The sequence below is a fragment of the Mizuhopecten yessoensis genome, unplaced genomic scaffold, assembly GCF_002113885.1.
Source record: "Mizuhopecten yessoensis strain PY_sf001 unplaced genomic scaffold, ASM211388v2 scaffold7669, whole genome shotgun sequence".
Lineage (NCBI taxonomy): Eukaryota > Metazoa > Mollusca > Bivalvia > Pectinida > Pectinidae > Mizuhopecten > Mizuhopecten yessoensis.
Window position 1 is genome coordinate 12,490 of NW_018407163.1, and position 72,089 is coordinate 84,578.

The 72,089-nt window shown below is 35.8% G+C and overlaps 4 protein-coding genes across 4 annotated transcripts in view; 3 read left to right on the forward strand and 1 right to left on the reverse strand.

The window, feature by feature from the left end:
* Positions 1-668: 668 nt before the first annotated feature.
* LOC110454102 (sodium channel and clathrin linker 1-like) lies at positions 669-22,741 on the reverse strand. The gene is made up of 22 exons (XM_021503459.1): positions 22,572-22,741; positions 21,272-21,339; positions 20,639-20,688; positions 20,042-20,114; positions 19,233-19,430; positions 17,437-17,508; positions 17,072-17,122; positions 16,088-16,158; positions 14,713-14,803; positions 13,978-14,069; positions 13,252-13,338; positions 12,868-12,958; positions 12,405-12,503; positions 11,991-12,062; positions 11,426-11,500; positions 11,054-11,202; positions 10,042-10,234; positions 9,465-9,601; positions 8,911-9,049; positions 8,105-8,200; positions 6,732-6,835; positions 669-2,238 (listed from the first exon to the last, which is right to left on the reverse strand). Exons 1-22 carry the CDS (start codon positions 22,606-22,608, stop codon positions 2,121-2,123), a joined length of 2,163 nt encoding a protein of 720 aa, XP_021359134.1. The 5' UTR covers positions 22,609-22,741; the 3' UTR covers positions 669-2,120.
* A 179-nt stretch (positions 22,742-22,920) lies between these two features.
* Positions 22,921-40,990, forward strand: LOC110454097 (coiled-coil domain-containing protein 22 homolog). Its single transcript, XM_021503453.1, has 16 exons — positions 22,921-22,994; positions 27,419-27,590; positions 28,168-28,300; positions 28,657-28,787; positions 29,133-29,217; positions 29,814-29,983; positions 30,437-30,643; positions 31,058-31,123; positions 31,389-31,628; positions 32,117-32,233; positions 32,645-32,746; positions 33,055-33,162; positions 33,524-33,619; positions 33,967-34,026; positions 37,132-37,206; positions 37,546-40,990. Exons 1-16 carry the CDS (start codon positions 22,945-22,947, stop codon positions 37,660-37,662), a joined length of 1,929 nt encoding a protein of 642 aa, XP_021359128.1. The 5' UTR covers positions 22,921-22,944; the 3' UTR covers positions 37,663-40,990.
* Positions 40,991-44,109: 3,119 nt separating this feature from the next.
* LOC110454116 lies at positions 44,110-52,656 on the forward strand. Its single transcript, XM_021503487.1, has 3 exons — positions 44,110-44,305; positions 49,071-51,460; positions 51,931-52,656. Exon 2 carries the CDS (start codon positions 49,095-49,097, stop codon positions 51,402-51,404), a length of 2,310 nt encoding a protein of 769 aa, XP_021359162.1. The 5' UTR covers positions 44,110-44,305; positions 49,071-49,094; the 3' UTR covers positions 51,405-51,460; positions 51,931-52,656.
* Positions 52,657-63,115: 10,459 nt separating this feature from the next.
* The window catches only part of LOC110454115, a 9,918-nt gene continuing 944 nt past the window's right edge, over positions 63,116-72,089 (forward strand). The window contains exons 1-3 of the mRNA XM_021503486.1: positions 63,116-63,867; positions 67,288-67,856; positions 70,884-72,089. The exon at positions 70,884-72,089 is cut by the window's right edge and continues 944 nt beyond it. Of these exons, the coding sequence (XP_021359161.1) occupies positions 63,186-63,867; positions 67,288-67,856; positions 70,884-72,089 (2,457 nt within the window). The 5' untranslated portion in view covers positions 63,116-63,185. The remainder of the gene's footprint in view (positions 63,868-67,287; positions 67,857-70,883) is intronic.

Sequence of the window (72,089 nt, forward strand, 5' to 3'; positions counted from 1 at the left end):
TGGGTATTACGTATGTATCTGATACGATACACACCGAATCCTTAATGCTGGGTATTGCGTATGTATCTAGCTAAGGAGGTTTTCCACATGATACGATACCCACCGAAGCCTTAATGTCCACCCGATCCGATACACCCCGAAGCCTTAATGCTGGGTATTATGTATGTATCCAGCATGTAGAGGTTTTTCACATGATGAGGACTGATAAGACTTTTTCAAATCAATAAAGAACAAGGAAGTGTTGTGGCGTTTAGATAACTATTCCCTGCAGCAGTCATATACAACTAAAACATGTAGATGTTATCATAGCTTGGTTGTAGGTTTTAGGCAATATTAGGTGGACATCAATATTTGTATAATGGTAGAATATGTTCTCCGACTGATTACGATGCAAGATATATAACAATATATGAACAAATATCCAATATCTTGATGAACACATCTACAATTTGCATGGCATTTTTTTTTTTACAATATTTAAGCAATCGTTGGCAAGTGTCAAATGAATATCCAGCTCTTTGGATAGAGGACATTCCAGTGGGTGGCCATGTGGTTTCCTAACAGTACAGCCCTCTGTCTGTCCTCACAGAATGGACAGTTTCTATTATTTTTTTATATCAAGTATTCAGTTGATGTCATTGATGCACTTCGATCAAGGAGATCACAAAAACATATATTGCTTCTGTAATATTTGCATTTATTATAGCATTCTTTATAAATATGAAAAATATAATGATATTCAATGTTAATATGAATATAATAAATACACTCTTGTATACCCATTCTGACAAACAGACCTTTCATAGCACACAGACATACCAACATCTATAATCACGTCCACTATACAAAATAATTTAAGTGTATATTAACATTTTGATTAATTAAACACAAGTCAGTCAGCTACTTACATTGTTTTTTTGGATAGAATATACTCAGTTTGTCATGCCGTCATTATTAAGGCTGAAGGCTGACTGAATACATTTATGGAGTGATGATAGCAAAGAGATATGTAAAGAGTAAGTAATAACAATTTCAATATTGTGAATTGTATCAGTTTGGCGAGATAACTATTTAAAGTAAATCAATGTCTTTCATTGAAGAACAATTGTGAGAATAAATGTGTATTATAAATTAAGTAATTTATAGTAGTAATTTATTCCATGCAACGTTCAACATCTTAACGTCTGACTCATAGAAAGTAATTTATCCCATATAGTGTTCAACATCTCTGGCTCTGAGACAAAAGGTAGTAATTTATCCCATACAGTGTTCAACATCTCTGGCCTTGAGACACAGGTAGTAATTTTTCCCATACTGTGTTCAACATCTCTGGCTTTGAGACACAGGTAGTAATTTATCCCATATAGTGTTCAACATCTCTGGCTCTGAGACAAAAGGTAGTAATTTTTCCCATACTGTGTTCAACATTTCTGGCTCTGAGACAAAAGGTAGTAATTTATCCCATATAGTGTTCAACATTTCTGGCTCTGAGACAAAAGGTAGTAATTTTTCCCATACTGTGTTCAACATACCTGGCTCTGAGACACAGGTAATAATTTTTCCCACACTGTATTCAATGTCTCATGACTAGTTTGATAACTCATTGTCGATGCGTTTCTGTCCGACAATCAGAAAGCCAGTGGCTGTTCTGTGATGCATTTCTGTCCGACAATCAGAAAGCCAGTGGCTGTTCTGTCAGCTATCTATTTTGTTCACAAACATTTTCTGTCAGTGAAGTCAAGCTCAATTGGGACGGTGTCACATAAAAGATTAATGCAACCATTCATGGCGTGAGCACTACACTAAACATAACCTTGACTCTTTGGGCAGATTTTAAACAACATACAAGTTTACTGAAGGTTGAAGTATTGGCTACTGTTACAGACTGTATATTTGGAAGAAGAGTTGTCTGCAGTGGAAGGCACAGTGGACGTTGCATCTTCAGATCCTAGTTATGGGCGTATTCTGGTACCAGCCTTCCTCCACATATCTTAGTTCTGTTGAGCATCGTATCGGTACTAGAGGCACAAATGTCTCCCGGTGTTAGTTACAACACGACCGTGGTCATCGGTCAGACAAAGCATCCTCGTGGTCATCGGTCAGACAAAGCGTCCTCGTGGTCATCGGTCAGACAAAGCATCCTCCAGATCTCCTTTGAATTTTGACTCGTGTAACACTGAATTGTCTACAGTTCTGCGACTAGTGGAAAGATCTGCAATCACCATAGAGTCACCAAGCCTGAAAAAGTAAGATCTGCAATCACCATAGAATCACCAAGCCTGAAAAATTTACCAGTCTCATAAGAAAACTTATAACTGGAATTTCCAAAAAATAAAAAACAACATTTAAACCAAAATCTTACAACAATCATGTACACTTAGTTTTCCATACAGTGGAAAATTTGTACTTACTCAATCACAATAAATCTGCTTAATATACATGCAAACTGTCTTAAATTGAATTATAAATTGGTATAAAAGTGTGAATTTATTGATATATATCAAGGAACCTGGAAGACATCATTAGATTTAGTATAATGTGTATTCCATCATGTTTGTAGGAGAACAATATGTGTAACCAACTTGATTTAACTAGTAACGCTGGTTGTGATACTTGATCTAACTAGTAAAGCGTGTTATGATACTTGATCTAACTAGTAACGCCTGTTGTGATACTTGATCTAACTAGTAATGCTGGTTGTAATACTTGATCTAACTAGTTACGCTGGTTGTGATACTTGATCTAACTAGTAACGTTGGTTGTGATACTTGATCTAACTAGTAACACTGGTTATGATACTTGATCTAACTAGTAACACTGGTTGTGATACTTGATCTAACTAGTAACGCTGGTTGTGATACTTGATCTAACTAGTAACGCTGGTTGTGATACCTGATCTAACTAGTAACACCTGTTGTGATACTTGATCTAACTAGTAACGCCTGTTGTGATACTTGATATAACTAGTAACGCTGGTTGTGATACTTGATCTAACTAGTAACGCTAGTTGTGATACTTGATTTAACTAGTAACGCTGGTTGTGATACTTGATCTTACTAGTAACGCTGGTTGTGATACTTGATCTAACTAGTAACGCTGGTTGTGATACTTGAACTAACTAGTAACGCTGGTTGTGATACTTGATTCAAAAGTACTGTGACGGACAGACATAAGTTAGGTGCTGGTGAAGTACAACACAGAGTGGACAGTCCAAAGTCTACAGAAACTTAAAGGTTTGTCACAAAATGCAGTGGACAATCTAAAACCTACAGAAACGTAAAGGTTTGTCACAAAACGGAGTGGACAATTCAAAGTCTACAGAAACGTAAAGGTTTGTCACAAAACGGAGTGGACAATCGAAAACCTACAGAAACTTAAAGGTTTGTCACAAAACGGAGTGGACAATCCAAAACCTACGGAAACTTAAAGGTTTGTCACAAAACGCAGTGGACAATCTAAACCCTACAGAAACTTAAAGGTTTGTCACAAAACGCAGTGGACAATCTAAAACCTACAAAATCTTAAAGGTTTGTCACAAAACGGAGTGGACAATCCAAAACCTACAGAAACTTAAAGGTTGATAATTTCTGTGTAGTGTAGAGGCAAAACGAAGTCAACCCAACGTGGCAGGCACCAACACAAATTACAATACAAATACCAGAAGTCTCTTTACCTCAACCATAATGGGCTTTTTTGATGACACTTGATCAAAAATATCAAAATTATACACTTGAAAATCATAAAGGATGCACATTCAGCTGTGTTTGACTGGTGAATATTTAATGTGTTATGACAATTATATATACTAACAACCAGATAATTGATTATATGTAAAACAGATGATGCTAAATACCTGATCATTAATTAGTATATGGCAGTCCTGTGTACAAATTATCACTTTCTCTTGTATCTAACATATGCATACATATACAGTGCTCTCAAACAAAGGCTGATTAGACAAAGATGGTCTCGTTAATTTTCAATCAGGGGAAAACATAAAGAAGCTTTCTACCATATACTTGATGTCTGATTCACTTGACAGAGGTGCTGATGGAAAAGAAGAAAATTGTTTATTTAGAGTTATCAAAATGACATTCCATTTATCGTGAGGTGTGAGATAAAAGCTCCCAGTGACACTCATTCACTCTGCATCGTCCCAATAAGTAAATTTCTAATGAAAATCGCAGAACACAAAATGTTTCAATCCTTTATTCTATACTTTATTAGATGTTCATGTTTTTATTGATAAAATGACTGGTTAATATTCATTACATGAAGGTATATTTTTTAATTTCCAAATAAAACACAACTAATAAACTTAACCTGTACACAGCTCTACTTTCAGGCAGTATTGTTTTTTAACTTTTACGTGTAAAATTGCATGCAGAGTTGAATTGCAGTTTCAATATTATTAAATCTCTGTTTCTAGAAATAATTACAGGTGTTTATTCGCGTATTTCAACTCAGCTTCAAAAATTGACGAAAGACATTACCTTTTCTGTATTGAGTATCAGTAAAGTTTGATATTTGTGTATTGAGTATCAGTAAAGTTTGATATTTGTGTATTGAGTATCAGTAAAGTTTGATATTTGTGTATTGAGTATCAGTAAAGTTTGATATTTGTGTATTGAGTATCAGTAAAGTTTGATATTTGTGTATTGAGTATCAGTAAAGTTTGATATTTGTGTATTGAGTATCAGTAAAGTTTGATATTTGTGTATTGAGTATCAGTAAAGTTTGATATTTGTGTATTCAAGAAGATATGACGGAAGCCTAACAATTGTTTTAGCTTACCAGGTACATTATTATGATAATTTAGTGACTTTTTTCCCCTATTACATGAGGTCAAAGAAAAGAGACCTCGAAGCAGTCTACAAAATAAATACATCAAGAAACTTTATTAACTTGGACCCACTTGAGCTGAAATCTTAAAATCTTAATCTTTAACATTCTGTGAGTTTACAATATTAAACAGTAAAGCTGTTCATATCATGAACAAAATAACTACATTACCTCTCCATTTGAAAAAACTGAAACAGTTTTGTTTTAATAAGTTCAATCCAGAATAAAGCACATCCATACATTGAACTATATAGGTAATGAAATAATATCACTAATGATTATACCATCATTCTATATCATATTTCTTGTCAACACCATACAGAATATGTTTAATGTTATCTGGTATTCAAATGATCTGTTGAAAATATTTCTTCACTATTTTTTATTAAGTTTATGAAACTGAATTCTATGCTACTAAAAATCTAAACATAACAGAATCTTTTATAAACCATGATATTAAAGTGACTAATCATGATTGCCACTCAACAATAGTATTTTATCAAACTCAACACATTTTCAAAACCTTCAAATATATGGCCTTTGTAAACAAAGGATGTATTGAGATATGACTCAGTGTGGTTGAGCTGGAGTCCTCGGATAGGGTATGTTTTATTGGAATGACCTTCACTTATATTTTCTATAATTTTGGACACAAATCCTAGCAAATCTGGCCCCTAGGCAGTCTAAGCACTATATCCCTTTAGGAGTTCAGCATAAAGTAGGAGGATTGAGCTCACCAACTTTGTCATTTCTGGATGGCAAGCAGACATCTCCTCTCAACAACCAGGAGTATTTATCCATTACCATGCTGTATTCTTAACTACAAAGCTGTATCACATACCTAGCTGACCTGTTTGGTGACCCTGCTGTATTTTTAACTACAAACCTGTAACCCATACCTAGCCGACCTGTTTGGTGACCCTGCTGTTCTTTTAACTACAAACCTGTAACACATACTTAGCCGACCTGTTTGGTGACCCTGCTGTATTTTTATCTACAAACCTGTTACACATACCTAGCCGACCTGTTTGGTGACCCTGCTGTTCTTTTAACTACAAACCTGTAACACATACTTAGCCGACCTGTTTGGTGCCCCTGCTGTATTTTTAACTACAAACCTGTAACCCATACCTAGCCGACCTGTTTGGTGACCCTGCTGTTCTTTTAACTACAAACCTGTAACACATACTTAGCCGACCTGCTTGGTGACCCTGCTGTATTTTTATCTACAAACCTGTTACACATACCTAGCCGACCTGTTTGGTGACACTGCTGTACTTTTAACTACAAACCTGTAACACATCCCTAGCCGACCTGTTTGGGTCTGACCCTGCTGTACTTTTAACTACAAACCTGTAACACATCCCTAGCCGACCTGTTTGGTGACCCTGCTGTCTTTTTATCTACAAAGCTGTAACACATACCTAGCCGACCTGTTAGGTGACCCTGCTGTATTTTTATCTACAAAGCTGTTACACATACCTAGCCGACCTGGTTGGTGACCCTGCTGTATTTTTAACTACAAACCTGTAACCCATACCTAGCCGACCTGTTTGGTGACCCTGCTGTATTTTTATCTACAAACCTGTTACACATACCTAGCCGACCTGTTTGGTGACACTGCTGTACTTTTAACTACAAACCTGTAACACATACCTAGACGACCTGTTTGGTGACCCTGCTGTATTTTTTAACTACAAACCTGTAACACATACCTAGCCGACCTGGTTGGTGACCCTGCTGTATTTTTAACTACAAACCTGTTACACATACCTAGCCGACCTGTTTGGTGACCCTGCTGTTCTTTTAACTACAAACCTGTAACACATACTTAGCCGACCTGTTTGGTGACCCTGCTGTATTTTTATCTACAAAGCTGTTACACATACCTAGCCGACCTGTTTGGTGACCCTGCTGTACTTCGCTGTAACTCGTTCATCAGACTTCTCCTCTCACTCTGTATCTGCCTCTGTCTCACTGTTTGTCTGGACAGCTGGGAAGAATAGACACATCTATATGTCACACAATACAATCACAAATAAGATGTCAGTTGTCTTTGCTCTACTTATATTGACTGTAATATCATTTACATTCCTGTTGATTCAGAGACTTTTTTTGTTACCTGTTTGTAGACTCTGACTTTGTTCTGTACATTGTTACCCGTTTGTAGACTTTGTTCTGTAGATTGTTACCTGTTTGTAGACGCAGACTTTGCTTTGTACATTGTTACCTGTTTGTATACTCAGACTTTGTTCTGTACATTGATACCTGTTTGTAGACTCTGATTTTGTTCTGTACATTGTAATCTGTTTGTAGACTCGGACTTTGTTCTGTAGATTTTTACCTGTTTGTAGACTCAGACTTTGTTCTGTACATTGTTACCTGTTTGTAGACTCAGACTTTGCTTTGTACATTGTAACCTGTTTGTAGACTTTGTTCTGTACATTGTTACCTGTTTGTAGACTCTGACTTTGTTCTGTACATTGTAACCTGTTTGTAGACTCAGACTTTGTTCTATACATTGTTACCTGTTTGTAGACTCGGATTTTGTTCTGTACATTGTAATCTGTTTGTAGACTCGGACTTTGTTCTGTACAATGTTACCTGTTTGTAGACTCTGACTTTGTTCTGTACATTGTTACCTGTTTGTAGACTCTGACTTTGTTCTGTACATTGTTACCTGTTTGTAGACTTTGTTCTGTACAATGTTACCTGTTTGTAGACTCTGACTTTGTTCTGTACATTGTTACCTGTTTGTAGACTCTGACTTTGTTCTGTACATTGTTACCTGTTTGTAGACTTTGTTCTGTACAATGTTACCTGTTTGTAGACTCTGACTTTGTTCTGTACATTGTTACCTGTTTGTAGACTCTGACTTTGTTCTGTACATTGTTACCTGTTTGTAGACTTTGTTCTGTACAATGTTACCTGTTTGTAGACTCTGACTTTGTTCTGTACATTGTTACCTGTTTGTAGACTCAGACTTTGTTCTGTACATTGTTACCTGTTTGTAGACTCAGACTTTGCTCTGTACATTGTAACCTGTTTGTAGACTCTGACTTTGTTCTGTACCTTGTTACCTGTTTGTAGACTTTGTTCTGTACATTGTTACCTGTTTGTAGACTCAGACTTTGTTCAATACATTGTTACCTGTTTGTAGACTCTGACTTTGTTCAATACATTGTTACCTGTTTGCAGACTCAGACTTTGTTCTGTACATTGTTACCTGTTTGCAGACTCAGACTTTGTTCTGTGATATTACCTGTTTGGTTGCCTCTGATGCTCGAGTTTCAGACTCTCGAACTCTGTCCTCCATGCGATAGATGTTTCGTGCATAATCTGTTATCATCTTCTCAGCCTGTTTAGCAATGGTAAAAATAAAGCTACAATATCATTCTAAAATAATAATTAGAATTCTAAACAAAAGGTCACATATAGAAAGACAAGTCCCTGGTTACAATCTTTTTTTAATTTGCAAAAGTAAACTTGAACACTGACAGGTCAGCAGGGGCACTGTCATGTGCCTGACTATGTGTATCACTTATAATTACAAAGCAGAAACCTCAGGATTTATCGGTTTTCAGAATATGGGTACATTTACCTTGTTATATGTCAGGTGTTCAGTATGTAATCTGACAAGTACCATTTACCACCAATCATGAACAAAAAATTGAACTAACTGAACAGAAATCTTATGAAAAGTGTTTCTTCAGCCAACCATGATGCCAAGATTAATTGGTGTAGATAGTTTGTCTTTGTTCACCCTGAAGACTATCCACTAAGTACCAGTTACCACCAATTGAGTATGAACACAGGCATACCAACAGAGCAAATTTTATAGCTATTTTTATATTGGTTAATCAGAAGTAACAGATGGTAACCTTGCATTGACCGGTGGTCATTTTGGATTTATGGACCTAGTACACACATTATTCTGATAATATGCCCTCAAATTACCATTTACTATCAAAATGAACACTGGGGGCCCTAAATAAACAAAATATTCCACTCAACAAGACCAACACAGACTTCTGTTACTTTCTAGTTATGATTCCCGTTAGATCTCACCTCTAGTGTTTTAGCTTGGCTGTCCCTCAGTAGAGATGTCAACTCCTCATTACGTTTACGTATGTGGCTCATCTCTGTCCTCATGTCATTTATCTTCACTTCAAACTTTTTTGTTATTGTCTCACATTCTTCTTTCCATCTTAAATATGAAGTAACCAACAAGTTAGTACCACATAATCCTGACCATAAGGACAAAAAATAACACTTTTTCAAAGTCAACCATCAATCATTAAAATACCATACAGGCAGTAATATAATAGTTGATAACAACTTAAGAATACCCGAATTGTATACCTTATTTTCATAATAATGAGGATCTTTTCCCATGAATGAATATCATATTTAAAAAGAGAGAGCCTTCAAAATATCTTAGATGCTATCACGTACACATGAAGGCACTATAAGACTACACTGGATAAAGAAATAGTTATTGTGATACTAATCAGATATACTTACTTTTCAATAACAGCTACTCTCTTCTATTAAAACACCCTTAACTTTTTCTTGCTCACATCTTTCACTTATAATTCTGTATCAACAAATAGGTTGCTTACTTGGCTGACATCCTCTGCTGTCCTGTCAGCAGTTTCCTTAGCTCCCCCATAGCATGACGACTGACATCCTCAGAACTCTGCAGGCGTACCTCGTAATCCTGCATCTTCTGTTGCTGCTCGTTCTCCAAAATTGTCATCTAATGTCATAATGAGATCAATTTATCAATTAGTTTATAAGTAAAACTTTAAATAGAGAAATCTAACAAGAATAGGGAGTAGTGTTTTAACATGATATCTAAACGACAATATATCTTCTCATTCTAGTTATTTCACAAGGCAAATTAATCAGAAACAATAGAAAATATATCTTCTCATTCTAGTTATTTCACAAGGTAAATAAGTCAGATACAATAGAAAATACCAACTATTTTTCATTGGCAATGAGTTAATTTTTTACAAATTCTTTTAATTATGAACACTTTATGAATTATGAATTATTAACAACACTATTAACGAATATCAGACAGTTAAGGATTACACCCCCAGTACAGGACCCAAAACATCAATATATAATAAGGTAGTTCATAGTCAATAGATAACAGGAGGAAGACCCTATCATACATTAATGTATATGTACCTCCTTCTGGTATTTACGCAGTGCAAACTCCTTCTCCTTTTTGGCTGCTGATACCACTTTCTTCATTTCATCTGCATCGTTCTGAAGGCGTACTCGGTCATCATTGAGGTGTTCAAATTCATTTTCCATCTGCTTCATTCTGTCCTTCATCTGCGTAAACTGTGTTTCATACTGACTCTTCAGCTGTTCATTGCTGCAAGTCAAGTATCTTCATTGGTTAAAACTTTAATAAGGATTTTCAAAAGAATCATTTTTTGTAAAATTGACTAAAATGAACTGGTTTGGTTTTGATTTGTTTATGTCCTGTTTAAAGCTAAGGTCAATGATGGACATGTCTCCATGTGTGTAATGTATGTGTGTACCTGTATGTGTGTAATGTATGTGTGTACCTGTATGTGTGTGATGTATGCATGTACCTGTAAGTGTGTAATATATGTGTGTAATGTATGCATGTACCTGTAAGTGTGTAATGTATTTGTGTACCTGTATGTTTGTACCTGTATGTGTGTACCTGTATGTGTGTACCTGTATGTGTGTTATGTATGTGTGTACCTGTATGTGTGTAATGTATTTGTGTACCTGTATGTTTGTACCTGTATGTGTGCAGTAAGTTGTTGCATTTGACTCCAATGTGACAATTCAAAGGTTTTGAGAACAATAGTATCGCAATTTTTCTAAACCCTTGTTCCAAAGTTGAGTTTCATTAATGAACTTCTCTGTAATGAATTGAGTTCCAAAGCGTCTAAATGTTACATACACAGACCCTCTTGTGATATAACACAATGTACATGTTTAAAAATTTGCATTAAAATCTGTCCATTTCTACATCAAATTTTTCACCGAATGATAACATATGTGGCCAACAAAACCAGTACTTTGTTCCACAGTGACCAATGGTATCAATAAACCAGTGTTTTAATCAACCCTCGGCTAAAACACATTAGGTACAGAAATAGTTAAACAGTAATGGTGTAGTAATTAAGGACAAGCTTATACATCAGATATGACCCACCCCATCTCCTGGCGGCGTAGTTCATTTTGTAACGTGTCTAGTTTAACATCGTTGTCATCTCGGCTTCTCTCCGCATTCACAGCTCGTCGGTTCAGGTCCTCATATGCATCCTTCTCCTTTGCTGCCTGGACCATAGTTTCTTTAAATGACTGGAGTCAGAAGATTACAGCTAGTATCGTATATACTCAATCCATAATAACAATAGCTAACCTGTAGATTTAAACAATGAAGACAGACATAATTTCAACACAAAGTTAAAACTCAATCTAAAATGCAAACCTTCAGAATCAAGTCTATAATGTACACGTTTTGCAGGAGAGTTACCTTTAAGGTAGTACATGTATATAACTGAAGAGTTTGTGTGTTTCTCACCTTCTCTAGCTCAGCTTCCACCATACGTTTCTCTCTTATGGCCCTCTGTAACATCTCAGATTTTTCTGCATTTTCCTTTAAAAAAAAACCATTTTCCAAGTGTAAAACAATGTGACCTTGTAATTATTCGCGAAGATTAATTTAATCGTACAATATTGATGGATTTTCTCCAAAATAAGCTGTCAGATGACTCCAGGCCTGGTAGTGTTTAGAGAAGGAGTCATTTAAAAATTCTTACCCAGATAAATCTTTTACTGAAAACAAAGTTTTCATTAGACTTTGAGGTGAAGGTCACAGTGACTAATTATATAACACTGTACGTTTGTATCTTTAACAGTTTGAAAATGATGGCCCAGTCAAAATTTCAAAAGAACCAGAAAAACTAGTGCTAATCAAAAAGATTTATGTCTCCTTTATTTATAGAGGAGATGAAGTTATTTCACAAAGCATGTAATAAAAGGTGATTTAACAGCAGACCCAAACCTAGAACTCTGTTTAGAAACACCACTAGCTTCTTGCTAGATCCATGTTTTACACTGGAGAGAACCAATATTACATGACTTACCATCTCCATACTGTGAAGTTCTTCTGTGAGTTTTGTGATCCTCTCATTGCTTTGTTGTCGGATGTTATCAACCTAATAAAAAATGAAGTCCTAGATTGTACATGTCTACACTGGCGATACAAAAAACATTACTGTATGATAAAACACCCAGCAATAAGAACTAAATTAAATACTGAAGACTAGTTTTCAGCTCCAAGAGACTTCTTTATTCCTAAAGCACAATATCATTAAACACCTTTTTTACAGATTTTTTTCTTCGATATGTAGTGTTACATCAACTTCAATGTACAATGTCATAAATATATAAAGTGAAATAAGATAAAGTTAAGAAAATATAAAGCAAAAAAAGACCAATAATTCTAGTCCTACTTATCAAGATGCCAGTGTTAGGATATAGTGTGACAGAAAACACACCTCTTGTCTCGTGCGAACCCCAGCTTCATTGATTAGCTTGTTTATTGAGTCTTGGAGTTTCTCAATCTCTTCCTCTCTCTGTTTCACTTCCACCTCCGCCTGCAATGTAAACAATGAGCGAGCAGATGATAAACAGCCTGCAAAATGCAAAATTTGTATTTTATGAAAGACGACTTGTAATTTCAACATTAGTACATAGCATAAATTACAATAAACCATGTCAACATCACAACAAAAAGACAGGACATTGTTTTAAGATAGTTTCCATCCCTTTAGACTTGACAAGTGTAAAATTGTTTATACAAATCACTCAAAAGAATAATGTGAAAACTGAAATGATAAAACTATGGACCAGTAATAAAATCAGATAAACAGTTTATTCTGCTTCCAAATTTCTGTGAAATTGTTCAATCATATCCAGAATGAGAAAACTTTGACTAAGAATGTTATAACTGTACCGTACCTGTTCCTTTTCTAGGACAGCATTTTCCACCATCTGTACCGCGTCTCTGACCTGTGTGACCGCATCCACTTCCTTAGATTCCAGCTCTGCACTATTAGAGTAAAAACATTTCCATTTTAGAAAGCAGAACTTCAGTTATGAAGAAAATATTTAACTTTTCATTTATTAAGTATTTGCAAACTCTGTAACACGTTTTAAGAAAACAAAATGCAATCCCCTTAAACATGTACAGAAATACCCATATTTACAATGTGCTCTACAGTAGAATAGTAAAGGTCGCTGTGTACTTCTACTAACAAACAGTGAATATTAGTACAACTAATATTTTCACAAGCTCCTACATTGTATTTCTATTGATCAGACAGAAGATATAAAACATCTTACTTTCGTTTCAGCATTTCCTTAACTCTGGCCTCTAGACCTTCTTTGTCCATCTTCAGGGAGTCTAACTCTTTGGTTTTTCCTGTTAATCTGAAGGTAAACAAACCTCGTAAAATTAAAATTATGAAAAGAAATATTATAAAAAAAACAAAAACATATATAGTTACTTATTACGTAGTACAATATTTATTTAGGTATGTCATTTATAAAATACTTGACACATTATGATCTATATTTCAGAGAAGCTATCCTCTATGCATGTACATTTTTGTACATTGTATTTTATTTTAATATACGTTTGACAACATGAAATAAATATCTTGAATATCTTACACCAGATATTCTGTATCATGAACCTTATTCTGCAGTAGTATGAACAGATATAAACTTCATATATAGAGAGAAATGATATACTGATGAGACATTAGTCAGTAACCACACTGAGGGCAGCCCTTTAATCTGTTTGATGACCTCTGGTCACTGTGAATATGGTCAGCATTACATTCACTCTATATTGTCTCATACCACAAATCTGGAATTGTTCAGATCTTCCGTGCTTGTCAGAAAGGGTAAGAGCTTATTGAGTTACAACTACATAATATAATTTCAATTTGTATGTTATTGTTCTGTTTGTGTCACAGAGTTTTAGTATGTACCGTCCCTTTCTTGAGTAAACAATTTTACTATCAAGTTGAGGTGATGTAAAGATATTGATACGGTATCACTTACTTTTGTTGCAAGTTGTCTAAGATTTTCTTCATATCACCAACCCTGCTGTCAGACACACCCTCCTTAAAGAGGATGTCGGCTATTTCTTGGTCCTGTGTGCAGATAGATTGATAAAGGATTGTTAATAGATACCATTAACAATAAGTAAAGCTTTAATACCAGATCAAAGACACTGAGTCAAAATACACAGTGACTAACTAATTACTTCATCCCCTACAAAAATGTCCGATACACAGTGACTAACTACTTACTTCAGTCCCCTACAAAAATGTCCGATACACAGCAGAGCAGAAGCAATCATGGAAAAACTGTCTCAATTTATAAAGTAATTTGTAAATTGTCTCAAATGATACAGTACTGTATAAATTGTCCCAAATTATACTGTGCATCCAGATATGAACTGTCTCCGATTATACAGTTATTTATACATAGTTCCAGCTTATACAGTATGTTAATGCCCACATTTTCTCAGAGAACACGGTACAGTAAAACCCGACTACAATTATACTGCCAACTATTGTGAAACAGCATTATGGTAAATGTAAACACAATATAAACTGATTTCAAAAAATTTTGAAGGCTGGAGTTAATAATATATGAAAAATAGACATTAAAATGGTGATGCAAAGTGAAGCTGTAAATGAAACACGGACATTTTATACCTTAATATCTGTAAGTTATTTTGGTTCAAAGCCATCAAAAGTGATCTGTTTATTGTCTGACAAGGACGCGTACCTTCCACTGTAGCTGTTGCTCCAGGTCTTTGTTGCCTTTCTTCAGATCTTTGTTCTGCATCAATGTTGCTTCTAACTCCTGTTTAGTTAACCTGTGAAAATGCAAATGTATACAAATCAAATATCAAAATGTGTGCAAATCTAACTTATGCATGTGTAAGGCTTTTGTAAAAATCAAAATAGAAATCATTAGCCACCAATCAAACTACGAGCAATGAACCATGGCTAATCAATAATATGGTGAACCGTGACACTACTTCTGTATAAACTCCAGGTATCATGGTTAATCAACAATATGGTAAACCATCACACTACTTCTGTATAAACTCCAGGTATCATGGCTAATCAATAATATGGTGAACCGTGACACTACTACTTCTGTATAAACTTCAGGGAGCATGGGTAATCAATAATATGGTGAACCATCACACTACTTCTGTATATATAAACCCCAGGTATCATGACTAATCAATAATACGGTGAACCGCGACACTACTTCTGTATAAACTTCATGTATCATGGTTAATCAATAATATAGTGAACCGTGACACTACTTCTGTATGAACTTCAGGTATCATGGTTAATCAATAATATAGTGAACCGTGACACTACTTCTGTATGAACTTCAGGTATCATGGTTAATCAATAATATAGTGAACCATGACACTACTTCTGTATATATAAACTTCAGGTATCATGGTTAATCAATAATATAGTGAACCGTGACACTACTTCTGTATATATAAACTCCAGGTATCATGACTAATCAATAATACGGTGAACCGTGACACTACTTCTGTATATATAAAATTCAGGTATCATGGTTAATCAATAATATGGTGAACCATGACACTACTTCTGTATATATAAACTTCAGGTATCATGGCTAATCAATAATATGGTGAACCGTGACACTACTTCTGTATAAACTCCAGGTATCATGGCTAATCAATAATATGGTGAACCGTGACACTACTTCTGTATAAACTCCAGGTATCATGGCTAATCAATAATATGGTGAACGGTGACACTACTTCTGTATATATAAACTCCAGGTATCATGACTAATCAATAATATGGTGAACCGTGACACTACTTCTGTATATATAAACTCCAGGTATCATGACTAATCAATAATACGGTGAACCGTGACACTACTTTTGTATATATAAAATTCAGGTATCATGGTTAATCAATAATATGGTGAACCGTGACACTATTTCTGTATAAACCTCAGGTATCATGGCTCATCAATAATACGGTGAACCGTGACACTACTTCTGTATATATAAACTTCAGGTATCATGGCTAATCAATAATATGGTGAACCGTGACACTACTTCTGTATAAACTCCAGGTATCGTGGCTGCATTTACCTCAGGTCTTGTTGACAGTCCTCCAGCTCCTTGTTGAGAACACCAACTGTTTCATAGTACTCTGTCTGCATCTGTTCCAATCAACAAACAAGTATACTGTGCATGTTAAGAAGTTTTGTAAAGGGAAGCAAAAAGTGTTTTAGTTTAGCCCAAGTAAAGATATGACGATATGTTACTGAATAGAGGTTTATCTTTTCTTACACAACTGTACCTGGATCCCTTAAAAACTCTTTTAAATTAATTTGTCTTCAGACTTTCTACATAAATTAGTGTGAATCATTGCTTTAAACGTCTTCCATCATATTAAACAAGAATTCCACGGAAGTGGATGTGTCGCCTGCGCAGGAAGCTGGGAGATTACGAAGAAATAGATACACTTTTCATTTCAAGAAATAATGTTAAAAGTTAGCAATAATCATAGATTATGTTTTTGGATGGCATCATTTTGTTATATAATCTGTTATTCAAGGAAGAATACTCTGACTTTTAAGGAACTTGCTATGGAAAATCATTGTCTCAATTCCACTCCAATATGGTGTCCACAAGCAAGACCAGCATCGCCTCATTGGTATCCATAAAAAAAATCTTGAAAATGCAAGTATGCTTAGCACTGCATGAAGTTTGAGTTTGATAGGCCCAAGGAAACTCAAGTTATCGCACGAAAACAGATTTTCTATTTATAGTAACCGTGACCTTGACCTTTGACCTTCGGACCTAAAAAGCAATCCCAAGCAAGCACTTTTGGTAAGGAAGCACTGCATGAAGTTTGAGTTTGATCGGCCCAAGGAAACTCAAGTTATCGCACGAAAACCTCTGTGCGGACACTGCCGCCGACATTGACGCCGACATAGCAATACCTATGTGTCACCAGCTTTTCGCAGGCGACACAAAAAAGGAGTTTTTAAGGGATCCAGGTATATCCAGTAAGATAAGATGAATCTCTGTCCAGTGACAAACAAAAGATTAAACAGTGAGGTTACGTACCTTGTGGGCCTGCTGTTCTACCACCTTCCACTGGTGACTGTCCTTCTCACTCTGTATACGTAACAAACAATTTAATTCATTAAAATTATAACATTTTTGTTTTGAGAAACATCTAAAATTACAGTAATAAAGAGGTGATTTTCTCCTTATTTCAAATCATACATATGTATTTTGCAACCTCTTGTAACATCTCACCAAACATTGCTCATATATAATAGCACATTTTCAAATTTTCATTTTTTTTTAAACTTTCAGTTTGAAACAGTCTACACTATTATGCTATGCCTATACCAGGTATGGGTTTTTCCTGTGAAAATTTATCAAATATATATATACATGAGTATCCCTTGGATTCTATTACACACCTGAAGTTCCCTCTGTAGTCGGTCTATTTCATGATCAGCCTCCTGCCACCGAGATATTGCAGCTTCTTTTTCCTTAAATTGAAGCAGTTGTTGTAAAAAAAATAGTACTGACTGTACATATATAGAATTAATATCTGTGTACATATAAGGGCTATTCCAGATAATGGATACATTGGAGGGAAGCCACTTCTGATTAACAAGGAGGGATGGGGACTAAAACAATTGTTTACGTTTGTGTGAGTATTGGTGAGATGAGATATAACTTTATTTGAAAGGTTTGAATCCTGAAATAAGTTTTTAGATTTATTATTTGCAAATACATGTATTTAGTTGTAACCCGGGTATGTATATGATATATATATATATAGTGTGTGTATATATATATTACAATGAGCGCTGTCAACTGTCTGTATACACGTGTGTTGTCCCGTCTGGTAAACAGTGTATGTGACGTCATCAGTTCGGAATGTATGTACCTGTGTTGTTATGTTCTGTTTCAACATTCTGACTGAATTGTACTTACGATGTAGACCTTGGACTTGCCCCTTGCACGAATAAAGCACCCTATATTCCTGCCACTATATTTCGGCTACTGGATAAATACTTACTGCCCAGTGGTCATTCTTACAATCCAACTTGTAAGAGAAGGATCTGTGCTTTAGATCTGCTGATTGTATAAAGGCATATAGAGACATTGCCGCCAGCACTGATTAATGAATTATCCTAGGAACATCACACCCGGTATGTATTGTGGTATTAAGGTAACAACTATCTTGTTACTGTAATATTTAGTAACTTGAATTAATATATACATTGTATAGCGGTCAATATTCAGAGGGCCGGTACCTCGGTCGGCGCGGAAGTTGTGTAATATATGTGAGGGTGAATGTATTTATTGTATTGTCCTGTATTGTAGGTTTCTCGGAGATAGTAAAAGAAAGATTATGGAATACAAAACCTGTCTGTGTTTGTAATTTATCCTGAGCAACCGGTGACCTAGTTGACAGTTATCATTGTAACACCTACTTGTAAGGCGCTGTCGGCCTGTGTCTGTAGATTATGTAACCGGTGACCTAGATGACAGTTATCATTGTAACACCTACTTGTAAGGCGCTGTCTGCCTGTGTCTGTAGATTATGTAACCGGTGACCTAGTTGACAGTTATCATTGTAACACCTACTTGTAAGGCGCTGTCGGCCTGTGTCTGTAGATTATGTAACCGGTGACCTAGTTGACAGTTATCATTGTAACACCTACTTGTAAGGCGCTGTCGGCCTGTGTCTGTAGATTATGTAACCGGTGACCTAGTTGACAGTTATCATTGTAACACCTACTTGTAAGGCGCTGTCGGCCTGTGTCTGTAGATTATGTAACCGGTGACCTAGTTGACAGTTATCATTGTAACACCTACTTGTAAGGCGCTGTCGGCCTGTGTCTGTAGATTATGTAACCGGTGACCTAGTTGACAGTTATCATTGTAACACCTACTTGTAAGGCGCTGTCGGCCTGTGTCTGTAGATTATGTAACCGGTGACCTAGTTGACAGTTATCATTGTAACACCTACTTGTAAGGCGCTGTCGGCCTGTGTCTGTAGATTATGTAACCGGTGACCTAGTTGACAGTTATCATTGTAACACCTACTTGTAAGGCGCTGTCGGCCTGTGTCTGTAGATTATGTAACCGGTGACCTAGTTGACAGTTATCATTGTAACACCTACTTGTAAGGCGCTGTCGGCCTGTGTCTGTAGATTATGTAACCGGTGACTTAGTTGACAGTTATCATTGTAACACCTACTTGTAAGGCGCTGTCGGCCTGTGTCTGTAGATTATGTAGGACTTGCTCGTTTTCCGTCGTAGGACTATAGTCACCCCCCTCTGTGTCAATGGGAACACCAGCCAGGTGGTTGTCCAGTTTCTCCTTTAGCTGAGCTGATATCATGTTATTTTCATTGACAATCCTGTCCAGTTCTGGCCGTAAATTACCCATCTCCTCCTGGAACAAAAAAAATATCAAACTTAAATAATAATACCATTTACAGTTACAACTCAGACAATAGCAAAAATTACACATATGACCTAGTATATGTTGTATAATATCTATATACATGTCCGATAATTAACAGTTTAGATTGGGTTTTTTGGGGTTTTTTCCCCCAAATATTTTATTACCCCCAGCCAAATATTATATATATATAAAATATACTGATAAGTATATAGATTGGAGTTTATGGAGTGATTGACTATGCTCTATGACAGAAACCCTACCCAAAGGAAAATGCATGCTAAAGAAAGCAGTTCAAATCAGCTCAAACTGTTTTTCAATATTCTTTTAATTAGCCTGAGGGCTGGTTGAATATATATAGTGAATCACTTTATTTTCATAAGAAATTAACTTTCTGTGTTTTGAATGTTGACTCATTTTGCAAATTTGAATCTTCCTCAAAATTGATTCCATAAATACATGTGATCATAATGTCATTTATAAAATAGTAAATTTTCAATGTTCATGAATAAAACATCCATGCACAGTTCATCAAATAAAGAATATTGTATATGGAATTTATTTACAGCTGATATTTCAGAATCTTCTTGTTGCATACTTACTCTATACAGATCTACTTCCTGTTGTAACTGATTCAGCTGCTGGTCATATTCAGTAATCAGGGGAGATAGCACTCTGTGATAAACAAAGAATGATACATGTATCATAAGTAAATGGAGTATATGAATTTGGATGTAAATTTGATACGATTTGCAATTTCATTAACATTCCAGCCTAAAAAGCTATGTCCAATTCTACATGTAACAATACAGGTATTTGACAAAATTAATACCGGTATTCATATTTAGTACACTTTATATTAAAATGTTTTACAAATATTTTTACTATACCCTATCTTATCGCAAGGAAATTAACCTAATTATAAGCATTCAAGGGTTGATAAACACTAAAACACTAACAGAAAACAAGTGTGTAGGAGCAGTTTTAATAAAGTTTTATACATTTATAGGGATTATTGTTTAAATCATGTAACATATAGACATACTATTTGAGTAATTGTAGAATACTTTTAAAAAAAACAGGAGTTAGTAATAATATTAGAAGATGGATCCTTCAAAGCACAGAAAAACATAACTAGCCATATGGGGTATGTACTTTATAATTAAATTACTAAACAAAATGACTATTCTCTGACATACTTGTGATCGGTCAGCCATGGTGATGTAGGTCCCTCCTGGGCTAGTGGTCCCTACACAAAAGTAATCACAAAATAATAACATTACAAAATTACCACTAGCCTCCCTATTGCATTTGTGGCTCAAAGAGCTATTGGAATGTACAATTTAAAATCAAAAACTGAGAAAATGCAAAGCATTTGCAACCTGTTTAGATCCCTTTTCATTTATTCCTTCACTAATTGGATCAAGCCTTTCTGCCAACAGTGTGGCCATAACTTAAATTTATAAATATGTACAGTACTTGTATCAATTACCCCCCCCCCCCCCCCCCCCCCCTTTATAAACTAAGCAATGGTTGTAATTATTCAACTACCTATTATTAAATCTACCACTGGTAATAATATAAGTAAGTAAGTTGTCCAACTCCAGTAAATTTAGCATATTTCCAAAAATGAATCCCTTTAACCTGTGGATAATTGATATTATAAAAAGCAATTATAAATAAGAAATTTAGTAAGAAATGAGAATTGAAGCCAATACTGACACAAAATCTTGAATTCATATTGTTTATCCCTTATTGGGAATCAAGAGTATCATTTTCACATGATTTTTAAGTATATGATAGTCTGTAAATATGTAAATAATTAAAATTACCTCTAGAGGATCATCCTCATCCAATGAACCGGATACATATTTTGACAATGCTGCACTCAGTCTTTGAACTGCAAATCAGAATAAACGCTGTTAAAAGTTCTTATATTACCGGCATTTTAGGTTAAATAATAAAAGACTCAACTCATTACTATTTCCAGACAATTCATGTTTACCAACATGATACCACCAGTTCAGTTACGATATAATTTGGATCAAACCTTTCTGCCAACAGTGTGGCCATAACATAAATTTATAAATATGTACAGTACTTGTATCCATTAACCCCCCCCCCCCCCCCCCCCCCCCCCCCCCCCCNAATCTTCAGGCTTGATCCAAAATTGTTACATTATGCTGTCATTCATTCAAATATGTGATATGGTAGTAGGACAAAGAAAAGTGATAAAGATAGTGCCGTCGCTGGGGCACGAACCTTTGACCCTTATTGGCTCTCCAGCCTGATGCTCTACCGCTGAGCTAAAGGGAAATTCTCTAAAGCTGACGCTTGTAAGGCATCCAAATTTACAATGCAATTCTTTTACAATATCATTAATTGAAAATTGCGATACAATATGTATTTATTATCAGAGATACAATTTTTTTATCACCAACTTGAATGATTAATTCTTTTGGATACATAGATTACCCATTTATCAATATATGTGAGGCATGTCAGCAACTCAAAACCTTCTAAACAATGTCGGAGAATTCCACGTTTTCATAAAGTAGTGCACACTGTGCAGACTTGGACATTTAGAAAGATGTCTGGTGTCAGGGCCAGAGGAAACTTGGGCTAGTCTGGCCATATGTTTCTTTTTCTCATAATACAGAATTATGATATCGATTTAATAAGTAGATTTTCTTAAAATAATAATGATTACATTAATAAAGGCTTTATTTGTTCTTGATAAAATATTGAGCATGAAACAATGTATGATAAATATACAATTTTTACGGCTACAAATCGAACTGGTGTTTAGATTACTCCTATCACATTTTTCTATAGGATATGAGTTTGCCGATTGTGACGCCTGTCAGAAGTATCTCGTCGTGTAAAACCTCTAACACTGTTGGAGTAGTTTTTAGATCTAACAATAGCTAATTAAGATAGCAATTCCATAGATCTAGCATATGCTTTGACATCACATGGACTTCGTTAAGTTATCACCAAAAAAGGTGATCCTTCAACACAAATTAAATAGACAACAGACGAACACTCTGACAGTAGATAACGTTTTTTATGCTATGCAGTGATCCTTGGATAAGTTCAAACTTGCACAAACCACCGCGCCACATTACAAACCTTGATCTTTCAGAAACTCAACCTCTTCAGATTCCATTATTGATCTTGTACCAAACAAGGCAATTAATTCGAAATTTTGTAGAAAATGTAGATAGATATATGATTAAATATGAATGGAATTTAAACAAATGTCCTGTCAACGATAATTTTCCCTGATTCAGCCGCCATTGTTGTTTACAACCATAGTTACGCAGCAAATTAATATTTATTGAAATATTTCTAAGACATAAAATATATAAATGAAAAAAACCCACTTCAACAAAATATTTAAAATGTAAAACCATTGAATCACTTGTTATGAAGATTTTTATATTACTTAAACCTATCGGATATTCCGCCCTACTCTACTGTATCAGTCACATGACCGGACAAGATGGAGGAGGTGGATCACATTATCATTCACTCCCTCCGGGTGATCGGATGGTACGTATAATGACGGCGTCGCATTCGTAAATATAGTTGTGTTATTTAATTGGTATAAGTGAACTTAATGCAGTCGCTACGACATTGCATGAAGATGAAAATGTCACGATTTTGTTATGGGCCGATTTGTCAACTGATTGTATGCATGACTGTCACTGCCATTTTCCGAATGGTTAGACCGGCTAACCAAAGTTGTTCGTTGATGAAATAGGGAAGGTCCTATGTATTTGATGTTGTTTACTGGCAAGCCTTGGCAAATACTTTCAACGTTTGCTTTAATATCCCTCATAGTCTTAGAAATAGCGTGCCCATGTCAGGTCCTGCCTGTCGTTCGTCTGCATAAACGAACATGGTTTAGTATCGTCAACTAAAACAACTTTGAGATCGAAACTTTTACCGTGCTAAAACTAAGAAGTGACGTGTTCCATCTCTCAGAAACTTAGTTTAGATATGAAGGCAGACTTTTTATTTTGCAAATGTTATACAGAGAGACAGCATTTTTGCTTAGAGCTAAAAGGGAAAACAGAACTACTAACTAACTTCCTTCTAGACATGCATATCTAGACAGTTTGTTATTTGTTGGAGGATTTGTGTCTATACACAAAAATTAATAATTGTAACCCGATGTTTATTATGTGTTTGTTATGTATATATATAAACAGATACACGTAAGACTTTGGAGTTTGTGTATGTATTTTACCTGAAAGGACACATCTTTGTGATGTCATTGATTGTGTTGGTGTATTGGCGTACACGTTTTGTGTGTTATATGTTCGTTATTAACTCAATTGATCAGAGTTGTCAACTGACCAATAGCAGCACTTGCTTGACCATCCAACATGTATTTTATATCGACTCTTATCCGACACGCAACCAGAGACAAGGAGTCAGACATACATGAAAGACACTGCATACTTCCAACTTACATTGGAATTATCCGACACACAACCTGAGACAAGGAGTCAGACATACATGAAAGACACAGCATACTTCCAACTTACATCGGAATTATCCGACACACAACCTGAGACAAGGAGTCAGACATACATGAAAGACACTGCATACTTCCAACTTACATTGGAATTATTCGACACACAACCTGAGACAAGGAGTCAGATATACATGAAGGACACTGCATACTTCCAACTTACATTGGAATTATCCGACACACAACCTGAGACAAGGAGTCAGACATACATCATAACATGAAGGACACTGCATGCTTCCAACTTACATTGGAATTATTTGACACACAACCTGAGACAAGGAGTCAGACATACATGAAAGACACTGCATACTTCCAACTTACATCGGAATTATCCGACACACAACCTGACACAAGGAGTCAGACATACATGAAAGACCCTGCATACTTCCACCTTACGTTGGAATTATCCGACACACAACCTGAGACAAGGAGTCAGATATACATGAAGGACACTGCATACTTCCAACTTACATTGGAATTATCTAACACACAACCTGAGACAAGGAGTCAGATATACATGAAGGACACTGCATACTTCCAACTTACATTGGAATTATCTAACACACAACCTGAGACAAGGAGTCAGACATCCATGAAAGACACAGCATACTTCCAACTTACATTGGAATTATTCGACACACAACCTGAGACAAGGAGTCAGGCATACATGAAAGACACAGCATACTTCCAACTTACATCGGAATTATCCAACACACAACCTGAGACAAGGAGTCAGACATACATGAAACACCCTGCATACTTCCAACTTACTTTGGAATTATCCGACACACAACCTGAGACAAGGAGTCAGACATACATTAAAGACACAGCATACTTCGTGGTACATTGGGATTATCTGACACACAACCTGAGACAAGGAATCAGAGATACATGAAAGACACTGCATACTTCCAGCTTACATTGGAATTATCCGACACGCAACCTGAGACAAGGAGTCAGACATACATGAAAGACACAGCATACTTCGTGGTACATTGGAATTATCTGACACACAACCTGAGACAAGGAGTCAGACATACATGAAAGACACTGCATACTTCCAACTTACATTGGAATTATTTGACACACAACCTGAGACAAGGAATCAGACATACATGAAAGACACTGCATACTTCCAACTTACATTGGAATTATCCGACACACAACCTGAGACAAGGAGTCAGACATACATGAAAGACACTAAAAATACATGTATGGTTATTTTATCTGATTTGTATCCATATTGTAACGTGTCAGCCCCGTATAACTGTGGTGATTTCAACCACCGATGTCTCGGCCCTGCAGCCGATTTGTTTACAGATCATCGTGCGCCTGTGTGGCTGGTTTAAATTTTCACTACATAAATAACACCATGTCCATTTTATAGTCCAAAATGTGTTTGTTCAAATAACAACTACAGAACATTGTAGAAATGACATATATAACTTCCCTGTTCAATTTGTGTTTAACCGGCCTCTTGTCAGCATTTCAAATACCTCTCAAAATTGCCATTTTTTGAAGCTGACTATGCGAGATGCATGAAACTACTTACATTGATTCTTGACTCTGTAGACTTGTAAGTCATGGTAAATTGATCGACATTAAGTCATTATTATGTTTAAAAGAGTATGCTCACCTTTTTGGCCACTGTTAATGTCTTTTACATTTTAATGATGTCTCAGATGTTTAGTCAGTCAGGGAGGCCGCTCGGCGACCTCTCAAGTCTCGAATATTTCTTACCGGCGTCTGACATCACCACCGCAGGGGATTCCCTAAACTCAGTATATTTATATTTTTAATCCATAGCCTTAGCGGCATTAAACAGTAGTTTTACATGTATTTTTCTACTCTGTACAATTATTTTAACACAAAGCACTTATTGTTTGAGCGGATATTATGAGATGCTGTATGTGTGTTATAAGGTCTGTTACTTTTACATGCAATCCTATGGTACCTTTCTCATCTAATCACCAGACCTCTCCTGACTAGTAATATTTGGAAGTTTATAAATACAGGTGGGATCAGACTTTTTTCTTCAGTTCATCACTGTCTTCGTTGGCAGACGGTTGCCACTGAACAGGTCAGACTTGGGAATTCCTCATACTTTGGGTTTAGACTTACGTCATTTATAGTTCTATTTATAGACACTGTCATCGGATATAAGGGGAAATCCTGGTATTTGGCTATTTAAAGCTGTATTGGTCATTTCATTACAAATTATCTCAATAGTTGAAGGTTTCTTGTATTTTTGCTGGCCTACACATCAGATTAGAATTTAGGTGGCTTAGAATAAAGGCTCTGGTGATTAGCAGGATATTCTACAGTAAACACATGTACAGTCAGTCAGTGTATTATTTGGGAGCGATTGTGTACAATTTGTCAATTACATTTGTTATTGTCTGGTGCAAGGACCTGTGTTGATGCCTTGTTTGTATTGTAATATTATCCTGATCTGTATTCTGTAGATATACCTTGTTATTTAACTTGTTCCTTTAATAAATTTTATTTGTATCTGTCTATTGGGCTCTTGGTTGATATTTAGAGTTTTCGTATAGTTAATTAGACTACTAGACTATTTCTGACCATTGTTCTCGGATCTGACATAGAGGAGAGATAACATATCCTACCGTGATAATCCAGGATCCAGGAAGCACACTAAATTGATGAAACAAAAGCCCCATACTTCTTCGACGGCGTCCGGTGAGACGTGGGCACCGGACGCGCGCTCGTTACAATATAATATCCATTTCAACAGTCAACAAGAAAATAATTAAGACAGAATCTCTTGGTTTGCTAATATGTTCATTTTCTTCTGATATATTTATGAAATAAAATGTGTTGCAATTGCTTTATTGTAATACAAAGCAGACATTTTCAAATGATTTTCAGACTAATTGAGAACATTTTGTATAACAAATTGTTTATAAGGGGTCATTATGGCTAGATGACCCTTTGTGCCTCTTCCTTCTCCCTGGAATCATACGTTTGCAGTATGGACAAGCCAGGACTGACAAACGGGCTACATATATATTTATCAAGATTTCGCTGACAAAATTGTTTATACTCTGATTTTTTGTTCACATTTCATTGGCATTCAACAGATTGTCAATTAAGTAAGCACTTTTTACTAAGCTTTATGACGTTTTGGTTTTAAAACAAAAATGCACAATAATCGTTTTTGTTGGCCACTGGCTATGTTAGAACTTTAATAGAAAAGACTGGTGGCTGCTTATTCCAGTGCTGTTGCAACTTACATAGTACAGAAACTGTATCAGTAATATACATTAGGCAGATCTAGACCTGCAACTGACTGCTTACAGCAGGAGACTATTGGACATTGTAGAAAATGAAAGGGAGATATAATTTATTATGTAGTGTACATGTATTACATATTAGACTAGAATAATTCTTTACTTATTTTCATTCATTTTGACAGTGACATAGAGGAGGATGTCACAAATCTGAAGCAATTCTCTACAGAGCTGATTGTGTCTGCCGTCATTAGGTGTCTCAAGGTTATCAACAGTGATGTGGACCTCCCCAACTCTCTTCCTGGTGGAATGTCGGCCAAGTTTAGGATTGGCACATCCATGGCTGCTCACATTCAGGTGATTTGTGTGTAGATGATATACAGTAAAGTCTTGTTTATCCAGCCACCTTTGTTTCTAGCTAATTACAAATATTCAGATGACACTCAACATTAAACATTAAAATGAACCACACATATTGGAACTTAAGTCATTTAAGGGAATACTTTGTAACATAAAATAATGTACAGTGAGGTAATGAAAACTCCTAATTGGGATTACTGTGACACAATTTTCCTAATTCCAAAGCCACAGGCCCCATTCTCAAAACAGTGCAGGGGGGCTGAAATAAAGGGGCTGCATTCTGAGACAGCTGGATAACTGAGACACATTAGCACATTAAAATGGTAAAGGGGAAATCTGTTCCCTCATTCACTGGCTGGATTGAAATATTTATACAAATATATCTGTAACATCAGTATATATACCTTTATACACATACACTGTATCAAATTGATGACTATCTACGGAAGGTAGACATTATTTAAGGTCATTTTCTTACACTAAATATTTTTTGTTGATTTCAGTATTAGTGAACTTTTGCTCATGATGTGAGATATCAGATGATGTTAAAATGTGCCTGTCTTATTTCTTCAAGGAACTTGGTTACAGAGGTGAGATTGGTTACCAGACATTCCTCTACTCAAACGAGCAAGAGATTAGAAGAGTGCTTATGTTTCTGGTTGACAAACTACCCAAGGAGACAGCTGAAGCTGTGGAAGAAGTTCTAGGTAAGACGTCAATGCTTCTACAGATAACTACACCACTGTCACTGTGATAGGTCACAAAATTAATTTAACCAAGCAGTGATATTTTAGGGATTTGTACTCACTTTTTACATATTTCATTTCTGTGACTGTTATATTATTTGCTATTTGTTCTAAAAGTGAAATATATTCAGTACAGGTATATGCTGATCAGTTTCCACACATGAGGTCACAGATCAACAGGACACAGCTAGTTGGTGATAACTGTACCTGAATCGAACTCAGTGTTTTTATGGAATTAATTAATTCAAGTAAAACACTATTGTCATCAGTTATACCTTCTATCTGTTTCACCTGTTATATTATTTTGTGTTTTATAGGGGCATCTGTACTACTACAGAGAACCATAGCGTCTACTCTTGCCCAGCAGCTGAACTCTGTGTGGACCCCACCCTACCTCAAGCAAAACAGTATTACATGGAGGGGAAGTCCTCCACACTGGCAAAGAGAGGTACGGTGGACTAGATTCCTCCCCCACCCATGGATGTTAATGTGTAAAGCCAGGCTAACACTGGCACTGAATGGTATATGTGAATGGATATCTGGGGATTTTATTAGCCTTTGTACAAGCCCACATTTTGTTACGTCCTGATGATGTACATAATGGTAATCAATAATCCCCCTGGGTAGCCTCACATTGGTGAAAGTACATGAAAAACTATGTATGGCAGCACTTTTGAAAGTGAGATCAGCAAATAGAACACTGATTTAGTCAATATTGTTGATTTTGTTAAGATAAATGAGTTATCATTTTTTCTATTGTTGATGTTGTGTAAATGTCTGTTTTAATTTTCAGGGTGCCAGTTCGCTGTGTAAATTTCATGCTTCCCACCTACATATACCACAGGGCATGACCGACCTGAAGAGGAAACTTCCTAAAGGTATATTTTCCCATTTAATATCCTTTCTGTTTCATGCAGTATGATTGATTTACTGAATTTCTGTCACTTGACAACTTGAAATCCTTATTTATTGTTAACAATTGAAGCCATGGCTTTCAGTTGACCTTGCCATTTACCAATTTCAGAAGTCAGATAGACATATCATTTCAAATCAGAGTCAAAGCTCATGTTGGGGAATCAGAAACATACTTTCAAGAGTCCACTGAAAGCCCTGCTAGCTGCTTATCAGCAAATATATCCAGCTATCTTTAGCATATATCTATATTAAGGACTGGTGTTTTAATATAGCATGCATAGACATTGTTCTACATAATAGGAATTGTATCACTTAAGGTATTTTCTGTATATTGACCTTTTTTCTTGTTGAAGAAAGTATTTATATTCAGCTTTCATTACTTATACACAGTCAGAACATAACAATATGCAGTTTTGAAATTCAAAGGTGTATTAAAACACTTACACAGTCAGAACATAACAATATGCAGTTTTCAATTTTGAAAATCCAAAGGTGGAATAAAACCACATTTTTCATTTTTTTTTTATTACTGAGACAAAATGTTTTTATTTAATTTCAGCATTAAGATCGTATTATTCCCAAAGTCTTCCTTATGTAACCAATCAAACTGTTCATCACAATGATACCTCATCTTCTGTCATTGAGAAAATGGCCAGTGAAATCACTGCCCAGCAGGAGTGGGAGAATGAATGGAACCAGGCTGGATTGGCTTCTAGGCTATCTGAACAGGTAGGGTCAGCTTATGTGATTGTGGGGAGCTGGGTTAAAACATTCCTTTACCCATATTCAAGGTCACTTGTGTCAAATGTGATAAAATCTACCAATGTACCCACATAAGAGTGATTTATATGTTCCCTACAGTTTGCTGTCCAAGTATATGTTAACTTGACAAACATTTAAAGTCACTGGGGTCGAATATATTGAAAACGTCAAGACAACTTCTTCTCAAGAACCACAGTGTCTAAAAAGATGGGAGATGGGTCAAAATGTAGCCAATATGTACTGTTCCAGTGTACAATAAATGATGGTGCCAACCTTAGTCTTTCTGTATAGACATTCAGTATTCTTCTGATACCATTGATAATGACATTGTCCGAGAATGTTCTCTCAGTGTGATTTTCTGGCTAGCTCCACACATCACCTCTTGAACAGGGTATTATTGCATATTATCTAATAAACCAGGAGTACAGAGAGAAGAAAAAGAACAAAATACGAAAGCGAGTGATGGACCAGCTACGTCAGGATGTACAGAGGAGCGGAGACTTTGCTGCGTCCAGGAAGGCGCAGGATCTACAGCAGATGATCGACTCCATCAGTAGCAGGGCAGGAAGTAGCACCAAAACTAAAGGCTCGCGTTTTACGCACACAGAACAACTCATATTCGCAAAGGTCAGTTTCAGGGCATGGATGTGCCTTTTATTCAAACTAGTGATGAATGAAAATCAAAATTTGAGAATGTCAATAATTTTTATCTCAATATACTTTTTATCTCAATATAAATGGAGGTTATCGTTATGAAAACAAAATCTACCAGACGTAGGTTTGTTTCATTATCACCTCACAATTTACCTCTCATTGAAGAAATGTATCTCCCAACCTGCAGGTGTCAAAAACGACATCCCTTAGTTGTTCAGAAAAATTGTTGTATTTTGTACACTCTTGCTGTAGTATAGTATATAGCGTCAGATCTGTCAAGCCACCTACATACTATAATATATACTTATCCAATGACTTCTCAGAAGTTTAAAGTACAAGATGCTTCTGAACATAATAATACATTTGTACTTTTGTATATTTTGTAAGGATGAAGAGAAGACTATGTCACAGATGGGAGGAGAGTCTGAAGTAGGGCAAGGTCACTCAGAGGAGGTATGGAATCATATGAATGTGTCCGGGTAACCTTTTAAACTTGTGGTTGATTGTGATTAAACAGTCAATGAGGGGCTAATGAACTTAGAGAGAAGATAAAACAACTTTTACAAAAAAAATATTAATTTAAACAATCGCCATGTAATAATTTAGTTTCATTTTTCATACTGTTTGAATATGTTTGATCTGTGTGAAGTAGGGAATGTTTGAACCAGAGAAGACAGGCTTTAGTTGGAAGGGAAGTAACTCTATTTTGTGTCACCAGGAGATACAGAACCAGCGTGATGCTGAGGTGGAGGGCCTGCGTGAGGAAGTGTCTGGCCTGGTGTCTCGTCTGGAACAGATGGACTTGGAGATGCGCAAATTCACAGCCAGTATCCAGCAGATGGAGGAGGTGGTATCCACTCAGGGCAGCACTAACGCAGAAAAGGAGGAGGCATACACAGTCAAAAAAAGGACACTCGACCTGCTGCCTGACGCCGAGAACAATATAGCGAAACTACAGGTACTGACTCCATGTAGATGTATGATCCTCTACTGTAATACGAGATGTTACAGATAACAAGAAATAGAATACACAATGTATTTTAAAATGGTAAATATGTGCCAATATTATTTTTGACCTTTTTATCTTTGAACAAGACTATAAACTCAACACTGGCTGAAACATAGTGTATCATAAGAAGCAACATGCAGTTTACATGGAAAAATCCAACATTGGACATCAGAAATATCTTAAAAGAGGAGGCGAAAGTATCAGGTTTAATAAAACTATGACTGTATTTGTATACTAACCTAAAGCAGTCTTAAGTATTCGCTTAATGAAAAAGACCTATATATAGTTGGACATGATTAAGTTGATATAGAAAGTATAACTTCCGGTTTGTGAGTTATAATTTGAATACCTTTGAAGATGTTTAAATCTAATACAGTTGAACAGGTAATGATCTACATATTATCATTCTTTATTTACTGATTGTTGTTTTCTTTAAGAGTGTGGTAGACGGTAGTGCCCAGCGACTCGTCACACTCGCCAATCAATGGGAGAAACATCGGGCACCATTAATAGACCAGTACAGGGAACTCAAAGACCTCAGCTCCAAAAAGGAGGTCAGTGACATCTTTAAGACTAGTTCCTACCTCAGTTTCATTTATTTTCTTCCCTTTGCAAGTGATGGGAGCCCACTGGTGTTAGAGAGCCTTTAGTCAGTCCCCATATTTTTATTACTTAAAAATGAAGATGAAAAAGAAACGTCTAAGATATTTATGTTCTTCAGTTCTAATTACAGGGTTAAATTAAAGAAGTCATTAAAACTATAGGAAGAACTAAATTCCTCGATAGGGCAGCAGTTGATCAAGTACTTTGTAAAATGAAAGATAAATACATGAAGGTATGCACAAGTACTTCATTCGAAAGAGTCGGCTAAAACATTGATGGATGTCACAAATACTTATGATCAAACTATGGGAATGTATAAATCAACCCACTACCTTATTGTAACTCGATTCTTGTTTTGCCAGTCTGAAGGAGAGAAGAAACTAGAAGAGATTAAGGCATTCCGTGTAAGAATGAAGGAAGTAGCTGATGATGCGAGGCACAAAGATGAACACTTAAAACAGCTGGTAAAGTCACCCTCTCCGTATCAATATTCAATGAAACGTCGCAATATCCCTAAATGTTTATTGTCTTATTTTGACATCATAATTGGTGTTATTATGTGTTGTACACACAAAATATATATTGGTGTATTCACTACAAATCAATCTAGCTTCACTGCTTTATACATGTTTTGTATTAATCAGGGTCTTTTTTAATTCTGTAGAAATTAACAGTCTTTCCAATATAATTCAAACAGTATACTTGTGAGTATTTTTCATTGTTACTGTGAACTATAGACAGAGTAATTGTGTATTGAAATTTTTATTCAAAGGTGGCCGAGTATGAAAGAATGACAAAGGATGTTAACAGATCAGCATACACACAGCGCATCATGGAAATAGTGTCAAACATCAAAAAACAAAAAGATGGAATCAACACGGTAGGGTGTTTAATAATGAGGTGAAATTCGACTATTTCAACTTTTTGAAAAATAATGAAGGGGAGGGAGGGGGGTAGGGAGGGNAGGATATCATTAAGGGTGTGTAAATAAAATTGTGATATTTCTTTTTATTTTCTACGTAAACATTTATTTTAAACAACTTTGGCCAGAAGATTTTGGATTTAATCAATTTCATCTAGGGTTATGAATTATTTTCAATTTCTATTTTAAAAAGTGAACAACGTCCTGATTGATATTAAAGCAGTGAAAATGTAGTGCCAAAAATTGGGGTCTGTAGTTGTTTTTGTATTTGGTTTTACATAACATTATCTTATAAAGAAACCACCTTGGACATTTACAGGTTTTGATTGACACTCGAGCTGTTCAGAAAGAGATAAACCAGCTGACGGGAAAACTGGACCGAACATTCACAGTCACAGATGAATTAATCTTTAGAGTAAGTTTTACTGTCATTGTATTGTCATTGGATACACAGTAACACACTAGTCATAGACATGGAAGTCTACAGGAAAAAATCAAAGTGTTGTATTATTACAACTGACTCAAAATCACTTCTTCAGCCTGTATGTTTCATTGGAAGTCAAATAACTCAAAGTCACCAGTTGTTGGTACATGTAATTTGGAAGGAATGTCATATTTCACCTGGTACACAAACATCTTGCCCTCATGTCATCTTATCCGTAAGTCATTAAATGAGATGGTAGTTTTACCAGCATCAGCAGTATTTCAAAAATGTCTATCCTAATTCCCTGATAATTTTTTCAAATTTGTTTCGCCTTTCAGAATGCTAAAAAGGATGAAGCAGCTAAGAAGGCCTACAGACACCTGGCAGCTTTACATGAGGTACCAAACATCTGTTATTTATATCATCTATAAACATCTTACACACTCGGTATCCTAATGTAGAATTTACACATGAGGTACCAAACATCTGTTATTTATATCATCTATAAACATCTTACACACTCGGTATCCTAATGTAGAATTTACACATGAGGTAACAAACATCTGTTATTTATATCATCTATAAACATCTTACACACTCGGTATTCTAATGTAGAATTTACACATGAGGTAACAAACATCTGTTATTTATATCATCTATAAACATCTTACACACTCGGTATCCTAATGTAGAATTTACACATGAGGTAACAAACATCTGTTATTTATATCATCTATAAACATCTTACACACTCGGTAATCTAATGTAGAATTTACACATGAGGTAACAAACATCTGTTATTTATATCATCTATAAACATCTTACACACTCGGTATCCTAATGTAGAATTTACACATGAGGTAACAAACATCTGTTATTTATATCATCTATAAACATCTTACACACTCGGTATCCTAATGTAGAATTTACACATGAGGTAACAAACATCTGTTATTTATATCATCTATAAACATCTTACACACTCGGTAATCTAATGTAGAATTTACACATGAGGTAATAAACATCTGTTATTTATATCATCTATAAACATCTTACACACTCGGTATCCTAATGTAGAATTTACACATGAGGTAACAAACATCTGTTATTTATATCATCTATAAACATCTTACACACTCGGTATCCTAATGTAGAATTTACACATGAGGTAACAAACATCTGTTATTTATATCATCTATAAACATCTTACACACTCGGTAATCTAATGTAGAATTTACACATGAGGTAACAAACATCTGTTATTTATATCATCTATAAACATCTTACACACTCGGTATCCTAATGTAGAATTTACACATGAGGTAACAAACATCTGTTATTTATATCATCTATAAACATCTTACACACTCGGTAATCTAATGTAGAATTTACACATGAGGTAACAAACATCTGTTATTTATATCATCTATAAACATCTTACACACTCGGTATCCTAATGTAGAATTTACACATGAGGTAACAAACATCTGTTATTTATATCATCTATAAACATCTTACACACTCGGTAATCTAATGTAGAATTTACACATGAGGTAACAAACATCTGTTATTTATATCATCTATAAACATCTTACACACTCGGTATCCTAATGTAGAATTTACACATGAGGTAACAAACATCTGTTATTTATATCATCTATAAACATCTTACACACTCGGTAATCTAATGTAGAATTTACACATGAGGTAACAAACATCTGTTATTTATATCATCTATAAACATCTTACACACTCGGTATCCTAATGTAGAATTTACACATGAGGTAACAAACATCTGTTATTTATATCATCTATAAACATCTTACACACTCGGTAATCTAATGTAGAATTTACACATGAGGTAACAAACATCTGTTATTTATATCATCTATAAACATCTTACACACTCGGTATCCTAATGTAGAATTTACACATGAGGTAACAAACATCTGTTATTTATATCATCTATAAACATCTTACACACTCGGTAATCTAATGTAGAATTTACACATGAGGTAACAAACATCTGTTATTTATATCATCTATAAACATCTTACACACTCGGTATCCTAATGTAGAATTTACACATGAGGTACCAAACATCTGTTATTTATATCATCTATAAACATCTTACACACTCGGTAATCTAATGTAGAATTTACACATGAGGTACCAAACATCTGTTATTTATATCATCTATAAACATCTTACACACTCGGTATCCTAATGTAGAATTTACACATGAGGTACCAAACATCTGTTATTTATATCATCTATAAACATCTTACACACTCGGTATTCTAATGTAGAATTTACACATGAGGTACCAAACATCTGTTATTTATATCATCTATAAACATCTTACACACTCGGTATTCTAATGTAGAATTTACACATGAGGTACCAAACATCTGTTATTTATATCATCTATAAACATCTTACACACTCGGTATTCTAATGTAGAATTTACACATGAGGTACCAAACATCTGTTATTTATATCATCTATAAACATCTTACACACTCGGTATTCTAATGTAGAATTTATACATGAGGTAACAAACATCTGTTATTTATATCATCTATAAACATCTTACACACTCGGTATTCTAATGTAGAATTTACACATGAGGTAACAAACATCTGTTATTTATATCATCTATAAACATCTTACACACTCGGTATTCTAATGTAGAATTTATACATGAGGTAACAAACATCTGTTATTTATATCATCTATAAACATCTTACACACTCGGTAATCTAATGTAGAAGTAACACATGAGGTAACAAACATCTGTTATTTATATCATCTATAAACATTTTACACACTCGGTGTCCTAATGTAAAATTTATGCATGAGGTAACAAACATCATAAACATCTTACACACTTGGTAATCTAATGTAGAAGTAACACATGAGGTTACAAACATCTTGCCCTCATGGTCATCTAATCCAGAAGTCATTAAATGAGAGGATAGTTTTACCGACATCAACAGTATTTTGTACAGAGCATGAAGTTCTTGCTATTTTACCCGCCTATGACATGTTTCCTTTTGATTTCATCTACATTCATTTAACTTGCTGTACTCATATATCCTGGAAAAGCAGCGTCTCTTTTACAGAATTTGGGTCTTGTGCCCCACTTTATACAGTATTATGTCTCTTTGTAAATTTGGATACTGCAGTTTCTACGCCCCTCCTGTAAACTTTTTGTATGTGACAAGTTCAAAAGTTAAGCTTATAAAAACGCTACAATCAAATTTCAAAGAATTTAGTAGAATGTGTATTTATTGTGGTTTTTGTTATTTACCATTTTGACTTGGTAGGCATCAACAATAGGCGCACAGATAGATATAAATATGAATAAACCTGTGTTGATATTTTTTGTAATTACACCTTCCTGAATTAGAATACCTGGGGGATGACGTCTTCCCCCTCCAATGTATGTTTTCTACTGACTAATATTCTGTAAATATCTACTTTCTTAAATCTATTTTCAGAGTTGTGAACTTCTGATTTCCACGGTGGAAGAAACAGGTGTCATAATGAGGGAGATACGAGAATTGGAAGACCAGGTAAAAACAGGGTTCAGTTCTACATCTATTGAGGGAGATTATAAAGTATATGTAGTGCCAGCAACTAATTCTCTAACTTGAGAATCATTGTTTTCCTTGCTGTTTTTCCTTCACACAATTTTACAGAAGTTAGTTAACAAGAAACCTAATATGAAAGTCAGTTTTGTAATGTTTCATATCCTCATTATTCAAAGTTCTTCATTGACATTGCCTCCAGATGATGTTTCTAACACCTGGTAGGACTCCATGTAATTCTGTCACCATTTTCCTGTTCCTTCATTCAAATGTTGTAATGTACTGTGTGATATTAATGTCAACATGATTTGTTTTTCTTTACAGATTGAAAATGAAAGCAAGAACAAAGTACTTAGTAATTTGGAGAAGATCACATCAGATTACCAGCAAATGAAGAAAGAAAATACAGCATTAATGGCAAAAATGAAACAAAGGTCATGAATTTCAGACCAAATATTTCGTTTAACTGTTATGCCAAATATGAATGCAAGTCATGTGAATTATACAGTGTTTTGTGAAAATGTTCTGTGCTATCTTACTACAGAAGGATACTTGTTAAGAATTTGGATTCACATTGGAAACCAACATTGTGCTGGTTGTATTAAAATTTAATCTTACTTTATATATTATTTGTAAGACATTTATGTATGTGGATGAAACTAGTTGTACAGTAAAGCAAAATTCATGTGCCACAAGATTATACGACACTCTAAAACTGTCACAATAAGTACTGCGTAACTGTCCAGTCAGTCAGTGATCACTTTCAATCCAATGCTTATTTTCTTATCTCTGTCGAGGTTTTTATGTACATGTGTAAACTTTGAAAGAAGGATGCATGATGACGTTTATATAAAATTATCAAATTATTATTTTGTGTTTGTTTCATATTATGTTAACACTATCCAAACATGTGTTGCCTGCATTTGGCTTTATGTTTTTTTAATCATTGTGGACATTGTGCTTGTTCAGGTAATTAATCCATTTATACAATAAACATTTGTTGACTTGCAATTTACTTCAAAACTTGTTTAGTTTTGCCGTTGACTCCGGTGGGAAAAGCTAATGTTATCCAGTTATTTAAGTTTAAAAAACAGTTTGTTTATTTTGTACCAATGTAACTATCATTTTGGTTTGGTTGGCATTGTAACTTGTAAAAGATATGACTGCAGTATCTATAATACATCTGTATCAGATATTTTTCAAAACTGATAAATATGAGGTGCTAAACCACAGTCTGTGACGGTCAACTGCTATCTAGCATTTTAGCCAACCATCATCAGACGGGAGGCTGTTTAAATCGCCTTTCACCTGTGGTTTGTTGTCCGTCTTTAAATAAATCTTGTTGTCTCTATTTCTAAAAGAAGCACCGGATACATCTGTCTTAATTTTTTGAGATTGTTTCAAGGAAAAAAATTGTCAGCAAGGTAGCCATTTTAGATGTTGACATTCAAATGATCTAAAAAATCAATTTTACAATGTGGGCTCTGCCTAGATCCCTCAGGGATCTCTTGTTTTTATATATTTTTTAATGATGCTTTACTGTACTCTTCAGAATTGTCTATGCTCAGTATTAGAAATTAGTACTGTATTTTGCAGAAAATAAAGCTATTCTGAGTACTAGGGTATCATTCCCACCCCTCCTTAGACAGATTTACAGATGATGCTAATGTCCATATCATTAATGAGAGTTTGTGAGACAGATGTCAACAACCGTATTTCCTGTTGTGTGTGTGTGTCTTGCATGTGTAACAGGAAAAATGCATGACTAGATTAGCATTCAAACCCGGGGCCCTCTTTGAATAAAAGTAATGTGTAATGGTAATTAATTACATAGGCAATGCAATTGTAATGGTAATTTATTACATTAAGAAAACCATGTAATGGTAATGGTAATGCTACTTTTCCAATGTAATGTGTAATTTAATTAATTACATTACCAATGTAATTGCCCCATGCCTGCTGAACTCTAGATGGAAGTTCGATCAATTGAGCTACCTGGTCACCATTGATTGACCCAGTCCAGTTCCATTACATATGCCAATATTTTGAGTTGGTGTGTTTATATAGAGCCTTCACAACAGAAAGTTTACAACATTTGTTTAAATTTGACGTAAGCATTACTGATATATTTGTGTACTTTTTCATATTGTTAATATTCACAACAAGATCGTTCCGTCATAGCTTATCATCCTTACAGCTTGTCAGGAAGCTGTACCTAGAATGCCATTTGAGATTATTGTAGTAACCAATTTTATATTTTATTTTAAATTGTAGTAGAATAATTGATTCTTGAGTGAATACAGGAACATTGTAGAATTGTCTTAATGCTGGAATTAGAACCAGATGAAAATTGGTTTGGTGTACAAAAACATCACAGACTTATCTAGATACTGGAATGGTAAGAGATAGCTCCGCAGTTCAACCTTGTTATAACCATCCTGAAAATTAGCTTATAGCTCACTCTAATTGAAACCAATGATTTATTTAGCATGGTGCCAACTAGCATGAAAAAAGTGCTGGCTTTCCTTTCTTTTTTTTACGATAGGCTAATGTCTCTGTTACGACAGGCTAATGTCTCTGTTACGACAGGCTAATGTCTCTGTTACGACAGGCTAATGTCTCTGTTACGACAGGCTAATGTCTCTGTTACGACAGGCTAATGTCTCTGTTACGACAGGCTAATGTCTCTGTTACGACAGGCTAATGTCTCTGTTACGACAGGCTAATGTCTCTGTTACGACAGGCTAATGTCTCTGTTACGACAGGCTAATGTCTCTGTTACGACAGGCTAATGTCTCTGTTACGACAGGCTAATGTCTCTGTTACGACAGGCTAATGTCTCTGTTACGACAGGCTAATGTCTCTGTTACGACAGGCTAATGTCTCTGTCATGCTTGAATGGATGATTTTGAAAAGTTCCACAGCATGATAGAAAATGGTCTTCCAAAATCAAAAATAAATGCACAGCTGCCGTGTTTGTGTCCGAATAAAATTGACAACAGGATCGTATATGTTTGATGTGTAAACTGCACACCTTCAAAACACACTAATACCAGAAGGACATATTTAATGCATATATAAGTCCTTAATGAAAAGCATCAGAATTGTGATGATCAATCTTTAGCTTAGCTGTGGTGGGTGGCTGGAATGTTACGCCCACCTAAATAACACTTTAGGTAATATTCTGTATGAACATTTTACTTTACATTGTCCTTTTTCTCTAAGGATTATGACCTGTCAATAATGTTTGACCATCTAGTTGTGATACATTGGTGCTGTATATATTTTCAAAAAATATGTTTATGGTATAAAACTTCTATACAAATATACTCATGGTATTTCTAAGATTTAAACATGACATATATGTATATTGTTTTTCATAAACTGACATAAAACTATTTTGCTTTAAATTTCGGTTTTTGCTACATTTTGCTAGTGCTGTCACTTTGGGTAGATTTTATTTGGTAACAAAAATATATGTAATTTTATTTATCGCAGTACATTTATTCCATTAATTATTTATTGTTACATTAAAAGATGCTAGTAATACCAAGGGCTGATTACCCACATGCTAGTTGTGTATGTAGATCAAAAGCTGGTGAGATTGATCTTTATTAATGTATTGTAAGAAAGGGTGTTTGAAATACTATAGAGATCACACATGTTTATCATAAAATTTGATCATCATGAGTTGTTCATTTATTACCAAGATTGAATATGTTTAATTATATAAAGCAATTTTAAACAAATAAAACATGCTTAAAATGATGGCAGTGTTATAAATATTTTCTATGAAACCTGTGTAATCTGAATTGGAATAAAACACTTTGTGGAGAGTACACATGTACAGCTGATCCGACTTTAACACAGTAGGACTCCAGTCTACACAGGTTCTGGTTTAGGTATGATTTACACAGACATACTGCTTAGCACTTGTATTTCAGAGCAATTCCATTTTCCACACATATGCAGTCCTATAAATATATATTGAAGATAACCCCACAATGTGTATATTCCATTTTAAAGGGAGATCTAAAGATTTGTGCTATGTATATCAGTAGGTAGTATTGTGTGAACTTAAAACATCTCAAAATTGTTCCAGGAACAAACAAACAAACAAACAAAAAAACAAGTCTGACCTCATAATAATGAAGATCTATATACAGTGCAGTGTACCTGGTAGCCATATTACCGGTAAACAGGTTTCTTCCCTCCAGCTGAACACCAAGTTTTCATACTTGCATGATAACAAATAAGAACATACCAAAAAGGGTCACCCAGGGTATATAGAAATATATAGAAATTGTACTTATGTTACAGTAGCTTTTGAAACCAGACTTATCAGGCTTATATAATATAATCATGGTTGTGATATACAAAATGTAGGTATAAGTGCTCCATTCATGTCCAATAAAGGAATGGAACACATGCAATTTTGGTGGAAGGTGTAAGTCTCTACATTTACATAGTAATGACCACCTTCATATATTTGAAGACCATGTCATGTGATAGTGGGTGCTAGGCCAAGAGAAGAGAAGATAGTGAAAGGGAATATTCATAGAGTATGGGAGTTATATAGCTATAGGTGTGTTTTTTGTTTAGGGACGGTTTGAAGCATGTCTTGTGTGGTGGGATGGAGGTATGAGTTGGTCTTTTCTTATATTGACTTTGTCGTGTATAGTTTTATGCAGTGTTGTCAGTCGCATGACTCTCCTTCTGTCTTCAAGTGATTGCCAGTTAAGGTGTTGAAGCATGTCACCAACACTGGAGGTGTTTCTAAATTCGTTGGTGACTAATCTGGCTGTTCCAGCTGCACCATTTCTATTTTGCTCATGCCTGTTTTAGTATAAGGGTCCCAAACTGAGCAGGCATGTTCGAGGGATGGACTGACAAGTGTTTTATATGCCCGCTCCTTAATAGATGCAGAGCTTATCTTTAGATTTCGTCTGAGAAAGCCTAAGGTGGAGTTGGCTTTCCCACAGATGTTATTTATATGACATTCCCACTTGAGATTTGACTGTATAGTGACACCTTAATATTTTGCCTTGTCTGCGTGTTGTATTGTATATAAAATAGTGTGCCGACTCTGCCATATTTAGGATAGTTAACAAATTAGATCATAAGTGTCATGCATGTTACAAAGGGGACTTGACCATTGATTGATGTGGTCCATGTTACAAAGGGGACTAATGACCATATAGCTGATGTGGTCCATCTTACAAAGGGGACTTGACCATTGATGTGGTCCAATTGTTACAAAGGGGACTTGACCATTGATGTGGTCCTTGTTACAATGGGGACTTGACCATTGATGTGGTCCATGTTACAAAGGGGACTTGACCATCATTGATGTGGTCCTTGTTACAAAGGGGACTTGACCATTGATGTGGTCCATGTTACAAAGGGGACTTGACCATTGATGTGGTCCATGTTACAAAGGGGACTTGACCATTGATGTGGTCCATGTTACAAAGGGGACTTGACCATTGATGTGGTCCATGTTACAAAGGGGACTTGACCATTGATGTGGTCCATGTTACAAAGGGGACTTGACCATTGATGTGGTCCATGTTACAAAGGGGACTTGACCATTGATGTGGTCCATGTTACAAAGGGGACTTGACCATTGATGTGGTCCATGTTACAAAGGGGACTTGACCATTGATGTGGTCCATGTTACAAAGGGGACTTGACCATTGATGTGGTCCATGTTACAAAGGGGACTTGACCATTGATGTGGTCCATGTTACAAAGGGGACTTGACCATTGATGTGGTCCATGTTACAAAGGGGACTTGACCATTGATGTGGTCCATGTTACAAAGGGGACTTGACCATTGATGTGGTCCATGTTGGAGAACATGCTCAGTCAAAAAGGAAAAAAAAAAAGAGATACATTTTAAAAGGCTGTATTACTTCAAGATCAACCCAATCAATTTTTATAAACTAACAGGGGAAAAGGGGGTAAATTTAAAAAAAAAAAAAAAAAAGAGAGAGAAAAGAACAAGAAGGTATTCCTGAATTGCTACCGTTGACAAGAAATAACGACAAAGAAATAAACAGTCCAGTGTTACAGGCCTGATAGGCCTCTTATTTACAAAATTTATGTTTCCGTATGTATTTATATATATGCCCTATCAATTCCATGAGTTCTGGAGGTACAAAAAAATGCTTTTATCATAAAGTTCATTGTCCAACCCATTCAACTAATGCAATATGAAATTTGGGTCAAGATAATAATTAAGAACAGATTAAGTTACTGATCATCATACTATATGTCAATCCGTGTTCAAGTGGCTATTATGGAATTAAAATTGCAATATCATTCAATTGAAATATAATATTTTTTCATGCAACCAGAATAGAATTTAAAAGAAAGAGGCAATGACATTATTATATATAAATAACAGGGACTTGTGCAAGACTTGTTAATGTGGTTCTTGTTGAAAGAAATATTCCATTCCCTTGTTGGACACAATAAAATACATACGTAAAACAATCATTTCAATGTTGTGTAATTTTATCAGATAATTTCTCATTGTCCTTCGTGATTAATAAATTGTTTTCGTTTCGTATCTTCATACGGTCAGAATCCGTATTATTAAGAAATTAATTCACGCTGTACTTCCGGCATGTTCGACTTGCCTTGTCACGGAAGGAGGTCACAGTACTTCGACTCAACATGTTGTTATATCGGTATAAACAAACAATAAACATGTGTTCTTGGATATTTCATGTATTTGTTTTATCGTTTGTGTGATTTCATAGTGATAATGCTGGATAGAAAACATGAAGTCAAACGAAAGTAGAGGGCAATAGGACAAAGAAGTAGAGCATGACGTGAAACGAAAAGGTGAAAGGGCAAGGTCGTTCAATGACTTAACATGTTTATAGGTCAGCAGGCGAGGGAAAGGTGAGGTCGAAGTCCTGTCTGAATTCCTTCCGTAGGGGATAGTTTCTTGAGTGTTACGTGATATGAAACTATTTGTTTATTGATAAGTCAATTCGCGGAGACGATTGTAATGTTTCCATGACAACTGCCTGTGTTGTAACCGTTGAATTTAGCGAGTGATTTGGAGCAGTTGGTAAGTTCACCTTCCGCCATTTTGACATTATTGTCCTTGTTATGTCGGTAGGTCATGTACAGAAGACCATCGTTGTGCTTCTCCTTGTATAACCTGTTGATTGTTGATGAATAATCACCTGTTCGTTGCCCAAAATCTATAACTTCAAGGTCACTGATGGAAATGACAGATTTCACTCCCGACCAGCTGTCCAATGCTTAAGACAACGACGGCACTTTCAAATGTATGACTGCATTTTTTTCGTGTTAACACAGATTGCATAACCGGTTGATGAAAATGTTTCCGGAACAAAGATTTTGTATTACGTTTCTTCTTTTTAAATTCTTGGACATTCAACATCTGTCATCCAAACGTTTACACAAAGAATTTTACCTTGTGTCAAGTTGCCATAAATGTAAAATTAAATAGAAACTGATTAAATTACTGAGTATTAAACATTATCACAGAAATTTGCTATTCAGTCAATTATGAACAACAATAAATTTACTAACAGTGAAATACTACCCCCCACCCCCATTTTTAAAGCATTTAGTCGGCTTAATTTCTTTTGATCATTATTAAAATTATTTATTATTGTTATAATAATACACATCATTTATATAGCACGCTATATATTTTGTAAAATTAATCTAAAGCGCATTACAACATATGGATGATAGTATTAGTTATAATTGTGAAACAAAAACAAAGGCTAGCTTACAATCACTTTTATACATTAAGCAAGCAGATAATCATCACAATATGCACATAAATGAATAAATAAAGGGTGGTAGTGGTATTTGCATGACATCTTTGCAAAGAGATTAAAATGCAGACGTTAATTAAAGGTGAGGTTTAATGATGTCCCTCTTGAATTTAGCCAGGGTATTTGATTTTCTAATAGCAGATGGTAAGCTATTCCACAATGTGGCCGAAACCCTCCCAATGCATCGGTTTCCATAGGTCACAGTACAAGATTATTGGACACACAACAAAGATTCTGACTCCGACTGCAGTAATCGTGTTATTATGTTTGTGGCAAGGGGTCGCTATTTCCGAGTGATGAAGGTGTCTGACGGTCAACTTCACTAGCCCTTCACCGCTGGGTTGCAGGCCTATATGGGGCAGTCACCTGGTACTCAGTCGCTGATTGGTGGTTTTTCTCAAGGCACTCCACCACCAAAACCTGGCAAGTCCTTAAATGACCAAAGCTGTTAATAGGACGTTAAACACAAACAAGCCAAACCTGGCAAGGCCTTAAATGACCATATCTGTTAATAGGACGTAAAACACAAACAAACCAATCCTGGCAAGTCCTTAAATGACAAAAGCTGTTAATAGGACGTTAAACCCAAACAAGCCAAACCTGGCACGTCATTAAATGACCATAGCTGTTAATATGACCTAAAACACAAACAAACCAAACCCGGCACGTCCTTAAATGGCCATAGCTTTTAATAGGACATAAAACACAAACAAGCCAAACCTGGCAAGTCCTTAAATGTCCATATCTGTTAATAGGACGTAAAACACAAACAAACCAAACCTGGCACGTCCTTAAATGGCCATAGCTGTTAATAGGACATAAAACACAAAACAGCCAAACCTGGCACGTCCTTAAATGGCCATAGCTGTTAATAGGACGTAAAACACAAACAAACCAAACCTGGCAAGTCCTTAAATGACCTTTGTACATCCTCTTAACTGTGCTAGTACGAAGTTAATGGAGCCATGTAACATTTTAATCAGATTGTATATCATTTTTCTTTCAATAGATCTGAAAATATTATCATTTTAATTTTACTTATTGTATAGATCTTCATGTGTAGTGTTGTTTAATTAAACCATTCAATAAATCAATGTATTGTAAGTGGTTTGAAGTACTGTCTGACCTGACATTCTAATATCATTTTATACATCTGCTATCCGACTGCCTACATGTATAATAACTCATGATTGAATTTTCATGATTATCATTTTGGCATGACTGGTATTAATAATATAGAATTCCATACCCTGTATAAATAAACACCTAATTCATATCTTTAAATCAGGCCTAAAACCCTATAGGGGGCTGTTGGGATAAGTCAGTAGAGGTCACAGTGATTTTTTACCCCATATTTAGTGCCGACTTTAGGTACTTTCCCCAAGTGAAGTTTTCCCAATTCTGGCCCAAAATTTTCCCAATTGCTTGCTAAGAAAAACCCAGTAAGGGTTTGGGAGTGAGTGGCAGGGCCATACTAAAGTGGTCAAAGAGTACAAACCTTCAAGACTTAAGAGACATCTTCTCTGAAAATCTGTTGGATTTTGACCAGCATGTTGAAAACTTGTTTTTACATGATAAAGATTAGAACCTATACTCAATAATTTCAGGGTCTGAGCCAAGGGGACAAGTTGGGGATTTAGAGTCACAAAGCAAAGAAAGAACTTGCATCCCAGCTGACACAGCAATGCGGAGAGGGACTGTCCCTGTTTGCCTTGCCCTGGGGACTATCGGGGTTTTCCCTTTTCCGATTCCAATTATCTATTACCAATTACATAATTGATATAATCGGTTCTTTACGGAACTCAAGCGTCTAATGTTTGTAGAGTATGTATTGACAGATGTCATCTACCTTGACTTATGTAAAGCCTTTGATAAGGTCTCGCACAGGCTGCTTCTACACAAACTAGAAGCATATGGCATTACAGGTAAAGTCAGCAACTGGACACGGAAATACCTGACAAATCTGAAACAAAGAGTTGTTATCAATGGAACCTTATCGAGAGTACAGAATGTGACAAGCGGGGTCCCCCAGGGAAGTGTTATCGAGCCGATTTTGTTTCTCATTTATGTTAATGATATGCCAGAATCAGTTAACTGTATAATGAAGCTATTTGCAAATGATACAAAAATATACTCAAGTATATCTACACCACAGGATAGGTTAGAGCTACAAATTAACATCAACAAAGTGTGTGAATGGACTGAGAGGTGGCTCATGAAATTAAATTTAGAGAAATGCAAACACTTGGAAATTGGTAATACATCCAGCAATAGCCAGTACAACTTCAGAAACGAAGGAGTCACAACCATGATTGTAAAAACAGACAGGGAGAGAGACCTCAGGGTGACATTTGACAAACAACTCAAATTTAGTGAACATGTGTCTGCAGCTGTCTTCAAAGGAAACAGGATGTTAGGAATTATTTTTAGAACATTTACATTTCTAAATCAATCAACATTCCTTTAATTATATAAATCACTTGTCAGACCTCATATTGAATACTTCCCCACAATATGGTCACCCCTCCTAAAGAACGACATACAATCACTGGAAAACATACAACGACGGGCAACTAAAAAGTTAATTGCATTGCAAGACTTACCTTACCCAGATCGACTAAAACGACTAGGACTTCCAACACTTGAATATAGAAGACTACGGGCTGATATGATTCAAGTGTACAAAATTCTGAGTGGTGTGGACGATGCAGACAAGTCTAAATTATTTACAGAATCCACCTATCCGGCAACTAGAGGTCACCAGCTAAAGCTCTTTACGAAATAATGCCGCTTAAACACCACCAAGAACATTTTCAGCAATCGTGTAGTCACAAATTGGAACAATTTATCAGCTGAAGTGGTTACTGCCAAAAGTTTGAATATTTTTAAAAATAGGTTAAACGTGCACTGGAAAGATCATGCACACAAATTGTATCCGTCCTTTTAATCTACGATGTGTAAATATTAATTAATACTATTGCGACAATTAGACTTCACCAGACGTCTAGATACATTTAATTTCATACAATGTATGCCATTCTTTGTGCACTCCATCATCAACCAATCAATTAACGAAATGCAGGTTAATAACATCACTACAAGCCACAGGCTTTCTGTTGATGTCTTACCTATGAGATACCTATGGTCCATTGATGTCTTACCTATGAGATACCTATGAGAGTAGATGATAAGGGTATTCAGTCCTCTAAAGTTAAGTGATTGGCCATCACTAATTAACATACCAATGGGGATCTAACCAAATTTGCTATGAAGCCTGCATCCTTGGTCTTTTGGACCTGCAATTAATTGTTAAAAGAAGAGTATAGCTTTCCAAAGGGGCTGGGTCCAAAATGGGAGGTCTTTGCATTTAAGGTTTGAAAAAGCCTACTCTTGAAAAATAATGATCTTGTTTTGAACAACCAAATTTGCTTCAAAACATCCGAGGGACCAGGTAATAAAATGTGATAAAGGATTGATGTTCTCTTTCTGCATGCTGAGAGATTTAGACAGAGCCCAAAGACAGGGATATGTTTGAATTTATACTTAGTTTTAATGAGAATGTTTTGCCATGAATGCTTCAATATCTAGGTGAGCAACCACAGCCCCTATGAGCTTCTCTTTATGAAAATAGATTTGTTTTGAAAACGATGTATTTTTCGATTTTTTTGGAAAATACAATAGTGTGTACATGTTAAGACAGATTATTAGCTCACCTGCCCAAAGGACAACTGATTTAATCTGCCTTGGCCTGCAGTTGGCCATCATCTTTTGTGTCTATTATCAACATTTCCTTCTAAACACTATTTGTTCAGAACAGCTTCGTGGAAGCTTGAATATTAAGAACACCAGATTATTTAATTGTATTTATTGAGGTCACTTTTTATGCTTTACAGACTCTATTGCTTTTGAAATTATATCATATATTAATATTTATTTCAAAAGAAAAAAGAAAATTTTGGCATTTTATCTGTTTGGCCGTTTTATAGTTTTGATAATATATTTTTTTCCTTTTTTTTTCAGGAGGTCACAGAGAAATATTAAACCATGGTGAACAAAACAAAGGTGGCCAGAATGAAGGAAAGGGAGAAAATTGCTGCCATGCTTAAGACGGCTGTTCTGAGTCTCTGCCAGGAAAAGTACAAGAATCCAATTGAAGTCGATGCTTTAATTTGTGTAGCTCTGACCCCTACTGACAATCATGTGGTGAAAATTCATGAAACTCTTGGGTTTTTTGGAAATAAAAACTCAGGAGCAGTGACGACACAGGATACAAATGGTGACCAAAACATTTGCAAGGTATCAAACATCTGGTCCATGGGCCCAAAATCAAAACGAAAAAGGAAAGTCACAAATGAAGATATGCTGATGAATACCCCGGCTGGAGGCGATATGACAGCATGGCAGGCGGAGAACATTTCTAAAAACTTGTCAGAGGCTAGAACTGATGTCTCGGGTTTAGAAGCACTGAAAAATGACACACCAGTAAAGAAATATCCTTACCTAGTGCAGACTTTGTGTGGTGAGGATAACATGTATCTAAGCAGTGTCGGTAAGGATGTATTGAGGAAGGGGGATGGGGAGAATTCTGTAGCACCCACACAACCAAAGGAACCAGCTTCTGTAGCATCCATTTTATCGGGATTGATGATCCCAATGAGTACAGCTTCGACACCTCTCAAGCCCATACCAGCAGCAGAAAGTCCAAACATCCAAGTTGCTGAGACCAGCATTCGTCGAAAAAGAAAGCTGGATCGCGGTGAGATCAGAAGAGCATCTCCAGTGACTCAAGATAATGAAGATGATGAATCTCAAGATTATACCTCAATTAAGGAGCAGAGGGACGATGGTCTGTACAACCAGAACGTTTCAGATAAGGAGCATGACTCTAGTGCAAACAATGATGAAAGCAACAGTAATCAAACAATGAGTGATCAGACATTACCAGGTGGTATAGTGATCAAAGAGGAACCGATATGGAGCACTACAGAAGATACAGAATCAAAATGGCCCACGGAAAATGAGGAAAACAGCAGTGAGGTTGATAATAGTCAAACTTCCAGCACATGTAATACTCCAACACAGTTTTTCCAGTCACAACCAGAAAACTCTGATGATCCAATGGAAATGTCTGTTACTTCGGTAAAGGAAGAACCACAGGATTCTGATATTGGTGAACCAGAAATGGAGATTGATACCGATATTGATTCATCACAGTTTGACTTCAATAGAAATTCTGATTCAGGCTCAATTTCAGAAACAACAAAAAACTCTATTCTTTTGAAAATTCTCAAAGGAAAAAGTTTAGCTGAAGCTTACAAGAGTAGTATTCCAAAAGACAGGTTTGGTAGTGAAAGTAAAGAAGGAACTTCCATGTCTAACTGTCAGCCAAATACAGGAGAGGATCAGGATAACTCCCTGGTCTACAGACTTCCATTTGTATCATTCCAAGATTTATTTCCAGGAGAAGTTTCTGGTGAGAAAAGCCAGGAAAGAGACAATGTTGCAGTAACCAGTCCGCTCGAAACGTCCATGAGAGTTGGAGCTGCCCTCACACCAACAGAACATGCCAATCGCAAGTTTGAATTGCTCACAAGATCATTATTGGAAAAGAGGAATAGGGCTAAGGGACCGTATTCAACAAGATTGTCATCTGGAAGAAAAAATCCAGTCAACTACACTGAAATGGCAGATGTAGGGTCAGATTTTGATGTGAGCGACGGCTCAGGGTCTCCTAGAAGTGAGCTAGATGATTCATACTCTCCAAGATTGCAAGGAATGCTTGAAGACGATGAGGAAAAGAGTAGACGACCAAGAAAGAAAGGATTTGGTCGTTCTGGTTCAGAGTTATTTGCATACAAACAAAAGACTTATGTAAAAGATACCATGGAATCAGATATGGCCTTAAAATCTGAAATGGCAAAGGAGCCAAGATCAACATCATCAATGACATGTCCACCGAAGAAGCAGTCCTCATCATCAAATCTTCTGTTGTTTGCTTGTAGTATTTGTGGTAGTGAATTCTCGTCTCGTGCTGAACGTGATCGCCACGAGGAGGAGGAGCAGTACAGCGAGTTTGTGAAATGTCCACTGTGTAATGGCTATTTTGGAGATGAAATGTCCAAAAGAAAGCACATGCGAGAACGCCATAAGGTGTGTGAGAAAGAACTGAATTCAAAAACTGGTGGTTCAGGGTCCAGTGGGGAACTCCGGGCCCTCGAGGTCCCAAAATTCTCTGAAGGGATGCTGACATACCACACAACACAGTGTCCAATGTGTTATAATTTCTTCTACAGTGAAGCAGAGAGAGATGAACATCTGAACAAGGAACATAATGTGACACCAGTCACACAATGATAGCGTATAGTGACCACAAATCGTGTGACCACAGTCACAATTATAGTGGTCAACAGATAATGTGACCACAGTCACACAATAATAGCATATAGTGACCACAAATCGTGTGACCACAGTCACAATTATATTGGACAACAGATAATGTGACCACAGTCATACAATAATAGCGTATAGTGACCACAGATATTGTGACCACAGTCAAAATGAATTAATAGTGGACTACAGATAATGTGACACCAGTCTCACAATAAGAGCGTATAGTGACCACAAATCGTGTGACCACAGTCACAATGAATGAATAGTGGACAAGAGATAATGTGACCACAGGCACACAATAATAGCATATAGTGACCACAAATCGTGTGACCACAGTCACAATGAATGAATAGTGGACAAGAGATAATGTGACCACAGGCACACAATAATAGCATATAGTGACCACAAATCGTGTGACCACAGTCACAATTATATTGGACAACAGATAATGTGACCACAGTCATACAATAATAGCGTATAGTGACAACAGATATTGTGACCACAGTCACAATGAATTAATAGGGGACAACAGATAATGTGACCACAGTCACAATGAATTAATAGTGGACTACAGATAATGTGACCACAGTCACACAATAACAGTGGACTACAGTAATTATGTTATGATGGATCATACATTTTGTGACAGTCTTAGCACTTGGTGGACCGCAGCCAATGTGACACCAGTAAAACAGTTTTAGTGGACCAGTGACAAAGTAATCGTCACAAATGGTACCTATTACGAATCTAACAGTGTAGGTTGTTCATCTTGCATGAATTTTACAAATTCAAGCTGTGCAAATACAAGTCCTCTTCTTTCATGAATTTAATAACTTTCACATTAGAGTTCACAACACAAGAAACTGGAAACAATTTATCAGAGAGACAAAATTTAACCCTTTTCTTTAAATGTAACAAATGAAATATTATATTTCAGCTGAAAAGCTATAGGTTTTCTGGACATTCTATACCACAATACAGATAATGTTGATGTTTCATTATTATCAACAACATGATTCCTATTTCTGATTGGGGAAGTGATTGCCATGAATTATGCTTCATCATGGAAGATGTCATTGCAAAGTATTGTAATATTAGGTTATTATTATAAGATTGGCCAATAGAATCATGTTCCAGGTGTTATCTATTAGTGGACCAACAAAAATGTTTTTGCAAGTTTTCCAATGAGTAATAAGTAAAAATACTGTTATCAGAATCTGATACTGTTCTGTATAGATCTCTTCTAATTTATGAAATACAACTGACGTGTTTTATTTGCCATATGAAAAAAAATATTATCCTCTCATGATCAGATTAATGTTGTAGAGGGGATAGCATCTGTTGTGTACATACATTTGGTGATTTTCTATTATTCATTTGAATTTAATTCTTAATATTATTTATCAATGATTGACTTTTGTTGAGGTGAATACCATATAACTGGTTACGCTGGCTTAACTTTTTCGCGATTTCAAGTTAAAATTTCTGTTTAACTCGCATTATAAGTTCACTATTTACACTTGTTTGTAGACGTGTGGAGTATATTTTCACGGATTCTGTCTCCGATCCAATGTTGACTGTCCTGTTGAATTGTTTTGCCGTCGTTACCTGTCTGACAGACTCGTTAAGGACCCATAGCACATGTTCAACTAGAGTTCTTGTAGGCAGTCGTTCCAAGGGGTCGAAGCCTCAACAACACTATTAGATGTGTGATATAATCTATTTTTAAACATCTTGCTAAATACCCATCTATACGAATCAACAAACCATGTGTTTTTATGACGACATTGCAGTTATGAAAATTATAATTGTATGTCATATTATTCTGTGGATCATATTTTGGGGTCACTTTAATGACCGGCCAAATTGTAAAAATATCATCCATACGGAAATATCCTGCAAAATGGTATAGATGTCATGACATCACAAAACTTTGCATTATCATATTTAATATTGGGGGAAAAAATGAGTCATATAATACTGATACCTGGTACCAATGAATAATAATTATATTTTGTATATAAAGTGAATATATGTGGTAGTTACTGTACAGTAGTGTGTAATGGAGAATGTACATGCTACCATGATAATGGATCTGTATAAGTTGTACGATGAAGCTAAGAATATGTAAATATTATTAAGAATGTGTATATTTCGAAAGTATAACAGGATAGGAAAAATGCACGGCCAGAACGGGGTTTGAACCCGGGACCTTCCGAACTCTGGACAGATGCTCTACCAATTAAGCTACCTGGTCGCCGACCTTCAGACTAGTCCAGTTCCACTACAAAAGTTAATAGTCCACTAAATGATAGGACTTTTGGAGATTGGACACCTAAGGTTTTTAGCCCACCATCATCTGATTTAAATCGCCCTGCGTCCGTAGTTCGTTGTCCTTCGTCCGTCCTTAAACAATTCTTGTTATCGGTATTTCTCAAGAAGTACCAGAGGGATCTTTCTCAAATTTTATATGTAGGATCCCCTTGGTCCTTAGCTGTGCAGGGCAACTTTTGAGACTGACCGGATAACCAACATGGCCGACAGGCAGCCATCTTGGATTTTGATAGTGAAAGTTTGTTATCGCTATTTCTCTGGAAGTATCAAAGGGTTCTTTTTCAAATTTGATATGTTGGTTTCCCTTGGACCTGAGCTGTGCAGGGCAGTTTTTGAAACTGATCGGATAAACAACATGGCCAACAGGCAGCCATTTTGGATTTCGATAGTGAAAGTTTGTTATCGCTATTTATCAGGAAAAACCAGAGGGATCTTTCTCAAATTTTATATGTAGGTTCCCCTTGGTCATTAGCTGTGCAGGGCAACTTTTGAGACTGATCGGATAAACAACATGGCCGACAGGCAGCCCTCTTGGATTTTGATAGTGAAGGTTTGTTACCCCTATTTCTCCGGAAGTACTAAAGGGATCTTTCTTAAATTTTATATGTAGGTTCCCCTTGGTCCTTAGCTGTGCAGCAGTGCCTGAAATGGACGGTCTCCCGCTTGCCAATGGCGATTCAAGTCTTGCTCGGACGACCAAAAGTTGTCAAAGTGAGGTAGTCACTGGCCCAACAACAATAGTCTGGGTTACTGTTGAAAAATTTATGAATAAAAGAAATTATAGTTCCTTCCACATTAACTGGGGGGAAGTACATATTTCAGTTGTCATTACTTCGATATGTTAAATGTAATTTAAATGTGCTGAAGCATTGTGTTAAATGCTGTGGAAATATTTCTTCCCAAATTTATTTGGGCCACCAATATGTCATTTGGGCCAGTGCTTCAAATTTTTTACTCGCCCAAAAAATATATTTTGAGCCAGCCAATGCTTGTTCCCCACTATCCTTTATTGTCCATGTTTACTTTTGAAACTGATCAGTTAAACAAAATGGCCTACCGACAGCCATCTTCGATTTTTTGACGTTTGTTAGTACTATTCCTCAGGAATAACTTGAGGGATCTTTCTCAAATTTGATATGTAGGTTCCCCTTGACCCCTCGTTGTGCATGTTATATTTGGAGACTGATCATAAAAACAAAATGGCTAAAGGAGGAACTAAACAGATCTTTCTCATATTGCAATGATCGATCCTATTTCTTTCACATTAAGTACTGTACTAGTAAATATGTGAATTGACAAACTCACTTTGAAGGTTGGCTTTCATACACATCAGTATAAAGTTTAGATCAAAAGTTACCTCAAGGTGCATTTACTGTTAACATGACTCGATCAAACAGATTAGAGGAAAGAAGAGAAAAGATTGAACTGACAAAGAACTAATGAAGATGGTACAATGGTGGGTGTCAAGATCCCTCTGGTATCTCTTGTTTCCTTTTACTTAACATGAATGGCGATTTACTGAAAAGTGTGCAGCAAAGATTTTCCTGTATACTTTACCTTTCTGGTATCATAGCGAAATACATAATTTCATTGGTCAATATTGACAGACGAGGCATGTACCTGTGTTGATGCGAGAGTTATAGTACATAGTATAAATGTTAATTTAAAGTTATTTTTCTAATATTTTCATTCACAATTTCTGCAAAGCAGAATTATTCATTGGATAGATAATTGGTTACCAGGGCCACTTTCGGGGAAATCCAGACTTGGAATAGCTTGCCCAGAAAATAGGGGCCAAAATGTTAAGGAGGCAGGGTGTTCTAGTGGTAGGACGCTGGGCTCGTGACTGAAGGGTTGCATGTTCGAGTCACGGCAACGGCACTGTTGTATCTTTGAGCAAGATACTTTACTCTGCTTGTTCCAGTCTACTCAGCTGTAAGTGAGTATGTGGTTGGGCAGCGCTAGAATTGTTGAATGTTAGCTGTTAAAAAGCACCAAAATGGCAGCACTGGCTGTATGCTCCCCAGGGAGTTGAGAAAGATATTGGCTGGGTGCAAAGGCCCTATAACCACGGATAATAATTTGTGAACCGATTTGAGACGACCTACGAACTGGGTTGTGATAAAGCGGTATATAAGAACCTCAAATTATTATTATTAATTATAATCTCTTAGTCAAATACATTAATATTGACACATGGCCTGCTGCAACCAGTTGTGTTTGAAATTTGAATACATATTTATATCTATTACTTGATTCTACAAATTTTATGGGGTGTTTAAATTTTGAATAATCTATTTTTAATATGTGTAAATATTTGTTGGTTGGCTTTAAAGTTTCATTATTTTGCAAAGATAAAATGAAATGTGATTTATTGTTCAAACTTATTAAGAAATTTTGCTGTAACTACCTGTACCTTGTTCAGCCTTGTTTGTGAGATTTCTGTCAACAGCAAGTAATGCAGATTTAATGTAAATGCAGCATTTAATTTGATATACAAAATGTAGTTAAAAAGTCACAGATAATCCTAGAAGTCACAACTGAAGGTTTTAGATCAAAATGTTTCCTTCTTGAGGCCTATCAATGCCATGGCAACCAAACATTGTGTTTGGGAATGTAAACAAACTAAATATTTTCAGATTTCACAGTTTAAATAAGCTTTGCAGTATGTAAAATGATTTTCATTAACACTAAAGGCTGTTGTTAGGAAATAATTATTTTACAAGGGAGAAAACAGTAAAACAATGGATGGAATTTTTTCAAACTTGGTCAGAATCATCCTTGGTAGATGAGGCTACAAAATTGTAAAGTTGGGATTCCTACCCCGACCCCTGGGGGTAATTGTAATTGTAAATTTCAGTACCCCCGTGCTATCCGTTCTCCCTTGGGGAGGGGTAAAATTTACCATAGTTTATATAGGGAAACAACACTTTTGGGTATATTTTGACAATTTTCTGTAGGTAATTTTTCTTACTTGGTGAGAATTATCCTTGGAGAAAGATGGTTTCAAAATGTAAAATTGGGATTCCTGCCCCATCCCCAGGGGCTAGGACGGGGCCCCAAAGGGAACATTTAACAATATTTTAAAATTCTTATTCTTTGATGACATGACAAGTATTGTATTTCACTTAGTTTACATGCTGATTTCCACATCACATCGAAACAATAAAATAAAGCTGCCAGTACCTATGATATAACTCAGGTGCCCTTGGGCCTCTTGTCTTAGATCCACTTAAAAGTGGGAATATTGTTTCAAATTCAGAAAATCAATGTTACCAATAGATCATCGTTTGTTTGTATTTATTCTCTGGAAATATTCTCAGGCATACAATTTTTTTCCTCTGTATTTTCTTCCTTGTAAAGTTCAATTAAGGACCTGAATATTTCATTGTAAGCCTAATCTAAATGTATGTATTTCTCTTTGAATAACACAGTTTTTGTCTATTTTTGGTCTAAAAAGTTGGTAGTAAAATGTAGTGTACCAGTGAACAATAGTTAGATGTGTACATGTTTTATTTCTCACTGCTTTATGTACACATTGTAATCCAGTGGAGTTGTGAATGTAAGCTTTCAACCACACACTTGTGTTTGTTGATAGACATGAATGGATATATCTTGTAAAAAAATATTAATTATTTGGTGATTGAACAAATATCTTTGAAGGTATGAATGAATTTGAATAAAACTATAGCAACAACAAAAACAAACTATAGCAACAACAAAAACAAACTATAGCAACAACAAAAACAAACTATAGCAACAACAAAACGGTGCAAATGAAGCTTACACCAGATTTAACAATGGCAGTTACAACACATGTCAGATTTAACAATGGCAGTTACAACACATGTCAAATGAAGCTTACACATGATTTAACAATGGCAGTTACAACACATGCCAGATTTAACAATGGCAGTTACAACACATGTCAAACGGACTTACACCAGATTTAACAATGGCAGTTACAACACATGTCAAACGGACTTACACCAGATTTAACAATGGCAGTTACAACACATGTCAAACGGACTTACACCAGATTTAACAATGGCAGTTACAACACATGTCAAACGGACTTACACCAGATTTAACAATGGCAGTTACAACACATGTCAAACGGACTTACACCAGATTTAACAATGGCAGTTACAACACATGTCAAACGGACTTACACCAGATTTAACAATGGCAGTTACAACACATGTCAAACGGACTTACACCAGATTTAACAATGGCAGTTACAACACATGTCAAACGGACTTACACCAGATTTAACAATGGCAGTTACAACACATGTCAAACGAACTTGGACGTCATTGATGTGACATTATTTTTTCAGAAAAACAGTTTTTGAAAACGCCAGTATGCTGCATGAACAAATAATCTAAGATATCAAACGGATTAACTTTTATATTGTATCAATTTCTTTATATTTGACATGTGTATCATGACCCTAAGATGCCTCTAAGACAGTAGGTGTGCAGCTCATAGAGACAGTCATGTATTCTTAATCGTTAACTGGTGGCTTTTGTGTACATGTTATAAATCCTATTATATATTCTAATAATGTTTATGTCAAATAAATTGTTTCTTCATTCCAGTGATTTAAATGTTACTTATCAGTTTTGCTTTGTAATATGGATTATTAGCTCACCTGGTCCAAAGGACCAAGGTGAGCTAATGCTATAACGTGGTGTCCGTCGTCCATCGTCCGTACGTACGTCAACAATTTCTTTAAACAACTTCTTCTTCTTAACCACTGATTGGAATTGAACTAAATTTGACTGGAAGCATCCCTAGGTGGTGGAGATTCAAAATTGTACAAATGGTAAGGCTGACCCCCCAGGGGGCAAGGCCAAAAGGAGACAATTTGGCTATATTGCTATAAACAAATTCTTCTGTAGAACTGTGCAATGGATATCAATCACATTTGGTCTGAAGCATTCATGGGAGGAGGGGATTCAAAATTGTACAAATATAGCTTTAAGTGACCTCTCTGCAACTAAGATGTGGACATCAACCATATTTGACTGGAAGCATCCCTAGGTAGTGGGGATTCTAAATTGTTCAAATGGTTGGTTGAGATCCCCACCCCAAAACTGAAGAGACAAATGCTGGACATAAAGAGATGAATGCAGTCATAATATTAGAATTTACCCTGTGGTCTGGCCACAACCCTTGGGACCTAGTTTCTGAGTAACAACTTGGAAACAGTTGAGATCCCCACCCCATAACCACATTACACACAATTGCTGGGCAAGGAAAATCTAATACAGATATGCTCTATAATTGGCTTCGGGGTCTGGCCCTGTCCCTGGGATCTTCTTTGAAGAATATTTTGCCATGATTGCTAAGATCTCCAGGTGAGCGATACAGGCCCTCTAGGCCTCTTGTTTTCACAGCAGCTATGTTATGACCTATCCTAATGTGGAGAAAGTATATAATACATATAATACATTATATCAACATTCAATGATAGTAAAAACTAGATTGGTTGAACCCTCTCGCTGTCGGAAAATCGATCCCATTTAAGCTTCTTGTAGCAACATTATTTACTATCAGATAGGTGTTTCATTTACTTCATATTGCTAGTGACTATTTTTCTCTTATTAACCTCAGAGGTTTATTTCTGAAAAGTGGAAAATTCAGGATGAATGGGTTCCCGAGATGTGACATGCATGCTACAGTTTTTCTTGGTTTTTTCCGTAAGATTGTCTCTTTCTTTGGCAAGAGCATCCGCCACCAGATTTATATGTCTCGTTATTTCTGTTGACCATTATTGGTGATATACCAATAGATATCCCAATGGTCCTGTGATACATCTTATTGTAGCTGTCGGCAAATGTCTTAATACTTTTACGTATTCATAGCTTCTGTAAGCGAGATATCTATACATTCTAGACTTGATGATGCGCTTGACAAACAGCAGCATGAATTGGCTTTGTTATAACACTAAGTATTCCTTTAAGAGTGCGCTGACTTCCTTGGATATGAATTGTTTGTCTTTTATTGGTACGAATTCAGATGGGTTGTCTCCTTTTGCTAAGAATCTCACGGTGAGCCGTTGCTACAGATGTCCCTTGTCTTTCAACGATCTAACTATTCCACGTCTTTGGCCACGAGTACGTGCCCCTCACTTTGTCTAGGACTGTGAATGTGATCCACTTCTTCGCCATATGTTCATCTCTATTACTCCCCAAATCATGTTTTCATTTACAAAAGTCAGTTTTTAGACACCGTTTTTTCACGTGCCTCCATACATTGTTCACGTCTTGAAACACAGTCATCACAGACTGGCATTTCGTCTGTTTCCATGGATAGCTGCTGCTATTTTTCCTGCCCTGTACTTTTTCGGTAAAGGGGACTCAATTTTGTATAAATGGAGGATGTGGCCCCCATTGGGGCTGAGGGACGGGGCCCTAATAGGGGAGCTTTAGATAAATCCTGTAAACTTCTTTTTCTTCTGTACAAAAACAAGGATTTTGCCAAAATTTTGTGTAGAATATCCTTGGGCATGGGAATTAAATTTTGTATAAACAGAGGGTGTTGCTCCCCATGGGGCAGAGGGACGTGAGCCATTTTTTTTTAGAACATCCTTGGTTAAGGAGAATTCAATATGTATAAACATAGGGTTTGGCCCCCTGGGGGTAGAGGGTCGGGGCCCATTAGGGAGAACATAGCGGAAAATATTTAATATCCTCCTCCTTCTGAATAAATTGAGGGATTTTAACCAAATTTGGTGTAAAGCATCCTTGGGCAAAAGAGACTCGATTTTGTATAAATCGAAGGTATTGTCCCCGCCTGGTGGCAGAGGGACGGGGCCCAATAGCAGAAACTTAGGTAAATCTTAAAAATCCTTCTATTTCTGTGTTAATAGTCGGGTTTTAACCAAACTTGTCTAAAACATCCATGGGCAAGGAGAATTCAATTTTATATAAAAGGAGGGTGTAGCTTTTATAGGGGCCGAAGGGTGGGGGAATTAGTGAGAACATCGGGGAAAATGTTCCTCCTTATGTACGAAAGGAGGGATTTGAACCAGATTTTGTCTAGAAAATCCTTTAGTAAGGAGAATTCACTGATGTATAAACGGAGGTTGTGGCTCTCCTGGGGTCAGAGGGGAGAACATAGGGGGAAATGTTTAAAACTTTATTCCTTCTTTATGAATGGAGGGATTTGAACCAAATTTGTTGTAGAGCCATTCTTAGGCAAAGGGGACTCAATTTTTTTTTTTTTTTTTTTTTCAACAGTACATTAAACATAACACATCATATTTCAGTCTCACATTCTTAATTTTCACACAAGTTTTTTGTTTGTCTTGACATTTTTTTAACATTCTTATATTTAGAAAAACAATTATTTTCTTTGTAAGTTTGAAACAAGATACATAGAATAATATTGTATACATTGTAGTTGAGAAACAAACAAATACAAAAAAAAAAACCCAGACAGTTTGGCTATTTTCACATGTTGAAACCAGGATATTAGGTGTTATGTACCATTGTATTGTTTTAGAAGAAGATATAGGAAAGAAAAGAGTAATGAAAAGAGAGAGAGGGACAAGAAAGAAAAGGAAGGTTGGAGGGGCGTCGAAGGATTTGACAAGGGCTTATTGTTCAATATTGTGTAAATTTTTGTACATAGGCTACCTTTAACAGGAATTACATTGGTACTATATTATTATAATTAATTTACATTTCATTTATATGGCCTGCAGTAATCTTTCCCATTTTTTCCATTCCCTTTTAAAATTAGTGAGATAATTTTCACCATTACCTACAGCAATGTATTTTTGAGTATTGTAAATATCTTTAATTAAGTTTTTCAAAGCTAAAACTGATAGACCAGTTTGCAGACATCTAGCTTTATAAATATATAGTTTAATGATAAGAAGTACTAAATTATCAACATTGTTTTTTCTATCATAGAAACCAAAGATAAAAGATTCTTTATTAAAAGCAAATGGAATTAATAACACATCTAGCAATGATTCAAAATCTGTTAAAAACACTTGTACTTCTTTACATTCCCATAATGCATGAACTATAGTTTCTGTGTCAGTTTTACAATGAAAACAATATGGACTATTAACAAGACCTATTTTATAAAGATATGAATTAGTAGTTAAAATCTGTTGATTGATTCTAAATTGAAGCCACTGTAGTTTTGTGTTTTTACTAATTTTGAAGGGAATGGTATAGATTTTCTTCCATATCTCTGTGTTAAATTCAAATATTTCCTCCCACTTCTTTCTACCGGTAGATATTGTATTATTTTGGCATAGAACATGGTAAAAGTCTTTAGTTCCTTTTTTGTGTTTAAGAAAAAATTCCAAATTAATTGGGATATATGGATAATCTACATTCAAATTAGAAACATCCTCATGTGAAATGGATTTCTTTATGGGGACTCAATTTTGTGTAAATAGAAGTTAAGATATTGCCCCCTTGGAGGCTAAGGGGCGGGGCCATTAATGGTTTATTTGGCTATAAAATTTGCTTAAAGCTACTAGTTCTCTGGAACAAAGTAATTAATATCAATCATATTTGGTTTGAAGCATTCTTTGGTGGTTGATGAATCGTATCTGAGTTGAAGGGCTGTCCTCTGGGTCTGAGGGGTCGGACAAAATGGAAATGTTAATAAGATGCCAACCATATAACCATGTATACAGTTGCAGGGCTGCTGATGATCAAGAGAGAAACACAATCATGACAAAAGAATCGACCCTGAGGTCTGGCCCCAACCCTAGGGACTTGATTTCTGAGTCATTACTTTCAAACAGTCGAGATCCCCACCCCATTAACCGTATATACCATTGCTGATCATCAAGAGACAAACTCAGTCATGATATTATAATCGACTCTGGGGTCTGGTTCCACCCCTATAGGGACATAATTCTTGGTTCATAACTTTGAAACAGTTGATACCATTGCTGGGCATCAAAAGACAAATACATTCATGATGTTAGTATTGACTCTTGTGTCTGGCCCAACACCTAGCCCTTGACTTAATTTCCCAAAAATTATTGAAATCCCATGTATACCATAGCTAGGCATAGAATCCAGGTGAGCAATACAGGCCCTCTGGGCCTCTTGTTATTCAATGAGTGGGGAGGGCAATCCAATTCAAGTACTTTTTAACGAGTTCTTTATTTCTGTAACGTGTTAGCTTACTAGGATATATATTTTTTCTTTCATGATACTAAAAAAAATATGGAAATATAAGTACAAAATGCTATATCTTATGTCGCTCATGAATAAATTCCTGACATTGCCCTCTCCCCTCTTCGAGCATCCGACCTTGACCCCTCGTATGTATTATTGATCGGGTGCAAACGTCTGAGTAATCCTGATCATTGGAGTGTTCACAGTGCAGACGGTTGGAGTAATATTAAATATAAGGAACAAGTGAAAGATGTCTCTCGAACGGTTTACAGAGCTCGATGAGAGTGAACTGAAGAAACTTTTAGATAGGAAAGATTCCGAAAGCACTAAAAAGACGGTGAAGGCGGCCGTAGCTGTGCTTCAGCATTATTTGGAGGCAAAGGGGCAAAATTTACCGGACATGGAGAGCGCTTCCAGTGAAGAATGTGATGATCTACTACGGAAATTTTATGTGGAAACTAGAAAGGAAGACGGGACAAGATATGCCAAAAAGTCGATGGTTACCTTGCGTTATGGACTACAGAAGCACTTCATTAGAACGAGAGAACAAGATATCATCAATGATAAGACATTTTCCAGGTCTAACGAAATGTTTAAAGCAGTGCTCGCCAAACTGAAAGAGGATGGCATTGGCGAGTGTGTACAGACAGAACCTGTTACCCCGGAGGACATGGCGATACTTTATACTGGTTCTGCATTTAATACGAATACTCCTGAGGGCCTCCAGCGCAAAGTTATGTTCGAATATCTCTATTATTTTTGCAGTCGTGGACGAGAAAACCTACGTGGGCTGAAAAGGAGTGATTTCATAGTAGGGGTTGATTCTTCAGGCCGAGAGTATGTTGCCGTCAGATCAAAGCCCAAGAAAAATTACAGAGGTGACGACATCCTTGATCTTGACCACGAACAAAGTCGAATGTATGACAAACCAGGTATGATACAAGAATTTTGATTTACAGGTATTGCTGTGTCACAGGAATCGAAATTTTCAACAGCTAGACCAGGATTTTAATCCGGGACCTCCTTACTCAAGACAGACAATATAACCAATTGAGCTACCTGCATGGGGCCCGTTCGTTTATGCAGAACACCTTTAACAAGAAACATTTCCCCTTAGCTGTTAGTAGACTTTATAGTGGGCAATTTGAAATTGGCTCGTGGTCAGAGTTGGTTCCAAGCACAGATATAAAATAAAATACATTTTTTTTAGTAGAGGAGACTGCTATTTTCTAATATTACAAGTAGAGCAATACATGCCCCTGTGTATAAATGTACATATATATTGTTAATAGTTAGTTACAATTATTGAAAATCACCTGCTTGCACAACCGGAAGGAAGTCGTGTCCAGCAGAAGTTTATTGACAAGGATCATACATGTACATCATACAGAAGCCATTGGCTTAACGTGATGTCAACCACTGATTCAGTGATAATGTTTTCCACTTAAAATCCACATTAGATTGAGTCTATAGTAAGGGGTGGGAAAAGGATTTGAATTTCTACTTTCCCCTTGACTTTGTCCAGGGATATATATATATATATGTAACAACTACGATATATAAAGGGAAAATACTGACTTACTGGCAAGCTAGCTTTTCCAGTGAGGCAGTATAACCCGGGGACCCGCTCACTAGTTCAGCTCATCAAGCATGGTCAGTAGTTGGATGGGTGACCGTCTGCACATTGCATTTGGTGGCAGCGGTGGGATTCCCCAGGCCAAGTCTATAGACGAGACCTCTCTTTGGAGTCATAATTGGCCTGTAGCACCTAAGATCAGTGGGGTAAAATACCTTAATTATTATTTTCTCCTCTCCCCTCCCAAAAAAAACATGTTTGAGTATATATAGCTATCTGTATGACATGTAGTGTGTAGTGCTTATCCAGATACCGTAATTACTTAAGAACAAATGAATATACAAAATTAAAGCTTGGTGTGTGGGTCGCTCTAGTGGATGCTAAGAGCTCCATTGATTTTTGGCAGGGTGTCCCAGAGGTCAAGGTCACTGATTCTAGAAATAGAACTCTGCTTGGTTAAACTTGCCTGGATGATACTTTGAAAACAAATGATCATACAAAGTTCAAAACGTGGTGTATGGGTTGCCTAGTGGAAGATCTCTATTGATTTTGAGCATAGTGGCCCAGAGATCAAAGTGGCTGTTTTCTAGAAATAGAAACTTGAAAACAAATGATCATACATAGTTCAAATTTGGTGTTGACTGTACAGGTGATTGCGAAAATCGAATAAGCTTATTGATTTTGGTATGATGTGCCAGTGGTAAAGGTCACCATTGCTTAAAAAAAAGAAATCTGATTGTCCAGAGGAGTATAATTACTTGAGAATAAATGATTATACAAAGTTCAAACTTTACTTGGTGTTGTCCCCTAGTAGATGTAAAGAACCCTATAGATTTTGGGCATGATCTTTGCTTTGTTGTGTTAGTCCTAAATGAATTACCTTAGAAAGTTCAATCATGGTGTGTTAGGTGCCTTAGTGATTGCGAATTCAAATAAGCCAATTTATTTGAGGGTGAGTGGCAGTCAGAGATAAAGGTAACTGTTGCAAAAATAGAATTTTACTTCTCTAAATGATAAAGTTGAAAACTTCTCAAACAAAGTTCAAACTTGGTGTATAGGAAGCCCTAGTATATACTTCACTGGTATTTAGTGTAACTTGTAAATGGATGATTTTACAAAGTCTGCATTTTATATTGTAAAACAGATAATACAGATTTGTGCACAAGTTTCCAGCCCTTCTCAAAGACTGATCCATGATGCAATAGTAAAACATTTTTTTTATGTGTCGCGAATAAAGACAACTCCTTCTGTTGCATTGCATGGCATTTATGAATGATTTTTAGGTCACCTTAGACAAAGTCTCCAGTGACCTATTACGATCGCCTTTTGTCCGGCATCGTCCGTCTGTAAACAATTTACATTTTCGACTTCTGTTCCAAAACCCCTGAACCAATTTCAATGAAATTTTGCAGAAACCTTTCATGGCTAAAGGTCAACCAATAATGTGAATTATATGGTCCCAAGCCCTGAGGGGCGGGGCCAAAAAGGGTCAAATTGACTAAAATTTCTTCTTCTCAAGATCCAGATATATGCTAGAATCAAATACTCTTCATAGATGGAAGGGTCTATAGGTGCTTTACTAAAATTGTGAATTTCATGACCCTGGGGTCTCACGTTTTCCCCTTTGGAGGGGATAAACTTTACTATAGTTTATATAGGGAAATCACATTTTGGACCAACATTTGTTTAATTTCCATTGGAAGTAATTCAATTTGGGTTAGCATTATCAGTATTAGATAGCAGTTTGATGGTATGCACATATCAGCCCTGACTGACCCCCAGGGGCTGATGGGCGGAGCCAAAAAGGGACAAATTGACTAAAATTTCAAAAATCTTCTTCTCAAGACCCAGATATGGCAGAATCAAATACTCTTCATAGATGGAAGCTTCAAGGGTCTTAAGGTGCTTTACTAAAATTGTGAATTTCATGACCCATGGGTCTCACGTTTTCCCCTCCAAAGGGAGGGGGTAAACTTTACTATTTATAGTTTAGATAGGGAAATCACATTTTGGACCAACATTTGTTTAATTTCCATTGGAAGTAATTCAATTTGGGTTAGCATTATCAGTATTGGATAGCAGTTTGATGGTATGCACATGTCAGCTCTGACTGACCCCCAGGGGCTGATGGGTGGGTCCAAAACTGGTCAAATTGACTGAAGTTTCAAAATCTTCTTCTCAAGACCAAGATATGGTAGAATCAAATACTCTTCATAGGTGGAAGGTTTGAAGGTGCTCTAACAAAATTGTGAGTTTGATGACCCTAGGGTCTCGCGTTTACCCCTGGGAAAAGGGGGGGGGGGCAACATTTATTATTGTTTATATTGGCAAATGATACTTTGGATATTACATGTTGATAACTTGATTGGAAATGGTAATTATAACCCTGAGTTGACAGTTTGATACTTTGAAAATTTTGAGCCAGCCCTACCCCCAAGGGCTGTAGGGCGGGGCCCAAAGGAGTCAGTGTGCTAAAATTTCTTCATTTTATTTGTTTAGAGTCAGAGGTGCTAGTTTCAAATACTTTTCAGTCTTAAATCTGTATGCTAGATATTGAATAAGAAGGTTTTATTGTTTTTTGTCACTTTGAATAATATTTCTGTTCATGTTTTAAAAACAAAAATCAACTCTCTGTATAAATATATCAGAAATCAGGTGACCATTAAGGCCCATGGGCCTCTTGTTTAAAAGTATAATATAATTTTCAATCTAATGTTTATTAATCATGATTGAACCTGACATATAATCCCTTTTATTTTTTATTCATACTTCATAGGTGATCCCAGATGTCCAGTGGCAGCTTTCAAGAAGTATGTTGACAAACTTCATAATGAAAACAGTAACTTCTGGCAGAGGCCAAAAAAGACTGTAAATGAATACGACACTGTATGGTATGACAATTTTCCTGTGGGAAAAAACACACTTTACTCATTCATGCAGAAACTCAGCCAGGACCACAATCTAAGTAAGAGGTATACTAACCACTCTGTCCGGGCAACTAGCATTACAACACTTGACCACAACGGTGTGGAGGCCCGACACATCATGAGTGTATCAGGCCACAAGAATGAGAACTCCATCAGATCCTATATTTTTAAACTAAGTGACGATAAGAAACGTCAAATGTCAGACATACTCAGCGAAAACATTGCTCCACCTTCAAAAACAGCCAGAAGAAGCATGTTAAGCATGACAGGTCCACCTGCTCCATCTCCTCCTGTACAGACTCTGACACGTGGTCCAGCTCTCCAGGAACAGGATGACATGGATGCTGATAGACTTTCAGCTGTAATCAATGAGCAGGAGTCATGCAGTCTTGGCACAAATGCAAGTCCATCTTCCAAGGTAAACCATTAGTTAATAATTGCTTCTCTATCTCTTAAATTACATTTAATCCTACAATGTAAATTATCAGAATAATTAAAGTTTCTATTTTATTTTATTTCTGAACCTAATCCAACGTTTGTAGATAAATTAAAATACAAACAGTACATCTGTAACTGTGGTGATTTTGGAACAGTAAACTAACATGATCGTATACTCACTGTCTGTTTATTTAGATGCTTGGTGTTTGAAATATTTTCTTGTTTGAAAAAAACAAATAGCTGCTGTTTAGTTGATAGAAATAATATTCGAAAGAAAAAAAAAAAATACTTTTTATCTAGGTATCAAATCATGCCAATTGAGCAATCTGTTTACTGTGTGATAACTTAAGATACTGATAATATCTGTTTACTGTGTGATAACTGAAGAAAATGATATTATCTGTTTACTGTGTGATAACTTAAGGTACTGATATTTTCTGTTTACTGTGTGATAACTTAAGATACTGATATTTTCTGTTTACTGTGGGATAACTTAAGATACTGATATTATCTGTTTACTATGTGATAACTTAAGATACTGATATTTTCTGTTTACTTTGTGATAACTTAAGATAATGATATTATCTCTTTACTTTGTGATAACTAAGATAATGATATTTTCTGTTTACTGTGGGATAACTTAAGATACTGATATTATCTGTTTACTGCGTGATAACTTAAGATACTGATATTTTCTGTTTACTTTGTGATAACTTAAGATAATGATATTATCTCTTTACTTTGTGATAACTTAAGATAATGATATTTTCTCTTTACTGTGTGATAACTTAAGATACTGATATTATCTGTTTATTGTGTGATAACTTAAGATAATGATATTATCTGTTTACTTTGTGATAACTTCAGATAATGATATTTTCTGTTTACTGTGTGATAACTTAAGGTACTGATATTTTCTGTTTACTGTGTGATAAGTTAAGATACTGATATTTTCTGTTTACTTTGTGATAACTTAAGATAATGATATTATCTCTTTACTTTGTGATAACTAAGATAATGATATTTTCTGTTTACTGTGGGATAACTTAAGATACTGATATTATCTGTTTATTGTGTGATAACTTAAGATAATGATATTATCTCTTTACTTTGTGATAACTTAAGATAATGATATTATCTGTTTACGGTGTGATAACTTAAGATACTGATATTTTCCGTTTACTGTGTGATAACTTAAGATACTGATATTGTCTGTTTACTGTGTGATAACTTAAGATACTGATACTATCTGTTTACTGTGTGATAACTTAAGATGATGATATTATCTGTTTACTGTGTGATAACTTATGATAATGATATTTTCTGTTTACTGTGTGATAACTTAAGATCCTGATATTATCTGTTTACTGTGTGATAACTCAAGATAATGATATTTTCTGTTTACTGTGTGATAACTTCAGATACTGATATTATCCGTTTACCGTGTGATAACTTCAGATAATGATATTATCTGTTTACTGTGTGATAGCTTAAGATAATGATATTTTCTGTTTACTGTGTGATAACTTAAGGTACTGATATTTTCTGTTTACTGTGTGATAAGTTAAGATACTGATATTTTCTGTTTACTTTGTGATAACTTAAGATACTGATATTTTCTGTTTACTTTGTGATAACTTAAGATACTGATATTTTCTGTTTACTGTGTGGTAACTTAAGATACTGATATTTTCTGTTTACTGTGGGATAACTTAAGATACTGATATTATCTGTTTACTGCGTGATAACTTAAGATACTGATATTTTCTGTTTACTTTGTGATAACTTAAGATACTGATATTTTCTGTTTACTTTGTGATAACTTAAGATAATGATATTATCTGTTTACTTTGTGATAACTTCAGATAATGATATTTTATGTTTACTGTGTGATAACTTAAGATACTGATAATATCTGTTTACTATGTGATAACTTAAGATACTGATATTTTCTGTTTACTTTGTGATAACTTAAGATACTGATATTTTCTGTTTACTGTGTGGCAACTTCAGATACTGATATTATCCGTTTACCGTGTGATAACTTCAGATAATGATATTATCTGTTTACTGTGGGATAACTTAAGATAATGATATTATCTGTTTACCGTGTGATAACTTAAGATAATGATATTTTCTGTTTACTTTGTGATAACTTAAGATACTGATATTTTCTGTTTACTTTGTGATAACTTAAGATACTGATATTTTCTGTTTACTTTGTGATAACTTAAGATAATGATATTTTCTGTTTAGTGTGTGATAACTTCAGATACTGATATTATCCGTTCACTGTGTGATAACTTCAGATAATGATATTATCTGTTTACTGTGGGATAACTTAAGATAATGATATTATCTGTTTACTTTGTGATAACTTAAGATAATGATATTTTCTCTTTACTGTGTGATAACTTAAGATACTGATATTTTCCGTTTACTGTGTGATAACTTAAGATACTGATAATATCTGTTTACTATGTGATAACTTAAGATACTGATATTTTCTGTTTACTTTGTGATAACTTAAGATACTGATATTTTCTGTTTACTGTGAGATAACTTAAGCTACTGATATTATCTGTTTACTGTGTGCTAACTTAAGATACTGATATTTTCTGTTTACTTTGTGATAACTTAAGATAATGATATTTTCTCTTTACTGTGTGATAACTTAAGATACTGATATTTTCTGTTTACTTTGTGATAACTTAAGATAATGATATTTTCTCTTTACTGTGTGATAACTTAAGATACTGATATTTTCTGTTTACTGTGTGATAACTTCAGATACTGATATTATCCGTTTACTGTGTGATAACTTCAGATAATGATATTATCTGTTTACTGTGTGATAACTTAAGATAATGATATTATCTGTTTACTTTGTGATAACTTCAGATAATGATATTTTCTGTTTACTGTGTGATAACTTAAGATACTGATATTTTCTGTTTACTGTGTGATAACTTAAGATAATGATATTTTCTGTTTTCCCTTTTTTAAGGATGTCATAGACAAAGGTTTGACCATGATGAACAAAACAGAGGTGGACAGAATGAAGGAAAGAGATAGAATTGCTGCAATACTAAGGACAGCCGTTCTCAGTCTTTGTCAGGAAAAGTACCAGAATCCAATTGAAGTAGATGCTTTGATTTGTGTAGCGCTTACTCCTACTGACAACCATGTGGTAAAAATTCACGAAACTCTTAGGGTTTTTGGAAACGAGGCCTCAAGAGAAACGCCACCACAAGATGCAAATGGTGACCAAAACATTTGCAAGGTATCAAACACCTGGTCCATTGGTCCAAAATCTAAACGAAAAAGGAAAGAGACAACCGAACAGAGGGTGATGATGACTGAGGCTGAACATGATTTGAGGGAATTGCAAACACAAGAGAATTCTGAAGACTTGTTAGGGGCTAATGCCAGTGAATCAGGTTCAGAAGTAGTGACAAATGGCACATCAGTAAGGAAATATCGTCATCTTAGCCAGAACTTGTGTGGCGAGGATAACATGTGCCTCAGCACTATCAATAAGGATGTATTAAGGAAGGGAGATGTGGAGAGTTGTGTTAAACTCACACAACCAAAGAACCCAGGCTTTGTGGTGTCAGGATTGATAATCCCAGTTGGTACAGCTTTACCTATCCAACCCATACCAGTAGCAGAAAGTCATAAGGTCCCAGTTGCTGAAACTAGCATATACCAAATTGGAAAGTTGGATCATGGAAAGACACACAGAGCATCTATGTTGACTCAGGATGATAATTATACATATAAGGACTATACTGCAATGAAAAGGCAGAGTAAAGACAGCCTATACAGCCAGAAGGTTTCAAAGAAAAAGGATGATTCTAGTGCAGATAGTGATGAAAATAACAGTATTCAAACAATGAGGGAGACATTACCAGGAGGTATGGTGATCAAAGAAGAAACAATATGGAGCACTACGGAATCAAAATGGCCAATGGAAAATGATGAAAACAGCGGTGAGGTTGATAATAGTCAAACTTCTAGCACATGTAATACTCCAACACAGTTTTTCCAGCCAGAAAGCCCAGAAGTTCCCCTAGAAATGTCTGTTACATCTATCAAGGAAGAACCACAGGATTCTGATATCAGTGAGCCAGAGATGGAGATTGATATAGATATTGATTCATCCCAATTCGAACACAATAGAAAATCAGATTCATTGTCAATATCAGAAACA

Excerpts from the sequence above, each read along its gene's own strand:
- LOC110454102 (XM_021503459.1), bottom strand. The coding sequence starts at position 22,608 with ATGGAATCTGAAGAGGTTGAGTTTCTGAAAGATCAAG. Across the intron at positions 12,959-13,251 it reads AAGGAAATGCTGAAACGAAA|TGCAGAGCTGGAATCTAAGG; the intron begins GTAAGATGTTTT and ends TTACTCTAATAG. Across the intron at positions 8,201-8,910 it reads GCCAAGCTAAAACACTAGAG|GCTGAGAAGATGATAACAGA; the intron begins GTGAGATCTAAC and ends ATTGCTAAACAG.
- LOC110454097 (XM_021503453.1), top strand. The coding sequence starts at position 22,945 with ATGGAGGAGGTGGATCACATTATCATTCACTCCCTCCGGGTGATCGGA. Across the intron at positions 33,163-33,523 it reads AAAAAGATGGAATCAACACG|GTTTTGATTGACACTCGAGC; the intron begins GTAGGGTGTTTA and ends GGACATTTACAG. Across the intron at positions 33,620-33,966 it reads CAGATGAATTAATCTTTAGA|AATGCTAAAAAGGATGAAGC; the intron begins GTAAGTTTTACT and ends TTCGCCTTTCAG.
- LOC110454116 (XM_021503487.1), top strand. The coding sequence starts at position 49,095 with ATGGTGAACAAAACAAAGGTGGCCAGAATGAAGGAAAGGGAGAAAATT.